At 41.0% G+C, this 71,852-nt stretch overlaps 4 protein-coding genes, 1 long non-coding RNA gene and 1 pseudogene across 11 annotated transcripts; 5 read left to right on the top strand and 1 right to left on the bottom strand.

The window, feature by feature from the left end:
- Positions 1-521: 521 nt before the first annotated feature.
- On the top strand, positions 522-2,736 carry LOC120427710 (uncharacterized). 3 transcript variants are annotated; one of them, XM_039592608.2, is made up of 2 exons: positions 522-653; positions 730-2,736. In XM_039592608.2, the coding sequence occupies exon 2, from the start codon at positions 765-767 to the stop codon at positions 1,815-1,817; it is 1,053 nt and encodes a 350-aa protein (XP_039448542.1). In that variant the 5' UTR covers positions 522-653; positions 730-764; the 3' UTR covers positions 1,818-2,736. The 3 variants fall into 3 exon arrangements, 1 of the variants encoding a protein (XP_039448542.1); XR_008212050.1 differs by having other exon boundaries at positions 537-2,030; positions 2,093-2,736; XR_008212049.1 differs by having other exon boundaries at positions 537-2,308; positions 2,374-2,736.
- A 12,114-nt stretch (positions 2,737-14,850) lies between these two features.
- On the top strand, positions 14,851-25,627 carry LOC128092865 (uncharacterized). 5 transcript variants are annotated; one of them, XR_008212057.1, is made up of 7 exons: positions 14,851-15,140; positions 15,244-15,408; positions 16,365-20,856; positions 21,253-21,441; positions 21,533-21,816; positions 21,917-22,137; positions 22,226-25,627. It is a non-coding gene; the product is annotated as an uncharacterized LOC128092865 (long non-coding RNA). The 5 variants fall into 5 exon arrangements; XR_008212056.1 differs by having other exon boundaries at positions 14,854-15,140; positions 16,365-20,442; positions 20,509-21,441; XR_008212055.1 differs by having other exon boundaries at positions 14,854-15,140; positions 16,365-20,442; positions 20,498-21,441.
- Positions 25,628-30,780: 5,153 nt separating this feature from the next.
- On the top strand, positions 30,781-46,427 carry LOC128092858 (uncharacterized). The gene has a single exon (XM_052707831.1). It carries the CDS (start codon positions 41,612-41,614, stop codon positions 42,911-42,913), a length of 1,302 nt encoding a protein of 433 aa, XP_052563791.1. The 5' UTR covers positions 30,781-41,611; the 3' UTR covers positions 42,914-46,427.
- Positions 46,428-50,240: 3,813 nt separating this feature from the next.
- On the top strand, positions 50,241-53,486 carry LOC128092859 (histone-lysine N-methyltransferase SETD1A-like). The gene has a single exon (XM_052707838.1). The coding sequence runs from the start codon at positions 50,638-50,640 to the stop codon at positions 51,685-51,687; it is 1,050 nt and encodes a 349-aa protein (XP_052563798.1). The 5' UTR covers positions 50,241-50,637; the 3' UTR covers positions 51,688-53,486.
- Positions 53,487-56,614: 3,128 nt separating this feature from the next.
- LOC120427711 (guanine nucleotide-binding protein subunit beta-like protein) lies at positions 56,615-58,046 on the top strand (annotated as a pseudogene).
- Positions 58,047-63,233: 5,187 nt separating this feature from the next.
- LOC120427707 (uncharacterized) lies at positions 63,234-70,264 on the bottom strand. The gene is made up of 7 exons (XM_052705979.1): positions 66,918-70,264; positions 66,508-66,729; positions 65,935-66,300; positions 65,636-65,857; positions 65,337-65,524; positions 64,783-64,948; positions 63,234-64,724 (listed from the first exon to the last, which is right to left on the bottom strand). Exons 1-7 carry the CDS (start codon positions 67,018-67,020, stop codon positions 64,288-64,290), a joined length of 1,704 nt encoding a protein of 567 aa, XP_052561939.1. The 5' UTR covers positions 67,021-70,264; the 3' UTR covers positions 63,234-64,287.
- Between the last annotated feature and the right edge of the window lie 1,588 nt (positions 70,265-71,852).

The following is a 71,852-nucleotide window of genomic DNA, read 5'->3' as shown; positions in this document are numbered from 1 at the left end:
TCTGTCCTTTTAGTTTCAATATTCTGCTTTTTGAGATTCGGCGGGAATTTTAAATATTATTATCTCCAATACAAAATTATTAAAACGTTTGTAATTATCAGTCGTATTCAAAAAGAAAAAATTCAATTCTTTGATTTTTTCATCAAAACATATTACAAACAAGCACCGCGCGAAGAAACGTCAAACGCAATCTTTCCGTTTCTGTTACTTTTCAGCTGCGTACCGCTTAAGAAAAATCTTTTCGTGACCCTTTCCTTGACCGTTTCTTGGGCGTTTTTTTTGTATGGAGTTTTGCGTTCCTTCCCATCTGCGTATCAGCCTTAACATACTGTACTTTGTGTAAGGTCCTCTGTTTGAGGAAACCATGCCATCTGTTACAGAGAAAAGTACGCTAGAAACATTACAGACTTTGAGCAACAGTATACAGCAGTTTACAGAATTTCGGTGTTTTTGACTGTCAATTCAACCTTAGCAGTTTACAACACACGTGTGCTTTATCGGTGCTTTAGGAGTAAATCAGACATAAATGTAATCTAATAAGAAGTTAAAATGGAAAACTACTGAGTCGCAAAACGGCCGGTTTCGTTTGACTTTGGCCAAATCACTGTGGGAGGAGAGCAGCCTTTTTTCTTCAATTGTTCATCAACTAACAAGTATGTTCAAATGATAGGAAAACTAAAAGAACAGAAAATATGAACACAGCTCTGCACCTTTCACCTTTCACTACAGACCTCGAATCTGATCATCCAGTGCATCTTGAAGCAATGGACATTATGCGGGAGTGTACTGCAAACTACCTGTTCCGGTACAGTTTTAAGTACGAGGAGTTCATCCTAGCCGAATCCGGGGGAATCGATCGACAACGGCCGTCAGAGGATCGGATCGTGGAAAAGATCCAACAACTCAAGGATGGAAGTAGAGGTGGTGGATGGGACGTTCTGGCAGTGTTGAGCGACATTCTAGGCATCAAGTTTATTATTGTCTCGAATCAACAAGAAGATATTCTCATCTACGAGAGCACTGCTGGTATCTCCACACAGGAAGTCTACCTCTACTTCAACGGCCCCGACTCCTACTACAGTATTGTTGGTGTTAGTGACTGGAACCGAGATACCGATCCGCGACGAAGCGATGCAACGACAACGAGGACAGCAGCTGAGAACAGCAACGAGTCACTCGGCCCGAAGGCGACGGCAAACCAGCTGCCGTATTGTTCAGCGGTTCCATTGACCATATCTGAAAACAGCGCTGCTGGCAGAGTGGACATTCCAAACACGGCCGATACCAACAAGTCAAGTCAAGGCTCTTTGGACAGGTTGGACGTGGGGAAGGAATTAAGCTGTAACGAAGTACACAACGACAAGGAGATCATCAATTCGGAAGCTTATTACCAAGTATTCACCAGCAATTATGATCACTTGAAAATACTGCGAATTCCTCCGGACGGCAATTGCCTTTTCGGTTCGATTGTCCATCAGTTGGAGAACTTGGACATCCGGAGTTCAGGACACAAAAAGTCCGTAGCAGATCTCAGTGTGTCAACTTCTTGGAGCAACACTGGACGCGGTACGAAAACTCGATTATTTCGGAAGCAGTTAATCGTCAGGAACAGTGGCCGGCGGACGAGTTTAAGGAGGCCTTCATCGAAAAGCAAATTGAAGCACTCCGGAAGGACCGCACTTGGGGAGGATCGGAAATTTTGGCTGCAGCCTCGGATATGCTCGAAAAAAGATCAAAGTCTTCACAAAACGTTTACCACCTATAACTTTCGGGGAGGTTGGGGGGTACCCCGGGCGCACCTTGAGAATCTTTTTTAATGGCACTAACCATTACGATAGCGTCGTATCTGCGTCGGTAGCGGAGGATTCCTCAAGACTCAGCAGCAAAGCCGGGGAGATGTCAGCGACCTGTAGGGACCGCAGGATGGAGGCTGTTACAGATGGCTTGAAGCAACAAAGGCCTGGTTCTCGGGACGCTGTCACAGGTAGGCCAAGTCCTATCGGCAGCACGACGGTGGTGGATTCAGCTAGGTAGCTCAATTTGTGCCCAGGACGCTGAAGATGAGTTCTAACCAAAGTTTGCTTTCTGTCAGACCCAGCATCAAAGGTGGTGAGGCATCTGCGACCTGTAGGGACCACGCGATGGAAGTTGTTACAGCAGTCTCGGAGCAACAACGGTCCGCTGAACTGTCGAAGGAGGGAGAAATTACAGGCTCTCTGATTAGAAGCGTTGAGGTGTCTGGTTCTCGAGAGGTTGTCACAGGTAGGCCGAGGTCTGCCGAGTGGTCGTCAGTGGTTGACCCATCAAGGTAGCTCATCATGGAATTCCTCGGACTTTGAAAATGGTTTCTAACAACTGTTTGCTTTCTGTCAGACGCATCATCAAAGGTGGTTAGGCGTCTGCGACCTGCAGGGATCGCGGGACGGGTGTTGTTACAGCCGGCTCGGATCAACAAAAGTACGCTGAGTGGTCAAAGAATGGAGTTATCACAGGTCCTCCGCTTAAGGCTGTGGAGGTCGTCGCAACAACATTTCCCCGAATGCCACATCTCCGAAAAGACACTTTCCCGAAATGTCATTTACCCGAAAATCATTTCCCCGAATGGCCACATCCCCGAATGGCGACATCCCCTAAAATCCATTTTCCCGAATGGCCACTTCCCCTAATTTTCCACATCCCCGAAAATCATTTTCCCGAATGACCATATCCCCGAACGGCCATTTCCCCGAACGCCACTTCCCCGAACCCGGTCAGGCGGGTATGCCCGTTGCCCATACCCGCCTGACCGGGTTCGGGGAAGTGGCGATCAATGAATCAATCATGTCCACAATTGAACGTTCAAAAAATTCCTAGATTTTTACCAGCGTTTTATTCCAGCTCCAGCAGTTTTGAATATGTATTAAGTCTGTGGAATTGGGTACTAAAGCCCTATGTAAATTTTTATGTACAACGGTAAAAAACACGATTAAAAACCATTTCTGATCACTTTTTTTCATTTTAATGCAAATTTTTTTTTTGACGAGACAACATTTTTTAGATGGATCAACTATGGTCCCCTTGGAACGAGCTGTCAAGTAGGAGCTTTTCTGTCAAGAAGGACCGCGAAGTTAATTTTTCAAAATTGATTTAAAAATCCATTTTAAACTCTTTGTGTTCGTACAAAGGGTTATTGTACTCAGAAAAATAAGCTTTATCGCTGTAAATAATAATATCAGCAATCTAAGCTTCATTTTAGGACCCAATTAAAGGATTCGAATTCAGGATTCTGAGATTTAGTTACTCCAACTGCCTTTCAAAAAGAACTGTCTCCGCCGAATCCAACAAAAACTCCGAATATGACAAATGATGTAGAGAAGGAGAACATCTTGAGCAGAGTACATATGGGAGCGTTCTTTTATTACGTAACGCAGTTAGGGGGGGGGGGAGAGGGGGTGTCAGTGTATGTTACGAAATGTTGTCCGCCTTGTGGGCAGATATTGGGATTAGTTCACCTCGACCGTCCTAGCGACTATCTTTTGTGATTCCCTGTTATACTCTTAAGGCTGCAATTTTGCTCGAATACAGTCGAATTACAGTCTTTTTTTCCAATGCACATATACACTGGTAGAGTGCGCCTGAACGCAGTGCGTTGAAGCGTGGTTGTGCGAAAGGAAGAATTCTCCTCTCGTGTTTTTTGAGTCCGAACACTCATCGTATCTGTTAGCGCATCTTCGGCAAGTTGACCAGTCAAGCATCTTCCGAGGTGCACACATCAGCCGAAGCTAAGTAGTAGTAGTTGACCTAGCGAAGGAGAAATGAGCAACTTTTGAAGAACTGTTATGGCTCGCAGGCTGTTGATGTCCAACTTCAAATGATGAGGACGGACGGGGACTGGAGCGGTCCCTGTTGGCTATTTTTAGATCTCTCCCTTTGTCATCAGTTTTGTCGGCTCTCTCGTATTGACCCGACTGTCATCAGTTGGCATTGGAGCTCTTCGCCGAGTAGTCCATTTTTGACTAACTCGAGGTTTCTCCAAAGCGCAGACAGCAGGGAAAGAAAAACCTGTACTGATTTTGCGGGATGACCAAAGCTCCAAAGCTGCCACCCGAGGATTGAACCTCTGACCTTCCGCTTGTTAGGCGGATCCCGTAACCACTCGATCACGGGAGGTTGGCCGAAATGTTACGAAAATAGGGGAGGGGGAGGGGGGGAGTGCTGAAAAATTCTGCTATGTAACGCAAAATTGTCATATAAGAATTCTTAAAAATGCAAAAAGACCTTGCATTACACGTTACAGGGGGAGGGGGGGGGGGTTAGGGGTGTCGCTCATCTGTTACGATTTGTTACGAAGGGGAGGGGGGGGGGTCAAAAATCCCAAATTTTGCGTTACGTAATAAAAGAACGCTCCCTTATTTCTAATGAACAAATCTAAATAGCTGCGTGCCGCTTAATTCATTTGCCTATTTTTCTCATTTCATCGCAGTCGAGCTAACTTGTCGTACGTCGATTTTGGGCCAAATTGAATTAAGAAAGCCATTTTGTGCAGCTCACAATGCCCAAAACTCGATTTCAATTCTGAGATATTCAATAAATACCGAAAATTTTTGTCTCGTGCTAACTCGACACACTCTGAAAATTGCTGTAAGTGAGACAACTGGCCAAAGAGATTTCAGATCAGAACGCGTTTGACACACGTACATGCCCGACTACCGTAAACGATTGTAATTATAACTCGGGACCTCAGCAACCAAATTCAAACAAATTTCAGGACAATGCACAGAATGGTCAACAAAATAAAACGTGATTGTTATTGTTTACATTGCGTGCTCTATTTTTCGTTTATTCAGGGTCAAACACAAACACGCATTTTTCTCGGAACGTCAAAAAGCGACAAACGACAAGATAGCACGACAGCGTCGGTTTGATACATTGATCATTTCGCTTTTTTTTTTGCATTTAGTTGAAAATCGAAATACAGTCCAGGAACTTGGTACTCGCGACACTTTTGGAGGATTTGTCGCACAGTGAAGATTTGGTCGGTTGTTGATCTCCCCATGACGAATCCGGCTTGATAACTTCCAACAAAACCTTCCGCTATTGGCGATAGGCGGCTGAAGAGGATCTGGGAGAACACTTTGTAGGCCGCGTTGAGGACTGTGATGGCACGGTAGTTCTCACAATCTAACTTGTCCCCCTTCTTGTAGATCGGGCATATTACTCCCACTTTCCACTCCTCCGGTAGCTGTTCTGACTCCCAGATCCTGACTATAAGCCGGTGCAAACAGGACGCCAGCTTCTCCGGGCCCATCTTGATGAGTTCAGCACCGATACCATCCTTACCCGCTGCTTTGTTGTTCTTCAGCTTCTTGATGGCATCCTTAACTTCCCTCATCGTGGGAACTGGCTCTTCTCTTTCTCCTGCTGTACCGATGAAGTCCTCTCTCCTGCCGCCTTGAGCCCCTGCCTCTGCTTCTGCGCCATTCAGGTGTTCATCGAAGTGCTGCTTCCACCTGTCGATCACCTCACGCTCGTTCGTCAAGATAGCTCCATTTTTATCCCGGCACATTTCGACTCGCGGCGTGAAGCCGTTGCGGGATCCGTTGAGCTTCTTGTAGAACTTGCGCGTTTCGTTCGAGCGATGCAGCTGCTCCATGTCCTCAAACTCCAACTCTTCCTGGTGGCGCACTTTTGCCCGGAAGAGCTGGTGCTGCTGCCTTCGCTTCTGTCCATACGCCTCTTCGTAATCACGGAGATTGTACTGCAGCATTGACCTCCGTGCTGCATTCTTCTCCTCCAAAATCGCTCGACACTCCTCGTCGAACCAATCGTTCCGTCGTCCTCGTTCCACAAATCCGATGGTGCTTTCTGCTGCGTTGGTGATGGCTGCCTTGACGCTCCTCCAGCAGTCCTCGAGGGGAGCTTCCAACAGCTCACCCTCCCCTGGCAACGCAGCCTCCAGCGAATGCGCGTACCGGGATGCGACTTCCGGTAACTTAAGCCGCTCCAGATCCAACCGCGGAGGGCGGCGGTACCGAACGCTTTTCGCCAGGGAAAGTCGTTGGCGCATTTTCACCATCACCAGATAGTGGTCCGAGTCGACGTTGGCGCCGCGATAGGTCCTGACGTCGATGATGTCGGAAAAGTGTCTACCGTCGATTACAACGTGGTCGATCTGTGATTCCGTTCCTTGCGGTGATCTCCAGGTGTACTTGTCTCGGAGGTTGTGCTGGAAGCAGGTGCTTCATACGGCCATGTTTTTGGAGGTGGCGAAGTCGATCAGTCGCAGGCCGTTTTCGTTCGTGCGTACGTGGGCGCTGAACTTTCCTATCACCGGTCTGAATTCCTCCTCCTGGCCAACCTGAGCGTTAAAATCTCCAATAACGATTTTGACGTCATGTTTTGGGCAGCTATTGTACGTCCAGTTCAGCTGCTCGTAGAATGCGTCCTTGTCGTCATCTTCGCTTCCTGAGTGCGGGCTGTGCACGTTTATGATGCTGATGTTGAAGAAATGGCCCTTAACCCTCAACACGCACATTAGGGTGGTCCAAATCCGGACTTTTTTGGGGCTACCCCCTGAAATCAAAGATTGACCCATCACTAGGCTAAATTCCAAATTTGAGCTCATTCTGACCACGGGAACCCCTCCCTCCAATCGTTTAAAGTTTGTATGGGAAAAATCGTCAAAATGTATGGAGAAAAGCAACTGTTTTACTTTTTTACCTGTGGAAGGCGCCATAATTATCCGATTCTTACCATTTCTCAAAAGTAGATCCTTCATTAAATTTAGAACAACTTTCCCGAAGACACCATATTTTTAGGATTTTTTCCCGCGAAGTTATTAGCGCCCAAAACTGACCCTTTTTGCGCGGCCAGCTGTAAGGGGCTATCTAACAACGATGTTTATTTCCAATTCGTACACGCACGTGCTCTCTCTCAGGTTCAAACTCTCTCACGAGCTTGCTCGCCTGCCTGCCTGCCTGTTTGTCTACAAGCGCGAGTTGTTTCTCTGCTTGGACTTTTGTCGTCGTCGTCGTTTTCGTTTGCCGTCCGCTGCGCTGTGTTCCTGCATGTTTATTAAAATTTTGAACTAAAATACCAGGTTTGTTTTGAGATATAAAATTTAATGTAATATGTGATCAACAATAGATATCATATTATAAGAGCGTGTGAGAGAGAATACAAATTTGATGAATTAGTTCATCCATGAATCGCATACTCAGAGGGCCTTTCTTCAGGCAATCGTTATTCGCTCGAAGTGATTTTTTTCAACCTTGGTTCTGATCCAAACCTAATTGCAAACGTTTTGGATTTTAATTTATCTGCTTTTGTTACAAGAAATACCATGCAGTTTTATTAGATAAAAAAATAAGGAATTTTCTTTAGATTTTTTAAAAACTGAATCCAAATGAGTACCTTAAAGGAAGGCCGCAACTGAGCAGTTCTCTACGGAATCGGTATTTTTTCTTTAATTTTAATTTTTGTATTTTTTAATCCGGCTGAAACTTTTTTGGTGCCTTCGGTATGCCCAAAAAAAGCCATTTTGCATCATTAGTTTGTCCATATAATTTTCCATACAAATTTGGCAGCTGTCCATACAAAAATGATATGTGAAAATTCAAAAACCTGTATCTTTTGAAGGAATTTTTTGATCGATTTGGTGTCTTCGGCAAAGTTGTAGGTATGGATATGGACTACACTGAAAAAAAATGATACACGGTAAAAAAAAATTTGGTGATTTTTAATTTAACTTTTTGTCACTAAAACTTGATTTGCAAAAAACACTATTTTTAATTTTTTTTATTTTTTGATATGTTTTAGAGGACATAAAATGCCAACTTTTCAGAAATTTCCAGAATGGGCAAAAAATCTTTGACCGAGTTATGATTTTTTGAATCAATACAGATTTTTTCAAAAAATCGAAATATTAGTCGCAAAAATTTTTCAACTTCATTTTTCGATGTAAAATCGAATTTGAGCATGAGCATGAGCATGAGCATGGTTGACTGCCAATGAGCTGCTACTCCGTTATTGACAGATCAGCTGAAGTTAAACAATGAATCAAAAATGATTAGTGGGAGCCAACCATCCGTTCACTGTTTAACCTCTGAAGATCCCTGCTTTATTAGTCAATACCGGCGCCCTCCCAAGAAGCCTGCAGTTCAACGAAAGGGAGGAATGTTAGTCCGATAGTTGAAGTTGCAGACTCATCAAGCACACAGTTTTTCGCTATATACTTGTTGATACCGCTTGAGACCGTTGAATCCACAGCATCTCCTTCAAGCATCACGTGATTAATATTTTTTTGGGTTAGTAGGATAAGGTATTGGCTTTTCGATGCCTCCCGAGCTACGATGCTATGGGGAGGACTTTCATAACAGACCCGTCGGCGAGCCTTCCGAGCAACGATGCTATGGGAAGGTCTTTCTGGTTAACACACAAAATCACTCACTCACAATTATTTCACTCCACTATTAATTATTCCAAAATGTCAGTGCGTCTTTCAATCATTATATAGAAATGGCCTTTTCACCATAAAAAATAAAACCTTAATCGAAAAAAAATTATACACAATTTACCCGACGCCGTGCCTTCCGATCAACGATGATATAGGAAGGGCTTTGAAAATCACAAAACAATTAATTAAGATCACAAAAAAACACCAATCACTCAACGAAAATTACGCTCAAGACACAAATAATTCCTAACTGAATGCTATTATTATTCGATTACCACAATCACTCACCCCAAACGAATAAAGACACAAAAGCACACAAAAAAAAATTAACCTGCATAATCACGACTTCGCGTCCCCACTTCCAGCGCACCAATGATGCTATTATTCGATTACCACAATCACTCACCCCAAACGAATAAAGACACAAAAGCACACCAAAAAAATTAACCTGCATAATAACGACTTCGCGTCCCCACTTCCAGCGCACCAATGATGCTATTATTCGATTACCACAATCACTCACCCCAAACGAATAAAGACACAAAAGCACACCAAAAAAATTAACCTGCATAATAACGACTTCGCGTCCCCACTTCCAGCGCACCAATGATGCTATTATTCGATTACCACAATCACTCACCCCAAACGAATAAAGACACAAAAGCACACCAAAAAAATTAACCTGCATAATCACGACTTCGCGTCCCCACTTCCAGCGCACCAATGATGCTATTATTCGATTACCACAATCACTCACCCCAAACGAATAAAGACACAAAAGCACACCAAAAAAATTAACCTGCATAATAACGACTTCGCGTCCCCACTTCCAGCGCACCAATGATGCTATTATTCGATTACCACAATCACTCACCCCAAACGAATAAAGACACAAAAGCACACCAAAAAAATTAACCTGCATAATAACGACTTCGCGTCCCCACTTCCAGCGCACCAATGATGCTATTATTCGATTACCACAATCACTCACCCCAAACGAATAAAGACACAAAAGCACACCAAAAAAATTAACCTGCATAATCACGACTTCGCGTCCCCACTTCCAGCGCACCAATGATGCTATTATTCGATTACCACAATCACTCACCCCAAACGAATAAAGACACAAAAGCACACCAAAAAAATTAACCTGCATAATAACGACTTCGCGTCCCCACTTCCAGCGCACCAATGATGCTATTATTCGATTACCACAATCACTCACCCCAAACGAATAAAGACACAAAAGCACACCAAAAAAAATTAACCTGCATAATAACGACTTCGCGTCCCCACTTCCAGCGCACCAATGATGCTATTATTCGATTACCACAATCACTCACCCCAAACGAATAAAGACACAAAAGCACACCAAAAAAAATTAACCTGCATAATCACGACTTCGCGTCCCCACTTCCAGCGCACCAATGATGCTATTATTCGATTACCACAATCACTCACCCCAAACGAATAAAGACACAAAAGCACACCAAAAAAATTAACCTGCATAATAACGACTTCGCGTCCCCACTTCCAGCGCACCAATGATGCTATTATTCGATTACCACAATCACTCACCCCAAACGAATAAAGACACAAAAGCACACCAAAAAAATTAACCTGCATAATAACGACTTCGCGTCCCCACTTCCAGCGCACCAATGATGCTATTATTCGATTACCACAATCACTCACCCCAAACGAATAAAGACACAAAAGCACACCAAAAAAATTAACCTGCATAATCACGACTTCGCGTCCCCACTTCCAGCGCACCAATGATGCTATTATTCGATTACCACAATCACTCACCCCAAACGAATAAAGACACAAAAGCACACCAAAAAAATTAACCTGCATAATAACGACTTCGCGTCCCCACTTCCAGCGCACCAATGATGCTATTATTCGATTACCACAATCACTCACCCCAAACGAATAAAGACACAAAAGCACACCAAAAAAATTAACCTGCATAATCACGACTTCGCGTCCCCACTTCCAGCGCACCAATGATGCTATTATTCGATTACCACAATCACTCACCCCAAACGAATAAAGACACAAAAGCACACCAAAAAAATTAACCTGCATAATAACGACTTCGCGTCCCCACTTCCAGCGCACCAATGATGCTATTATTCGATTACCACAATCACTCACCCCAAACGAATAAAGACACAAAAGCACACCAAAAAAATTAACCTGCATAATAACGACTTCGCGTCCCCACTTCCAGCGCACCAATGATGCTATTATTCGATTACCACAATCACTCACCCCAAACGAATAAAGACACAAAAGCACACCAAAAAAATTAACCTGCATAATCACGACTTCGCGTCCCCACTTCCAGCGCACCAATGATGCTATTATTCGATTACCACAATCACTCACCCCAAACGAATAAAGACACAAAAGCACACCAAAAAAATTAACCTGCATAATAACGACTTCGCGTCCCCACTTCCAGCGCACCAATGATGCTATTATTCGATTACCACAATCACTCACCCCAAACGAATAAAGACACAAAAGCACACCAAAAAAATTAACCTGCATAATAACGACTTCGCGTCCCCACTTCCAGCGCACCAATGATGCTATTATTCGATTACCACAATCACTCACCCCAAACGAATAAAGACACAAAAGCACACCAAAAAAATTAACCTGCATAATCACGACTTCGCGTCCCCACTTCCAGCGCACCAATGATGCTATTATTCGATTACCACAATCACTCACCCCAAACGAATAAAGACACAAAAGCACACCAAAAAAATTAACCTGCATAATAACGACTTCGCGTCCCCACTTCCAGCGCACCAATGATGCTATTATTCGATTACCACAATCACTCACCCCAAACGAATAAAGACACAAAAGCACACCAAAAAAATTAACCTGCATAATAACGACTTCGCGTCCCCACTTCCAGCGCACCAATGATGCTATTATTCGATTACCACAATCACTCACCCCAAACGAATATAGACACAAAAGCACACCAAAAAAAAATAACCTGCATAATCACGACTTCGCGTCCCCACTTCCAGCGCACCAATGATGCTATTATTCGATTACCACAATCACTCACCCCAAACGAATAAAGACACAAAAGCACACCAAAAAAATTAACCTGCATAATAACGACTTCGCGTCCCCACTTCCAGCGCACCAATGTTGCTATTATTCGATTACCACAATCACTCACCCCAAACGAATAAAGACACAAAAGCACACCAAAAAAAAAATAACCTGCATAATCACGACTTCGCGTCCCCACTTCCAGCGCACCAATGATGCTATTATTCGATTACCACAATCACTCACCCCAAACGAATAAAGACACAAAAGCACACCAAAAAAATTAACCTGCATAATAACGACTTCGCGTCCCCACTTCCAGCGCACCAATGATGCTATTATTCGATTACCACAATCACTCACCCCAAACGAATAAAGACACAAAAGCACACCAAAAAAAATTAACCTGCATAATCACGACTTCGCGTCCCCACTTCCAGCGCACCAATGATGCTATTATTCGATTACCACAATCACTCACCCCAAACGAATAAAGACACAAAAGCACACCAAAAAAAAAATAACCTGCATAATCACGACTTCGCGTCCCCACTTCCAGCGCACCAATGATGCTATTATTCGATTACCACAATCACTCACCCCAAACGAATAAAGACACAAAAGCACACCAAAAAAATTAACCTGCATAATAACGACTTCGCGTCCCCACTTCCAGCGCACCAATGATGCTATTATTCGATTACCACAATCACTCACCCCAAACGAATAAAGACACAAAAGCACACCAAAAAAATTAACCTGCATAATAACGACTTCGCGTCCCCACTTCCAGCGCACCAATGATGCTATTATTCGATTACCACAATCACTCACCCCAAACGAATAAAGACACAAAAGCACACCAAAAAAAAATTAACCTGCATAATCACGACTTCGCGTCCCCACTTCCAGCACACCAATCTTTTTCGATGTAAAATCGAATTTGCAATCAAAAAGTACTTTAGTGATTTTTTGATAAAGTGCACCGTTTTCAAGTTATAACCAATTTTAGGTAACTTTTTTGAGAATAGTCGCAGTTTTTCATTTTTTTAAATTAGTGCCCATGTATGCCCATCTTTGAAAAAAATATTTTTGAAAAGCTGAGAAAATTCTCTATATTTTGCTTTATTGAACTTTGTCGATACGACCCATAGTTGCTGAGATATTGCCATACAAAGGTTAAAAAACAGGAAAATTGATGTTTTCTAAGTGAGCAACTCTCTACGAAATCGGCCGATTTCGACCATTTTTATTTTTTGTATTTTTTGTAATATTGAATGTTTGGCCCGTTTGAAATGTTAGTCTTGATTTTAAAATTTTGAAAATATTTTTTTCGAAAAGATCGAAAAATTTCACGAATGTTTCATGTTTTAAAATTGTAAATCGGACCTATAGTTGCTGAGATATCGACATTAGAAAATGGTGGGTTATTTGGGTGAGACTTAGAAAACATCAATTTTCCTGTTTTTTAACCTTTGCATGGCAATATCTCAGCAACTATGGGTCGTATCGACAAAGTTCAATAAAGCAAAATATAGAGAATTTTCTCAGCTTTTCAAAAATATTTTTTTCAAAGATGGGCAAACATGGGCACTAATTTTAAAAAATGAAAAACTGCGACTATTTTCAAAAAAAGTTACCTAAAATTGGTTATAACTTGAAAATGGTGCACTTTATCAAAAATTCACTAAAGTACTTTTTGATTGCAAATTCGATTTTACATCGAAAAATGAAGTTGTAAAATTTTTGCGACCAATATTTCGATTTTTTGAAAAAATCTGTATTGATTCAAAAAATCATAACTCGGTCAAAGATTTTTTGCCCATTCTGGAAATTTCTGAAAAGTTGGCATTTTATGTCCTCTAAAACATATCAAAAAATAAAAAAAAAATAAAAATAGTGTTTTTTTGCAAATCAAGTTTTAGTGACAAAAAGTTAAATTAAAAATCACCAAATTTTTTTTTTACCGTGTATCATTTTTTTTCAGTGTAGTCCATATCCATACCTACAACTTTGCCGAAGACACCAAATCGATCAAAAAATTCCTTCAAAAGATACAGATTTTTGAATTTTCACATATCATTTTTGTATGGACAGCTGCCAAATTTGTATGGAAAATTATATGGACAAACTAATGATGCAAAATGGCTTTTTTGGGCATACCGAAGGCACCAAAAAAGTTTCAGCCGGATTAAAAAATACAGAAAAAATCGAATGACCGAAATCTCAGAGAATTGCTCAACTGCAAGATCTGTAGGTAGTTAACGATTGTGCAGAAAGAGATGTTTCCTGAATCGAAAAATTTACAGGTAAACTGACAAAAAATGGTAAACAGTTGCAATATTTGTTGCAGGTGGTCTAATACACAGAAATAAATTTCCAGGAAGAATAAAAAAATAATTTTAGAGAGTATGAATGAAAATTTGCAGCAATAATTGTAAAATTGCCTTGATTTGTTCTGATTTGTACTAAAGTATTTTTTTGTTAAAGCAAACTACTTAAACGAACAACATTTGTATTACCTGAAGATTTTTTTTTAAATAATTGAATCATTATCATGTGTCATTAGCATATACGAAAAACTGCGTGTAATGCTTGGAAAAACAAACAAACCCTGTTCTCATGACAATTGCTGTATTTTTTTAATTGAGCCTAAGCTGTCTTTTCTTTAAAGTTTTTTTTCAGCGCAGTTTTATTTACTTTTTTTTTTACATAATTTAAGAATGTATATGCCAAATATATCTCAAAACAATCCTGCTATTTAAGTTGAAAATTATAATAAACATGCCAGAAACGCAGCGCAGCATTTTGACATTTTGACAATTTGACAATTTGACAATTTGACAATTTGACAATTTGACAATTTGACAATTTGACAATTTGACAATTTGACAATTTGACAATTTGACAATTTGACAATTTGACAATTTGACAATCTGACAATTTGACAATTTGACAATTTGACAATTTGACAATTTGACAATTTGACAATTTGACAATTTGACAATTTGACAATTTGACAATTTGACAATTTGACAATTTGACAATTTGACAATTTGACAATTTGAAATTTCTAGAGTGTTTTATTTTTTGAAAATGTCCTATAAGCTGCTGTGTTTCATATTTTTATAGAACCTTTTAAAAAAAAATCTAGATTTTGATATTTTGAAAAGCAAAATTTTAAAATTTATCTATCTTTGATTTATAATTCTTGACTTTTTTTTGATAAGGTCCTATAAACAAATGTAAACATTGAGTGTATCCCGCTTACTCCGATGGACTTTGACATAAGGTGTGAAAGGGATACACTCAATGTTTACATTTGTTTATAGGACCTTATCAAAAAAAAGTCAAGAATTCAAAAATTGTAAATATACGTAGCTCAGGGGATGACCCATATCAAACCAAACAGAAATCGTGGTTTAGGTACTGCCCACTGCCAAAACTTCTCACACACACACTCATAGCGTCCGTCGCTCTCTCTGACGCCGTCAAATCAATCGTTTTGCCAGTTTTGCTTTTGCGTTTTTTTTTTGCGGTCTTGTGACGACATGGAGAAGTAAATTTTGAAGAAACCAATGTAAAACTCGGTTAAAGAATATGACTTGTCAAGCAGGTAAGCTAACGTTTTCGTTTTGAAGTCAAAGAATAGTCGAATTCTGACTTCTGAGTATCGAAAATGGAGTCAGGAAAATGATTGTGTTTTCTTGTTTTTGTAGCTTGCCGGCTCGGTTGCTGGCCCAGGAAACCTTTAGAATGCTGCTCGTGCACTGAAAGAAAGTCACATAGCAATATCACATGTTTCACACGTGAATCTGCCCCATACGACTTTACATGTGAATGTCATGTGCAAATCACTTCGAAAATATTCATCGCGGGAAACGGTAAAGTCAAATGCAAAACACGTTAACTTCACGTGATGACGCACATGAATTTGTGATGCTTTTCACATGAATGTTAAATGATTTTGTTGTGTCAATCAAATGGTTTTCTATTGGTATTCAGGTGGGTAAAACGGGTGGATTTTTTTCAATTTTAATTTATTAATTGCACAGTTTCCGTTATAAATATATCTTTATTTTTTTCCTAATATTTGCATTAAAAAATTAAAATAAAATCACTTTAAAGCATAAATATTTCTTCTCTAACACAAAACAGTCACAGAATAGGGACCAGATTCTGTGTCCGCGTTGAATCCACCATCAATCGGTCCATAGAGTTTAGGTGATGAAGCCGCTCAGCTGCACATAGGATTGAGGAGTTTTGCAAATCGTTGGCAACAAAACTCCGGATTTCGATCACAAAAACTGGCCGTAATCTATTTATCTGAAAAAATAACAGAAATATCTCACTGTATATGAAGCAATACTTTTCTCTTGATTTTACTTACCTAGAAATAACTCGCGTTAAGCCCTTTTTTATTTAAATAATACAATAATTCTCTAAATATTTACGCAAACCCGCATTTAAACAATTTTTAAACCCAAAGAGCAATTTTTGCTCCATCACCGTTCGCAGCCATCTTACTTATGAAGAAATATTCGCCAACCACATTCAAAAACCAAAACATTTCAATCTAACGTGTTTTCCACGTCAAAATCAAAGGAAATGTTGAATGGGGCAAATCTACGTGAAATTCATTTGAATCTAAAGTGAACATCATTGGAAAAAAGGATGAATGGTTTTTTGCTAACGATCAGCTGATTTCCAATGATTTTCACATCAAATTGGTATGGAAAATATGTGTGGGTCAAATGAAAAGCATGTAAATTTATCGTGTTGATTTTTTGGGACACTCACGTGAAATAACACTTGAGATTACTATGTTGGATTCTTTCAGTGTGGGGGAAAGTTGGAGTAAAGTCGAGAAACCATGACAATGTTCCAGCTCCCGGTCAAGAACGAATTGGTGGTGAGCAGAAGTTAGAACCGCGATAGCGTCGGTCGAAGATCTTTTCTGGGCAAGATCGGTGAAGTGCATCTTACGAGCAACGAGTGCAGCAGTGAAATTATGTGTGGAATTTGTTGTACAGTGATGTTTTGAGAGTTTGGAATAAAAAGTCGAAAACAAAAAACAACCGCTTTTTACTGCAAAAAAAAAACAAGAGTAACAAGAACTTTCTTGGTACACATACACACACGCAAAAACAATGCTCACCAATACTTACACAACAAACGACACCGGGTGAACACCAATACAAATAAAAAAAATGTTTCATTTTGTGTGTGTTTTCGGTTTCAAAAGCTCTCGGTTGCGTGAAGGTATTGAAACCGGATCCGACCCAGACTGCTTCAGTGAGTATGAAAGGCTTCAGTGCAATGTTGTAACAACTTATTGGGATGGTCTGAGTTATCCGAGAACTCTTTGGAGTTAAGACCGGCGAGTCTACCGCCGTAACAAGCAAGATGTCGGCGGTTTTTGACCACTGATCATACCCGCATGGCTCCAGTGAGTATGGTAGACTACTATGCTGATGTGTTGGAGTGTCCTGGGTTCTCCTAGGACTCCCTGGAGTTAAGATCTGTGGGTCTACTACCGTAACAAGCAAAATGTCGACCGGTTTTGACAACGGAACATACCCGCATAGCTTCAGTGAGTGTGGTAGACTACTTTGCTAATATGTTAGGATGTCCTGGATCATCCAAGGACTCCCGGAGTTATGATCTGTGGAGCTACAGCCGTAACAAGCAAGAGGTCGACGCTGCACTGTGTTAAGGCGCCCGTGGACCTGGCGGGTCTGGCGGAGTTGGAATCAGACTCGGCGAACGAAATGCAGAGGAAGCGAGCACGGTTGGAACGAGTGGCCGAGGATCGAAAGCTGCCGGAAACTGCTGGTCAATCGGATCGCTGAGGACCAGCTCGACCACGTGAAGGACGCACGGACGGCCAAGAAGACCTGGGACGCGCTGCGCGTCGGAATCGCTGGAAAGCTCTTCTTGAAGAAGCAGTTCCAGGAGTTACGGCTGGTGGAGGGCGGCGATGTTCCGGCTTTCCTGGTCCAGTTTGAGAAGCTGCTACGCGAGTTGAAGGCGGCAGGGGTCAAGCTGGAGAAGGAGATCGTTCGACGTTCGACGAACGTGCTACTGCGATGCCGTCCAAGAACGACGACTACGAGCTGTGGCACCACAGATTTGGCAACCTTGAGGAGGCGAACGTGAGAAACCTCTGGAGGGACGAGATGGTGGAGATCGCTCCCAAGATCGAGAACTGGGCAAAGCAACGCGCGTGCGGGGTGAGACTGGCAGCGAAGCAGACAAGAACCGCGTTTAGAAAGTCGGACGGAAAACGCGACTTGGTGTTTGACGGGCGCCGACAAGATCAACCGAAAACAGCGGGGGCACCTAACCGGCCTGTGGTGCCGATGATCCGAGACGAGAAACCTGCTGTGGTTGAACCGGTTGAGGAGCCTGTGGACAATGTGATGGGCTGCCTCATCAAGAAGGTGTCGCCTGAAATAATATTGGGTTCATAAAAAATGCCATGCCTTATTTGAAGCACAGCCTTCTTCCCGGATGTGGGTGCACCCAGCCGGGCGGCCTCTTCGCGCAACCATTTCAGCGATTTGTCCGCCAGCGTTTGGAAAACAGCACTCATGGTGAGCAACCCACACGAACGACGGAAATGAGGAAACTGTGAGAAAAAAAAACTTTGTGGTTTGGTTGAGCGTTTTAGCAGAATGCATTACTATGAATACAAAGAGACGAGTTGTTCCTTTTAATTCCGCTATATATTTTTAATATCTTGACAGATACGTATTTCGTCTACTACTTGCAGACTTCATCAGTGTTCTGTTCTCGACTTCATCGCTGGTGTATCCGTATTTGTAGTTACTGTAGGTACTACCTCCTTGTTCATCTTTGGTGCCTGTAGTATCAAAACTCTCGAATGCTATTCACTCCATCTGAAACAAGCCAAAGAATTCCCCATCGAATTCGAAGCTTTTTTGAAGAAGGTGAAAGTAGCCGAGAAATGCGAATCAGAAAGGAAACGCAAGATACTGGACAACAAATTCCGACATCCGATTCCGATTTCCCACATTGCCCCGGCAACGAAACCAGTAGTTAAACCCTTAGAAGAGTTCGTTGTTAATCGCTCTTCTGAAACTTTATCAGAAGAACAGTTAACTTTACTCAACAAAGGTCTTAAATACGCGGTATCATCAAAGCCAAACCTGGAAAACATTGTTATCGACATCGAAACTGTTATCAATGCTAACAGCATCGATAAAAACCAGACCAAACCTCCCCCGCTCCTTCCAGCACAAATCAACAGCGTCAGGATGACGGTATCCAAATTGATACGAGAAACTACAACAAAACACCAGGACAACGCCGAGGTACGAACAGTGAAGGAACTCAAGGAGAAACCAGTATACTACCTAAAAGCGGACAAGGGAAACCGGGTAGTAATCATGGACCGAGACGAATACGACAAGGAACTTCTTGAGAAACTCGGGAACAGGGAAAAATATTCACTAAAACGAGGATACACGTTAATTGATATAGCATAGCATAGCATAGCATAACGGGTCTGCACCACGCTGTAGGGGGTGCCACAATGGTCAATTCAATATTCTTAGACAATTTGATTGCTGCCCGGTACATCCAAAAATATCTAAGAACGTAAATTTCCACACTGTGCTCCAAGGCTACGCCCATACAGTCCCGTGGGGATTTGGGACGGGATGTTTTTGTTGTTCACTAGTGGCAAAAGTGCAGGGAACCCATGCAACTTTTAAAAGTGAACGGAATATTTTTGGGAGGTTTGGAATGGGGGTTAGGGGAATTTCATCGGGCCAATGAAAATTGTTGAATGCGTAATGTATTAAATGATTTGGAAGTTTGTACGTGTAAATGTGAGTCTTTAGTGTATTATATAATAGGCATGTAGTTTTGTAAAAATAATAAATGAAACAAATATAATACATATAATAAATATAATGAATAAAATCAAGATGATTCCAGGAAGCTGTAAAAAAATAGCAGTAATTTAAAATATAAATGCTCCAGATGGTTCCTATGCTGTCCTAGAAAGTTTCATTAATTTAAACAGTTTGATCATATATGATATGAGGATATGGTGTGTTACAGGAAAGGAAAAGGATAAGGAATAATATAAACATTTATATAAATCATATAGTGAGTTGATAAATTTACATGCAGACAGTAAAATTACCACAATCACTTACCCCATCAGCGACACAAAAGCACACAAAAAAAAAAATAACTTGAATAATCACGACTTCGCGTCCCCACTCCTAGCGCACCAATGATGCTATTATTTAATTACCACAATCACTCACCCCATACGAACAGCGACACAAAAGCACCCAAAAAAAAAAATAACTTGAATAATCACGACTTCGCGTCCCCACTTCCAGCGCACCAATGATGCTATTATTTAATTACCACAATCACTCATCCCATACGAACAGCAACACAAAAGCACACATAATAATTAACTTGAATAATCACGACTTCGCGTCCCCACTTCCAGCGCGGATACACGTTAATTGATATGGTCAAAAAAGTCGAGAACACCATCAAGGAATGTGCAAGCCTCTTGAAATCGGTTGGAAAAACTGCAAAATCGTTGAGAGTACACAGCAAAAAAAGTAGTAAAACGCCTGCATGTAAAAATGGGTTGTGTAGTTATTTTTGTGTGATATTACACAATTTAGTAGTACTCCGCTTCACAATTTTTTCTAACACCATTTACACCTAAAATGTGTAAAATTATACACATTTTTCGTTAATATTGCATTTGCGTGTTGTTTGCTATCCAGCTGTCAAAATATCCAAACTAAACTCAACTCGCGTGAATCAAAACAGTTCGGAAAATCAGCAAGAGTGAATATTTTGATTCGTTTGAGGATTAAAACCATCTTCAAGGCTGAAAATCATGAAAATATACAAAGGTAAGTGTTTACCTACTTCCGTTATAAAAGAATGACATAAAAACACTATTCCCAGGATTTTTTTAGGTTTGAAATTTCCCGGAAGCGACGGTCCAAAACCGATCCTACTGCAAGTGTCCGGCCAACCAGCTGGCGCCACAATTCACTGTTTAAGAAGCCGATTCGGTGTTGCGACCAGCAGCAGTTGCCACGATTGGCATCGTTTGCCACTGCACCAGGAACCCTCTGGACGATATCTGGTTCTCGAAAACTTCCGGAATCAACGCTGCCACTGAAGCTGCAAAACCATAGAAGCCGAAAATTGTCCCGAACGGGCTCGTGTCAAGGTAGACGGAGAATACGCAGCCAGTCAAGTTTCCGTCGCTGACCTCCGCCGGCTCCGGAGGTAACTCGAAGAGGGTGGCACTGGCGCTGGTGAGTGAAGTTGTAATTGCTTGTTCAATTTGAACACCGGCAGACAGGAGCAGGACAGCGTGTTTCCCCGTGTTTCCCACCGATACTTGCTCGTTCATGACTTCACCGTCAAAAATATCGCTGATTCGCGCCGGAATCTGTTCGAACAGTGTTTTGCTCTGGGCGCGATTCTTGAACCGAGCTGGCTGGATTTGCCCCCGCTGACGTTGCCATTGCGTGATGCTTCGAACGTTATGGTGCTCCCCTCTCGCCGGGTAGTGACGAAACCCCGAAAGGCCTGAATCCGCTTCAGAAATCGGTCAACGAGACATACATCTCTAACCCACACGAACGTCGTGCGAATGCTCTGCAATTCGTACAACTTTTTATACGAAGTCCCATTCTTCAACCCTTTAGGAGGAACCACACCCGGGTCGTTTGCGATCATCGTCATCTCGGCCACACATGGAAGGTTGGCCGCGAAAAGGATACGCACCTCGTCAACACCTGGGCCGTTCGCGATCATCCGCACATCGACCACAGAACAACCGATTCGGAAGGAATGTTGTCCACTCACTAGCCGTATAACACCAGTTCTGGCTTAAAGTTAGTCAATTTTTCAATTAAATTAATTTTTTCAACAACACGTTTGGTTTCGTACAAAATTATACATTTTTTTTTTATTTTCTCTTAACAGATCAGGTGCAATCTTCACGAATCAACGCCGGGCATTCGAGCTAGCTGCGGTAATCATGCCGAGATTCCTGGGGCGTGGAACAACGCGTGCCGATTCTGAACGAGAGGTGGCCATGAAGAGGAATCGCACCTTTTCCACACCCAAGCCGGTTACGGTCATCCACACCTCGGCCGCAGAACATCGATTCGACAGTGAAGTTGGCCTCGAAAAGGAAACGCATCGTTTCCACTCTCCGGCCGGTGAAGGTCATCCACACCTCGGCCGCAGACCAATTGATTCGAGGGGTAAGTTGACCTCGAGGAGGAAACGCACTTCGTAGTATCCGGACCGGTCACGATCATCCGCAGCTGGACATCTAAATATCCTTTTCATTTTCCTTTACAGATCTTGTGCGATCATCACGAGACAAAGCCGGGTGTTCGAACTTGCAACGGAGTTCAAATCTAAACATTCCATGGCCGCGGTAAAACCGATTCCGAAAGAATTTGGCCGCGAAGAGGAAACGCATCAAGTCCACACTCGGGCCGTTCTCATTCGCAGTTCGGCCACGGGAGGAAGGTTGGCCGTGAATAGGAACAGGAACAGAATAGCAGTTCTGCCTTCAAGTTAGTCACTTTTTCAATAAAAATCAACTTTTCCAACAACACTAACGGCATGTGCAATTTTAATTATTTTTTTATTTTTCTTCCACAGATCTGGGGCGAAGTTCCCGGATTAACGTCGTGTGTCCAAGTTGGCTGCGGTATTTAGGCCAGGAAACGATCGATCGATGGGAAGATTGGCCGCAAGGAGAAACCACACCCGGGTCGTTTGCGATCATGCGCATTTCGGCCACGGAAGAAATGTTGTTCGCGAAGAGGATGCCACCTCGTCCACACCCGGGCAGTTCGCGATCATCTCGTTCACACCCGAGCATCCACCGGATGCTGCTCGACGATTGTCTCGACGGCCTTATCGAAGAAATCTCGGAAATTTTCTGCGCAATAAACAAAAACTTGAGAAAAATCGTTCTGTTTACGTTTAAATTGACATTTCTAATTTGAAAGAACCAACTCGATATCTACCCCTGGGGTAAAAATGGGTTTTGTGTAAAATTACACGTTTTTAAGAGTACATTCATAGATGTAATTTTAAGTGATTTTTTTCACAAAGGTGATGTGCATGCTTTTGCATGCGATTTTACCATCGGTTTTTTTTGCTGTGCAGTGGGCCTAAGATGGCGGCCTTCGATATTATCTAGCCAAACTTTTGAAAATGGCGAATAGTTTAAATAAATAAAGTGTTTGCCTTGTTTCAGTTTAAAACGACAAAATATGCAGTCTAGAATCAATTTCTTAAAAAACTTGTTTAGAGATACGCCACGTTCAAATATTAGTCTAGAACAGTTGAAGGGAGCGTGCCGCGAAAGCCGTCACGAAAAAATAGTTTCCCATGCAAATTTTGAGTTGCATATTTATTGGGCGGACTCCGACGAGGCCCGCTTGCCATCTGTCGATGGATACGCGCAACTCACGAAAACTGTCATGTTAGGGGACGGCTGATTAAAGCACTACCTAAAGTGCATAAACCAGGCAACGAGATGCGAGAAATCATTTCAGCAGTGGATGCCCCAACCAGTCGGATCGCAAAGTGGCTTGTCGAGGAATTCAAGAGTATGCCGAAACCCTTCCCGAGCCGATCGATCATCAGTTCGCAGGTGTTCACAAAGGAGCTCTTAGAGTCGGGACCGATAGCTGATGATGAAATAATGGTTTCCTTCGACGTAAAAGCATTGTTTCCAAGCATACCAGTAAACAACGCAATAGGAACTCTATGGGATTGGCTGCAATCACAATACGAGGGAGAACCATGGAGACAAAAAACGATCCAGTATATAACATTCGTCAAATTATGCATGGAACAGAGCTACTTCCAGTTCAGGGATTGCATCTACCAACAGAGGATGGGAGCATCGATGGGTAACCCACTGTCACCGTTTCTGAGCGATGTTTATATGGCTGCTTTGGAACACGAACTACAGACCAAAAACCTACTACCAGAACGTTGGTGGAGATACGTGGATGACGTCTTCTGCATCATCAAAAGGGATTCACTAACAACGGTACTGGACACCATAAACAGTGCACGCAGAAGCATCAAGTTCACTTACGAAATGGAAGTCGAAGGAAAGTTACCTTTCTTAGACATCTTGATCCTAAGAGAACCAGGTTGCCCATCTTCGTTTTCTTTCGAGGCTTCCTGTAGAGGAAGCCAACAAACACCAGAAGAACAATCCCAGCCACGTCAAACCATCAATTCCAACATAAGATGGCAGCATACCATTATTTCATACATAGGATGACAACTTTACCCCTCAGCGAAGCAGGAAAACAAAAAGAATTGGAGTACATTTTTGAAACAGCGGAAATCAACGGTTACAGCAGAACAACTATCCAAGCAATCATCGATAAGAAGGAAAGAAAACTCCACAGAACGTCACTCACTACCCTTACACCACCAGTAGAGCCACTACGAAGAGCAGCAGTAGAATTCGACTACAGGATAACACGCCCATTACGACAAAAACTGGCTAAATTTGGCAGCGATTTAGTGTTCAGCAGTAGAAACAGCCAGTTGGAATCCATCTTAGGTTCAACGAAAGACCCCATACCGACTTTAGGCAAACCCGGCATTTACGAAGTATCCTGCGGCCACTGTGATATGAGCTACATTGGACAAACTAAGAGATTGCTGCAAACCAGGTTGAACGAACATATAGACACCGATGTCAGAATTGCTAAGGAGGAAATACGGAAAGGATTTGTCCCCCATTTCAAGTCAGCAGTAGCCGAACACATCATCAAGGAGAAACATAACATCACAACTAGCGACGCGGTCATCTTAAGACACATCACGAACCCATCGAAGCTTGCTGTCGCCGAAAGTTTGGAAATCTTCAAGGCAGGCAACAAACGTTTACTCAACAAGGATTCAGGTAACGGCTCAACGTGGCTGTTTAAGCTGTTACCTATACAGGCACCAAAGAAGAACAAGGAGGTAGTACACAGCAAAAAATCCGATGGTAAAATCGCATGCAAAAGTATGCACATCACCTTCGTCAAAATAAACACTTAATATTACACACTGCATGTACAATTTTTGCAACACACCAAAAAAATGTTTCAACCGACGGGATTCAACCCCAGCACCAACAGTAAGGACTGGCGCCTTAGCCCACTCGGCCATCAGACCGATGAAAAGCTGCATGGATAAACGCATATATGAGCTTGACATTTTGGGCAAGTAGGTTTCCCATACTGATGGGCTACATATTTCAAAGTGTAAAATCACATAAAATTGAATAAAATAATGCAATATTTATTTTACACCCAGGCCTTTTACACGCAGCTGGATTACTACTTTTTTAGCTGTGTACCTACAGTAACTACAAATACGGATACACCAGCGATGAACCTTCAGTCGAGAACAGAACACTGATGAAGTCTGCAAGTAGTAGACGAAAAAATATATAGCGGAATTAAAAGGAAAAACTCGTCTCTTTGTATTCATAAAAAAAAACTTGTTATCACGATTTCAAGGATCGAACATAGAAAAATACCTTGTGGTGTCACTTGAGAGATCCTGCTATCGGCGGGATTCCGCGATCCGATCGAGTTTCGATGCCGGAAGGTTTCCACGGTTTGGATGATCTGCACAGGCGTGATTTGAAATGCTTTTGAACAGCACTTAAAAAACAACAAACTCAAACGTCAACGTAAACAATCCCGTGACATAATCGGGACTTACTGTCATGTACCGATTCTCGGAAATGATATTAAAATGATTAAAATTTATTATTTTCATGTATTTGATTGTTAAGTAAAGGTTTATTGTTGTTATATTATAGTATTTATTATTAAACATAAAAAAAATAATATTTGTTCCTAACATAAAAAATTAACCATCTGGAATAAAATATACAAACTGCCAGTATTGACACACGGTACGGTTACCGTGTTCAGCACACTAGTGCCATCTATGATTTGAAATTTAGTTCCACAAAAATGCCACTAGAGGGAAATAACGAAAATCCCCTGTCCGTACCCCATTGTTGCTACCCAGTCAAATCAATCCGAATTCTGAAACGGAATCTAATTAGAATCGGATACAAATTCCGTTTCAAACGGAACAACCGGTTCCGTGTTCGAACCGGTTGTTGCGTTTGAAACGGAATTTGTGTACGATTCTAATTAGATTCCGTTTCAGAATTCGGATTGAATTAACTGGGTAGCAATGCAATTACCCAGTCACGACGTTCTCGCAGGATTCTTAGAGAATTCTAGCAGAGCGAAAATATTCTTACTAGAACGCTGCCATCATCCTGCTAGATTTTCTCAAGAATTCTTTGAGAATTCTAGCTCAAACGCAATAACCGGTTCTAGCAGGAGTCGGCGAAATTAACGGTTATGTGAGAATCCTGCTAGAATGCTGTGATAACTATTCTGACAGATCATTTTGTTAGAATCCTGTGAGAATTTTGCTAGAATTAACTGGCAAGCATTTCTGCTAGAATCCTGCCAGAATTTTGCTAGAATAGAATGGATTGAAATTTGTTAGGTGAAAATATTTGTTTACGATTTTTGGTCAAGAACATAAAACCAATTAAAAATGTCTTTATTAAAACTAATCACATCTTACAAAACGTCATGCACACACATTTTCATTTAAGCACTTTCAATTTCACGTGTTCTGGAGGGATGGGTGGGATTGAAACGAACGCTGTCAATTATAATTAAAGACAGTTTGGGTCTTTAAGCATTTTTATTTGAGCCGTGTTCGCTCCGCTTAAGAGGTAGTTACAGACTGGTGGCTTATTTCTAAAACTTATCCTAGCTAGCTAGTTGGAAGGATTTTAGGTAGACAAATCCTTCCTAGCCAGGTGAGCCTAAATCAACAAGCTTGGGCTTGTTGGGAAAGAGCAACAGAGAGTCCGATAATGATCATGTTATCGGGCTCGGTTTGTTGGTGAAAGGAAAACAGAGAGTCCGATAATGATCGTGTTATCGGACTTGCTTCGGAACATAATTCCTCCGGGGGGTGAAAAAGCATGTCCTCATGCGTTATAATATAAATGTGTTTCTGTTCTTTACGCCTAAATAATTAAGATGTGTTTTTGATTATAGTTTTGCTCAGTAACATAAGCGATCCTCATATATGTGGATTTGAATTATAATTCAAAATATTTTCATAATTTTAAAAATTATCTATTTAACTTTGTGTTCCTGGCTATCTATTTTTGTTTGAAGAGTTAATAGATTAAATGTAACATGAAATAACTGAGTAATTATACATTTTTTATTCATGGTTTGCTTCTTGATTTTTTTTTTTTTGAAAATGTAACACAAGTGGATGTGTTTTCATTATAATATTTCAAATATACGTTTTTTTTTGTAATTATTGTTTGTTTTTTCAACCAGTTAACACAATATTTGAGATACTTTTTTACAACAGTTGTATTGGTTTTAGAACTGAATTTATGCTAATTAGCCTTTTTGGCATCAAGGTTATTTTGTACTACATTTTTTTTTATGGCTTATAACTGTCCGATTTAATTTATGTAATTTTTATTATTATTATCCTTAACGTTATCGTTTGTTGAGAATTCATTTGACACAGTATCTGTAATAGTTCTTGAACTCATGTGTAGTCTTTACCGCTTGCAACGATTTTTATGCATAATTTTGTGTTTCAAATCTTCATCTATTTCTTTCTGTAAACTGATCCAATGTATTCCGATGTTTTAGTTATACATGGCAGTTTTTTGTTTTTTTTTTTACCTAAATTAAGTTCAGTTACTTGTTTTAAGACAACATAGTCATATTTTTTATAACGTTTTCTGATTTTGAAAGTTAGTATGATTAAATTCCTATTCTTTTATATTTTGTCAAAGGAAAAATATATTCCTAATGTTTTTGCTGTACTTAAGATTTCATTGAATTGAAAAATAAAACTATGTTTAATTAATTGTTTTAGTTAACTTTGGATCATATTGAATACTTTTAACCTTTTTATGATTATTTTTGTTCTGTTGCGAGAGTCATGAGTTATAATGTACAGTCAGAATGAAATTTAATTGAGTAATTTTTTTATTAGTTGACACACACTATTTGAATCATTTTATTTGCAATCTTATATTTTGTGATGTAAACAAAAGTTTTAAGGTGTATTCACCCTATATTTTAACGTATTACGATTATAAGTACATTTTGATTCATTGATTTTAGCTTTAGGTACTAATAGATTTTTAAATATATATTTATAACCATAGATTTTTTTGCATTTGGGAGAAGAAAAAAAAAACTTTTCAAAGTTCTTTTGCAGATTTTTCTATCTTGTCTATGATTATGTATATTGAATTTCTATCCACTCTCACAAAAAAAAAATACAAAATTTCTTTTAGGCATTTTGAAACCTTTTCTTCATTGTTAATGTTGTATTGTCCGAACACTGTTGTTTTCAGTATCGTTTAATTTTTCTTGATAAAATCCTAAAAAATATCTGGACTTGTCAGGATTGGTTTTTGAACACTGGTCTTTTTTTTTCTTTTTTTAAGAGATACAGTTTTTTTTATCAAATAAGCATACAAAACAAATACTTTTAATCACAGAAAAGCTGAGACTATTTTTTATCTGTATTTTGCTTTAAATTTTTAGTTTTTAAATATTCGAAAGTAGTAAGAAAGCACTTTTTTTCAATTTAAATCATAATTCGTTTTAAACTCAATGTTAATCGGTCAAAGTTTTTGAATTACAGTTTGTGTGTGCTTTTTTTTTTAATTGTAACATTCATTTTTCTGAATTGATACTGTGTTGTTTGGACACATATTATTATTCACAATATGATGACAAAATGTCAATATGTGGGTGGTTGTTTAATTTTTCTATCATCAAATTCTCAGAGTACCAAAAACTCTAAAATATTCGTGGTAGGTTTATTTTCCGTATTATATTAGTATGCCGTACAGTTGCTGTTGAATTTTTATATTTCGAAATTTAGGAGTCTATATAGAATTTTTTTATTGCTAGCTGCTTACATTTTTTTTATTCATCAAGATTTCTCTGAATGATATGAATCGTAGAGTAAAATTACTTCTGATAGTTTTCAGTTGTGGCAAAATGATTTTCTTTTTAAAATTTAAGCTTTTTATCAGCTTATTTAGAAGCCTTTGACTTAAAAAAAACATTGTTGAATGTTTTCTTCATTATTATTTTTATAGTATCTAATTTATTAATTAAATTTGTGTTTATTTTTTTCACATCTTGTAATAAATGTTAGGGACATTTATTTCTGAATTACTTCTGCAATTATCGTTATAATTTTAGTTTATTGAACACAATTCACAAATGGTCGTTGGTCTACACCAATCGATTGTTTGTTTTACACAGTAAACACTATTTTGTTATGTTTGCATTGAACTTCAGATAAAAAAATATTGATATTAAATTCAAAGCAACATTTGAAACAGATAAAAAAAATGTTTTAGTGTACATTATATCTGTTTGAGCTAATATATGCATTGTTCTTTTATATCTTTCTGTTGTGAATACTACAGCAATCTTGAAATGTCCTTGTACTTGGTTTTATACAACACATTTTTTTTGCTGGGCAAAATATTTTTGCAGCTTTTGATTGGATATTGTTTTATCAATTTGAATTTTAGTTATCAAGCAATTTAGATGCGATCAATAACTGTCTCTTCAGTTTTATTTTGTTTAATTGTCGTTATTTCATGAAAATCATTTTAAAAAACATGTGTCTTTGATATTCGATAACAGCTTCTTAAAAGCGTATTCCACGATGTCTAGATATGGAGTGAGCAGTTTTACTTCAAAAATTTTGCAAAATATTTTGTTAATATAGTTAACAGAAGTCTTGCCATTTTGATTTGAATCGGTCTGAATCACTGATCTGTCACCTACGATGTTTTTACTTGTTATATGAATGTTTTTTTTTTACCCCGATCGCAAAAGCGGTTTTGCAATTTATAATTTTGAAATTGGCCTACTATCTTACATGGTAAAACATATTTATGGGGTGTTGATTTGTATTTCCACTTTCTAGTTAAAAGATCAATTGACAACTTTTTACCCCTATCGTAAAGCTTTTGATTTGACAAAATTTTGGAATTTGTATCTACGAACTTATCTTTATATCTAGAGTTTTTTTTGATTAGGTCCTATCAACATATGAAAGACAATAGTTTATTGGTCCTTTTCAAAAAAAACTCTGGATATGTTAACACATAGGGGAGAGTGGGGAGACTTGATCCCCGGGGAGACTTGATCCCAAGCCCGTATCTCGTCAGCATGTGGGTAAAACAATTAGCTTTGTTCTAGAAAGTTGTGCGAAATTGACTAAAACTCATTGTAGAAAACAGAGAAAAAAATTAAAAAATGTTTAGATTGAGTTACACACATTTTTCTAAGAAGTGCTGCTAAAAACTTCCAAGAGATCTTTTTTCTTTGTTTTGATATGTATAGAAAACACTCAAAAATTATTCAAAAAAATATTTTTTATACATGAATTGTTTGATAAACTTATCAACTCCAAAACCCTTATGCATTTGATGTTAAATTTATCGTCATACTATTTTTACAATCAATTGTTTAAAAAAGTGCGTTTAGGGAGACTTGATCCCTGCATTTTTACAGTCACTGGAATCAGCCTCAAGATTAATTAATTGGGCTGGGTTTTCATACATAGTTTACTTTAGTATAGTTGTACACAACTTACTGCAGTTTGAACCATTTTTCAAAAGTTTTGTAAACAAAAATTATCAGCTTTTGTAAACATGCTCGATTTTGGTCTAAAAAAGAAAATTTTAAGTTTTTAAATATTTTACATGCAAAACTTGTTATATTTTGAACACAAACGTACAGGTTTAATGTGAAATTGCTGTATCTTATAGAAAATTAAAAGTTTGGATGAATAAGAAACATTTTGCTTAAGATTTCTTCAAAATGTTGCAAGGGGGATCAAATTACCCCCAACATTTTGAAAATGCCGGATTGAAATAATTTTTTAAAACGCTTGGCATTATTCGAAGAGTTTATCTGATGAAATACCTTTATCAGCCAAACATAGTTGAATATTTAAGCTTTCAATTCATGCAAAAAGATCATAGTTTTGTGAGAAATTGACAGAGTTATGTGCGATACAAAAAAAGGGGATCAAGTCTCCCCACTCTCCCCTACCTATTCGATGACATGCAATTCGTTGACTTGAAGTTCCGTTGATTTCTAGATAACTTGTTGTTCCTTTGGTTTTTGTTGGCTTCGCTGATTCTTGATCCATCCGTTGATTTTTTTGTTCCGATAGAACTTTTTGTTGACGTGTTTTTTGCTGGATTGTTGCTCCGTATCATGCGATGTTGACCTTGAAATATGTTTCTTGTCCTTTTTGTAAATTTGTTTTTCGAACTGGTGAACTTTCTACGTTCTGCAATTAAGATAACGTTGCTTGGCGATTTTTCTTGAAGATTGTTTATTTGTTTGTTGTCCGTTTGAGTTGATCTATTCTGACTTGTCATTTCAATCAAACACTTTGGACTGTTTTCAAACATCAATCCCGGTAGTTGGCTCCTTGCCTTCTGCTGATTCTTTATCCTTATATCCATCAATTCACTTGATGTTGATTCGTTGATTGTTTGATTAGTACATTTTCGTACTATGTTCAAATTATATTGAACGTTTTTGACATCTGACTCCCCAAGGAGGCCAATTTTTGCACTCCATTTTAACAGGGCACTCAGGTCTTTTATAAGAGAAGAGGATATATTTCCATCTTCTATAGAATAATTGAGTCTTGTTTTTAGATCAAGAAGTCTTTTTAATAAAATTTGTTGGAACTGTGGTTCCATATTTACGAACTGGTACATTTTTTCCAGTCGTTTTCCTTCACTTCACTTCTACTCTTCTCTTTTGATTCTCACTGAGTCATCCTCTTGATGCGACGTATGGCGGGATGGCTCTCAAATCAATTAAGTTGCTAGTCGTGGTGGTCCTCGTCGAGTACTGCTCCTCAGGTTCCTCTGTTGGCGGTGTCCTCAATTCCGATGTTCCGATGATGCTCGAATACTCCGGTGACGTTCGGGATTAATTCCGTATCTGTCCGGGAACACACTTCGCGAATGGTTATTAATCACACGCATGCACTATTTGATTCTGCTCTGAGGTTGATCGACGCCGACCGGCTGCGCCAATTATAATTAAAGACAGTTTGGGTCTTTAAGCATTTTTATTTGAGCCGTGTTCGCTCCGCTTAAGAGGTAGTTACAGACTGGTGGCTTATTTCTAAAACTTATCCTAGCTAGCTAGTTGGAAGGATTTTAGGTAGACAAATCCTTCCTAGCCAGGTGAGCCTAAATCAACAAGCTTGGGCTTGTTGGGAAAGAGCAACAGAGAGTCCGATAATGATCATGTTATCGGGCTCGGTTTGTTGGTGAAAGGAAAACAGAGAGTCCGATAATGATCGTGTTATCGGACTTGCTTCGGAACTGTAACTGTCGGGTTACCACCGGCTCACGAGCGCTACCGAGACTCCCTCATGTAGCCTCAGGGTCGGCATGCCTGCGGTCCTGAATCGCGGTAAGCTGGGAAATGCGTCGGAATCCAGTGAAAACTCCACAATCTTGGTTGAACTCTTTCTATTTTTCCTCCCACTTTCTTATGGCTATCTGACCTTCTTTTCCTTCCTTCTTCTCGGGGCCCCGTATTCCGACTCAGCTTCCGGTGACGCCGCTTCCTCTCCTTCTGTTGTGGTTGCTGCTACTCGCCGCAGCTCCGGCGCTCGCCGTCTCGTGGCGCAGCCTCCGGGGTTGGTGTACTGGATGGCGTACTCGACTGGCTGCGGTCGTTAACGGTTCCTCCTCGTTACTCACTGGTCGGCCTGCTCTCCGTCGTGGATGGTTGCGTCCTACGACCTTCGGAGCACCATCGAGGGTGTCCGGAATACCCGGATGAGGAGCAGGCTCGACACGGGTCCACGTCCGGTTGCGGACTGGGTTTTTGGCGTACGAAGTACGAGGGGTCCTGATGTCCTCCAGCTCCTTCCTGGTTCTAGCTGGGACACTTCTAACGGTACTGGTTACCGTGCACTCGTTCACTTTGAACTTTGCGTAGCAGCGGAGTTGTAGCGTTCCGACTGCTCGCTCTAACGTTGTCCGGGCAATAGGACGAATCTCGGGAAGTCCTGGACGGTTGTCGTTCTACGTCCTTCCCCTCCTCTTTCCGCGCCTTTTCCTTGACCTTCCAACCTACCGTCATGTCACCTCTCTACCGCCCACTGCCGACGAGGTCCTCTGGTGGTCGGTTTTGGAAGCTTCTGCTGGCTGCGTTCTTGGTGGACGTCACTTGCTGGGTCGTTTACCGGAGACAAAACACTTGACACGCGAACACTTCCCAACTTTTACATTAAACGGAAAACAAATCGCGTAAATCGCGGTAACCTTCACGAGTGAGGTTCCGAACGGTTACAGAACATAATTTGTCAGCATCTTGCTCGCGTTTTAATGTGCCAGTTCCACATGGACACATTCGTGAGTTCTATTTAAAGGAACTCCACGTGTTGGCGTCGATGAAATCGTAGTCAAAATCCGTTGCTATGCTCCCCGGCTTCGTTCCGGGAAAAATCCGAGCTCCCATCGGAAGAATTCGTCTCGATATGATTCCTGTGGATATGAAAGCAGAATGTTATTTATTTTGAATAGATAGAAACTACCCCAGTTCAATTTACTTACCTAGATTAGGCGGTGCAGGAAAATAATGCATCTCCATCAACGTCAGAAAAAGTAAACTTGTTTGAACAAGTTCAATGACAAAATGGTAATGGCGGCAACCACATTCGCCACAAAGCGATTTGGCGAAAATGACATCATTTTCGACAGATTTTGCTCTGTCAGAATATTCTCACAAAATTCTAACACAATTCTTACAGGTTTCGCTCTTTGAGAAATTCTTGCCAAATTCTAACTGAAATCTGGCAGGCCTGCTAGAATCATTCTAGCAGGATTCTAACAGAGCAACTTCTGCTAGAAATTTCCGTGACCGGGTAGCTGATTCTACTACCACATAACCGCCAAAATAACGTAAACGCCACGAGGCATAAGATTAAATGAAGTTTTTTTTTCAGAACCTTTGTTTTCTTATAATATTTGGAAAGTACAAAATAAGGCTTAGGGTTCGTTTTAAGGCTCATTTTATCAAAATGCAATTTTTCCTGGATCAGTAGTGTCCCTACCAATGATTTGCCCTATTATAAAGTATGTTTTATCATTTCGTTGTTTTTGTTGAAAGCTTTTAAAAAACCTTGTTTAACCTTCCTACGGTATTGGGGTCCTTTTCGGCCTTTTTGAAAATTAAATTTGCAATAACTTTTGCTATATACATGTTAGAGCCTTGAAATTTTCTGACATTAAATTTATAGTATAAAAACACATTTCACTAAACAAATAAACCTCGGACGACCCCTAGGGGAGCATCCATAACAAAAGTTACTTTAAAGGTATTGGGGTTCTTTTCGACCCCAAACTTTAAAAAATCGTCAAATATCCAGTTTTGACCGATTCCGGCAGGCCCGTAGCCAGGGGGAGGGGGGCTACCAGGCTGCAGCCCCCCCCCCCCCGAAATTTTTCACTTTTTTTAAAATTGTACTACCTTCAAAAATCTCAAATCAATGATTGTGTGTTCTCTTCCCAGAAATAATTTGTAAGATAGAGAATTAAGAATTGATTGATCAAACTAAGTAATTTGCCTGTCCATTGCCGGGCTCAATTTTTGTAGATTATGGATCCAATATTTAAAAATTGAGCTGCAGATTTGAACATTGTTCCATTCAGTAACATCTCATTTATCTTGTAGTTTTAACATTACATTTGTTAGGATAGTCCAAATCTGGGCTTACTTGGGGCTATCCCCTGAAATCAAAGATTTACGCATCACTAGCCTAAGTTCCAAAATTTGAGCTTTTTCTGACCACTGACCACCAAGTTTCAGCAAAATCGTCAAATTGTATGGAGAAAAGCAACTGTTTCAGTTTTTGACCAATGGAAGGCGCGAAAACTATCCAGTTCTTACCAATTTTCAGAACTAATATCTTCTTTAAATTTGGAAAAACTTTCCCGAAGACACCTTATTTTTTTGGGTTTTTTGCTAAAAAGTTATTAACTTTCGAAAATAGCAATTTCCGAGCGGACTTCTCTAAGGGGCTACATAGAAATAATTACCGTCATCTGGGGCGAATCGGGACTACAGTCTAAATAGGGACAGCAAAAATCCTTAGATCTTGTTGTCTTATTTTTGATTGTAGAGCTTAAGTATGACCCCTGAAGAACCATAAAATAATTTAGAATTTTTGGATTCAATGTGGCGGCCAAAATGGAGGTCAAGAAATATTTCTGGTGTTTTTTTTAAAGGTCCAATAAGGCCGATGCAAATATTTAAAAAAGTTTTTGTCCCTCGGCCCTGGCCGAGGTCAAGGTGGGGACAAAAAAATAAAAAAATATAAAAATTTAAATAACAAGCCATAGTCTTCACATTTAAATGAAAAAAGTGTTTTAAAATGCATTTTACACTAGTTCAGTTGTTTTGCAATCATTAGTTTTCAAAAAATCTAAGATCTGAGTGGCAGTGCGTGGCCGAATGGTTACGCTGTCCGCTTTGTAAGCGGATGATTCTGGGTTCGATTCCCATCTGCTCCAACCTTCCATCGGATGAGGAAGTAAAATGTCGGTCCCGGCCTTGGTTGTTAGGCCGTTAAGTCATTCCAGGTGTAGGAGTCGTCTCCATGCCATAAGTACAAACAACACACCAAACCAAGCCTACTCCGGTGGAATCGCTGGCGGCGGTTGGACTCGCAATCCGAAGGTCGTCAGTCCAAACACTGGGGTGGAAGGTTCCTTGGAGTATAAAGAGGTTTGGGTGCTCTCCTCATTCAAGCCTTCGGACTCCTAGGTTCGAGCAGAAACTTGCAATAGAGACCACAAAAGACCCGGGGGTCGTTAATGTGGATGGTTTGATTTTTGAAGATCTGACAAAAACAAAAATTGAGCATGAGCATGAGCATGAGAGATCACCCATGGTTGCCCCTCCGTTGCTGAACAGAACCGTAATATCCTTTCAGCACTACTGATTATAGGCTTCGACGATCTAGTGGCGCTGAAAAGATAAAACACCATGATTGCTAAAGCTAGATCAGTTGCGAATAGGTAACAGTCATTGGTCACCAACGGCGCCCGCCATGTCAGTTTGTAGACCTCGATTTTAAGGGACGGGAATGTTAGTTAGCGCAGGTTGCTACTAGGGCAGCTGATTTACTCTGTGCTTACACCCCACGAGCGCCAGGAACCTAAAAATTTGTTAGTAGGGAAGGGTATTTGGTCAGGATTCATCATAGAAGATGATGATGCGACCCAAAATCATAGTGTTTGTTGAAAGGTATTATATATTATTCTCAAGGCAAGCAATCGGATACTGCGGATGAGAAATTTCCCGTTTATCGGTTGTTAAATTTTTAATGAAATGGTTTAGTCTTAGACAGCCGGCTGTGGAAAGATAGAACCAAAATCATTTGTAACTGTAATGGATGTAACTTTTAACTTGAGATGATTTTACGAGTTTTAAATGATTGATGTTTAGTGAGGTACTGATTAACGGTGCGAACGATGAGATTCGATGTGTATCGAGCTGAAATTGTATGATAGGGTTTTGATAGGGTCAAATCGAACTGGCTAGCTGTCATCGGGACAGCCAAAGCCAGCCGCACCTTCACACACACACACACACACGCACGCGAAAAAAACGAAAAACACACCGACGGCGGACGCGAAAATTCATACGACCCTACGGAAAGGAATCGCAAATCTGATGGCTCAACTGTCATCGGGACAGCCAAAGCCAGCCGCACCTTCACACACACACACACGCACGCGAAAAAAACGAAAAACACACCGACGGCGGACGCGAAAATTCTTACGACCCTACGGAAAGGAATCGCAAATCTGACTCGATCTGACAAAAACAAAAATTGTATCGAAAAAAAGATTTTGCATCGAAAATTTTCAAAAAATCTTAAGATTTTTTAATAAACCCAAAAATGTTTTTAAACGCAGGAGAATGTATTTTAATTTGATTTCAGCTGGTTGCACTTGAATTTTCATTGAAATTTTGAAGTTTATTGTAAAAATATTTTTTTTGTCCCCTGATTTTTCGGGCCAATTTTGAAGGGGGGGGGGGGGGGTGGGGGGTGACAAAAACTTTTAAAAATATTTGTACCAGCCTAAACCAAATTTCCAATTTTTGCTTTTTGGGTGCTTTTGAAACCGTCCGGGGTATTAAAAAACACCCAAAAAGCAAAAACTGAAAATTTGGTGTATTGGACCTTTAAAAAAACACCAGATTTGTTCATATTTAACTAAAATGTGGTTGCAGATGCCGAATTTGATGTTAAAAACAAGCAAATAAAACATGCCGATTTCATTTGTTCCTGATTCGATTATCCGAAGTCTAGGGGGGTGCCACTTAGGTTCCGGCAGGTTTCTCGGGTTTGAAACCGCTTGATCGGCTCCAAACCCTCCAAACGCTCCGAAACTCGCTCCGAATCCAATCTGGAAGTCTGAACGTTTTGAGCTAAAAAATCGTGAAGTTCACTCTACCGTGTACAAGCTGTCAATCTTTGATTTGTAAAACAAAACAAACGTCGTGTTTTTGTTTTCATTGCAAAAAATCTCGAAATCGGATTATTTCTGCGCGTGTCCGCTGTGATAGGTTACCACCCCTGCACGGGTTTACCAACCCTGCATAGCTAATTAGTTGCAACCCATCATTTACTGCCTCACACTTCAATTTTAATTTATTGCCCTGCCTGGCTGAGTGAGCCACACACAGCCAGGCCCAGGACTCAAATTACATAACAATCGGTTCAATATGCGCTGGCATAACTGCTGTGCTTGCGCATGGGACTGTTTCGGGTTGTACAATTTTTCGGGTTTTACGGCAAAGTGGCCATGCGCTGGATAATGCTGATCCAGCGCAAAGGACACTTCGGGCCATAAACAAAGAGAGCCAACTCCAGATGTCTCCAATGAGTAAACTCTACAAATACGATGTAAGAAATGTAACCAAACTCATATAAAAGGGCCAGGAGCCACCAAATAAAGGAATTCTTTCTAGAACACAGACCAGAACTGTACAGTTTAGTGATCGCTCCCAAGCCAGGCTTGAGGACACCGATCTACTTCAGATGACAGCCTATGGTCCAAAATTCTAAAGACCCTTTAATAAATCAAGGCTACATGGCGACCGTGAGCAGCGGCTCGGACGCAACGCGCCGCGAACTTTAAAGCGAATCGAAATCACGAAAAAAAAATCTGTGGAAAAGTGAAAAGTGAAAATTTCGGTGCTAGTGAAAATGGGTTGGTTCAGCGCAGACGAAATCGTCGCAGTTGACAACAGTTCAACCCATGACGCGATCCAGTCGATTTCAATTGCACTGCTTGCATTAGCAGCGCTGGCGTATGGAATTTTAAAATTGTGCAACGCGCACCACCGCCACCAGTCCCAGCAAGTGGCTGAGCGAGCCATTCGGATGGCTAATGTGTGAAAAAACATCAAAAAGTGCTCAGAACTCCGGTGACCCCCAGTGAAAAGTGTTATAGAAAATGCGCGCAGAAAATGACGAAAAACAATCTAACAAACGATTTACGGAAAATTGATCAGTGAACTGACCCACATCGTGCGCGAGGCCGATCGTCCAGGATCAAAGACCAACAAGTACAGTAAATATGGAAACCATTAAAATCACAGTAAACGAAAACAATGACTGATAGTAGTTTCTATGCTGTTGACGTTATAATTAGCAATAACTCGAGGGTAAAGTTTTACAAACAGACCCAAGAACTAAATTTTGTCTAGGTTTTTTTTCGGTGAATTACCAGGATCTTGGACACTTCAAATAATGGGGGAATTTTCCAAAGCCATCGTGTTGACCTAATTTATCATCATAGCACAAGTGCAAAGTAGATAGTTTGAACAACGGTTTTAGAGAGGTACTGCTTATCACAAAAACAACCAAGTTTAAGGTGAAACGGGACTCTAGTTCTTAGACAACTTCTGTTCAACTTGAAACAATTGAGTAGTGCGGTGCCTGTGTGGACGCGCAGTCCTGTTTTTCGTGTTATTTTCCGTCTCTTTTGTGTCGCTGTTCGAGTGCATGGGGTGATTGGCTATTATAATTAAATAATGGCATCAGTAGTGTGGTGCTTTTCGGGACGCGCAGTTCTTTTTTTTACCTTCTTTTTTTTCATTGTTTTTTTTCCACTCACGTTCGTTGGCCGATGAGTTTTTTTGTGTTGTTCTCTATTTATAGCTTTCTATAAAAAAGTACCTATTTTTTTTGAGACTAGCAAGTCGTATTGCTGGATTAAGCCCTTTCTATATCATTTCAATAATCATTTCAATAAATGAAGCCCTTCTTACATCACCGTTGATCGGAAGGCACGCCGACGGAGAATTTCTGGAGAATCGCGGTCGAATTAATACTATATTTAAATCCCTAGATAGCTATCTTTCCGCAGCCGGCTGCCTAAGATTTTTAAAATTTCAACCGATAAACAAATTGCTTATGGTCGCATCACCTACCACAGTGAATCCTGACCTCATACCCATCTTACTAACCCCTCAAAACTCATGTGATACTTTGTCGGAGACGCAGTCGATTTGGCGGTCCCATCACTCAAGTATCGGACTAACATTCCCATCCACTTCCCCGTGTCTTACCTCTGGTCGTGGCCGGCGTCGGTATTGATCAGCATGATAGGGACCTTTGAAAATTGCGAAGAGGTGATGATTGGTTCCTACTTTTCATCTGTGGTCCACGGAGCAATGTTTGGGGGTCCTGGTCAATAACGGAGTAGCAGCTACGGGTAGACACCAATGCTATGCTATGCTATGCTAAACCATTAAAATCACAGTAAACAGATTGAACACTACATCAGTGCCAATCATCGTAAGAACGAATTTAAAATGTGTAAAAGGCCTGATTCAGTGCCTCGTAAAATGTGAACTTTTAACAATACTGAGAAACTATGAACAATCGGTGTTAGTGGAAAAAACAGGAAAATACAATAAAATAACTCTGGTGAAACCAAAAAATTCGAAAGTGAAAAATCTTTTGAATCCACAAAGAGTTATAAACCTTTTAACCACCAGTGACGGAATCCGCACACAGCAAGAATGTGCAAGATTAAAAATTGGAGGAAAAATATTCGCAGAACATCAGTAAGCAGTTAAAATGAAATTTAAAACTTACGTATCGCGAGTGAAACTCTGTGACTACGAAATCTTACATAAACTAGAAGAAAAGAGACGTAGAACGATTTTAAAATTACAATGTGCAACGAAGAGTGTTGGGAAGACGCAAACTGTCCACCATACATTCCCAATATTGAAAACAAAAAAATAATAAGACAAACGCCGCCGCGAATGACTAAGAGTCAAAAGAAGATCTTTTACGAAAAAGAACGCCAACGATGGAATCGGCTAAGGGCAGCCGACCAGCAGCAACAACAGCAGCAGCAGCATTAGCAGCAGCGAAACCAGGTGCAGCCGCGCCAGGAAATAAACAACCGTAAAGGGGAGCGCGTTATTGTTTAACGGATGCATATCCTTACGCGGTGTTCGGCCCAAGCCGAAGTTTTGACCCAGTTTCGTGCTAATTTGCCCAGTGTGCGCAACCCCACCCCTGCATGGTTGACAGCTAGGCGCTGCCAACCTGACAGAACAAAAAACAACGGCGCGACAACGAAAGTTCGCGCGAAAACGAAGACAGCGAAACGGCGCGCAAAGAACAGTCGAAAAGAGGATCGCGAAGAGAAAACATCGACTTCTTGTAAATAGCATCGGAAATAGAGAAAGTTTGTTGTTTTTTACGGAAGTGTCGCGTGTTTATTTGTGCCGGAAACGTAGTCCACAAAGGCTTGGGTTTTTACAGTCCGCTCAAGTCGAAGGAAGTCCACATCGCTCAGTTTACCGTTGCCATACGCCGCAACATTTGGTCCATTCTAACCGGACAGAAGACAGTGGCCTACGGATCGGCCAGTTCGTGTAGTGAGAGTGAAGAGTGGCGGCGGACCAGCCGGATGGTCGCCATCTTGAAAAAAAAATCCAAAGAAAAGTTCAGAGTCGTGACGGACTTGAACTTCCCGCGTTCCTCCAGAGCTTCCTCCATCCCGCGATCGTCTCGAGTGCTCCGCGTGAAAACGTGCCGTGTATCTGTGTCCTGCAGAACGACGGATCGGAAGACGCTGACGGAAGGTCAGCGGACCGCGTCGAGCGAAAAAAAGTGAAACGGAGGTGGCCCCCTGGCCACCGGAAGAAGAACTGAAGAGAGTGCGCTCGGCGAGAAAACGGCACGCGCCGCCATCTTGCCGTGGAAGAAGAGTGCTCTATCGGGATCCGGAAAAGTGACAGTTCTAGGGCTTTCCGGAAGGTGACTCCGTGGCCTAAGAACGGCGGAAAAAGTGGCGGCAAGAGCCCGCAAAAAGTGAAGATGTCTTCGTGAATCTGTGTCTGTGTGTAGTGCGCGAAGCGACGCCATTTTGTGTTCCCAAGAGTGGAAAATTCCAATTCGCAGTACCGCTGCGGATTTGGCGGTCGCTCCAGCTGCACACGACAGAAGAAGAAGTGGAACGTGGCCTGCTGCAAGCGTCAGCGGGGAAGGTTCCAGAATCCAGCTGCGTCGAGGTCACAGCACTGAAGGAAAGGGCCTGCTGCAAGCGCCAGTAGGAAGGTTCCGGAAGGTGTGGCTGCGACGAGGTAACCCGAGAAGAAGATTGTTGCCAAATTGTTGCGCTTAAGCAAGTGCGACACCCCGATCAGAAGTGTTTGATTGCAAGAGCAGAAGAACCTGACCAGTGATTCTCGCTGCACGAGCAGAAGAGACCCAGGAGAAACTTGTGCCAGGAAGCTGCAGCTGTCGTGTCGCCACGATCGCGACCACGGTGGAGCAACTTAATCCCGTGAGTACTAGAACCACCTAACCAAGAAGATGAACCCAACCGGACCGAGAACCACAAAGCGCTTGGCCAACAAGCGACGCCAGGTCAAGGGTAAGATCCTGCTACTTCAAAGCAGACTTACTGAACTGGAGGAAGATCACCAACTGCCATCCATGCCGGAGTTCCGGGTGTTCGCGAAGAACATCGAGCGATACTACGGTGAGTTGGATCAAGTGCTGCAAGATGTGAAGGAGAGTGACCTTTTCGCTGACGAACGAGACGCCCATGACTTGGAGTGCGCAGAAATTGAGGGGTTACTCCAAGGAGCTAACCAGCGGATCGTAGCCCTCAGTCGCGCACTGCTGTCCCAGCCAGTCCAAGCCAATGAACAGCAAGCTCAGCCATTAGCAGTCTCGCAGCAGGTTGCCATCCCAACTTCGCTTTTCACGAGCGAGGCTCGTGGTGAAGGCGAGTGTACCGGTGACGGCGATGTTCCGGAGAGAACCGACCCAGCTGCAGCTGATGCTAAGGTATGTGCCCCAATCCAACTCCTCTCGAGCCCATCCAACGCAACCACAGAGCGTGGCGACTCGTTGTGCACGCGGTGCAACGGTTTCCACTCGTGTACCGACTGCTTTGCACCCATCAAAGTACCGCTCGGACAGAGTCCCGAGACGAACTCCAACCTGAAAGCCAACCAAAGCATGCCAGAAAGATCCCTCCAACCAGAGAAACCTCCTGCAGAGCATCAAGAGATGAAACCACCCGCCGAACCTGAAGTGGTTCGACACGAAGCCTCGACAAGAGTTCGAGGTGACGTCGACATGTCCGGCGATTCGGGCGTAACTCCTACGCTGCGGTCAGAAGAGCGGATCCACGGTGACCTCGACGTTGGCTGGTGTCAGCCAGTGGAACTTGGTTCACTGCTACCAGCCGACGCAGAACGAGAAGACGCCGAGTCCGATGACCCGCAAGCTGTTCCAAGGCCGGAGACAGCTAGACTGTTCGACGAAGAACCCGATATCGCCACGAACCAGGCAGTGGAGGACGAGAAAGTTCGCTCATTGCAGCCTACCGACGCCGACGAAGTGAACGTCGAGGAACAACCGCTTCCAAGCAGTGAACAGCCAGTTTGCATTGTACTTGCCGTCCAAGAGGACAATGCCAAGAAGCCAAGCCACGAGAGTGAGACGTACAGCTGCCAGTTGATCAACGCCAACGTCGCACGATCAACCGATCGCAACCACAACAGTAACCGTCCAGCCAGAAAATTCGCAGAGAAGCTCCAGCAACCAGCAGTCCTCACCAAGAGCGAGAAGCAGTTACGCCTGGTTTGGGACCCGGGTGTTTAGCCGAGCTCTGCTCCAACAATCAACCGACCGAAGAATACCACCAGACCTAACGTAGCAGACGCATCCACGAACTTGAACCACAAACGAATTCTGGCGAGACGAGAGGTGAAAGGCCGATTCACTTCCGGTGCGTTTGACTTTAGAAGTCACGAGACTTCAACCCGGGGGGAGAATGTTCGGCCCAAGCCGAAGTTTTGACCCAGTTTCGTGCTAATTTGCCCAGTGTGCGCAACCCCACCCCTGCATGGTTGACAGCTAGGCGCTGCCAACCTGACAGAACAAAAAACAACGGCGCGACAACGAAAGTTCGCGCGAAAACGAAGACAGCGAAACGGCGCGCAAAGAACAGTCGAAAAGAGGATCGCGAAGAGAAAACATCGACTTCTTGTAAATAGCATCGGAAATAGAGAAAGTTTGTTGTTTTTTACGGAAGTGTCGCGTGTTTATTTGTGCCGGAAACGTAGTCCACAAAGGCTTGGGTTTTTACAGTCCGCTCAAGTCGAAGGAAGTCCACATCGCTCAGTTTACCGTTGCCATACGCCGCAACACGCGGTGTTTTCGGCAATCTTCAAGAAGGGGAGCGCACATAAGTGGCCGCATACCCGAATCATCAACCTTCAAGAAGGGGAGCACACAACAGAGATTGCATACCCGCTATAATCTTCATTTAAATGTATAAGATAAGTAATCTAGATGACAGAAAATTTATTAGAAAAAACATATGAAGGTCTGGGGGTTATTCTAAATTTTTTTTCAAAAAACCCGAATAGAAAATATAGGTCTAAGACCTTATTAACGAAATTAGATAAAGCGAAAAGCTTATATCGCATAGGACTTTCGGAAATTGAATATTTGCCGGAGCAAAAACAAGCTCCGTTAACAAAAACTTTACGATTTCTCCAAGGAGAAATCATAACATTAATAAATGAAAAGCTCGAAAAACACGTCGAACCACTTTCATTTAGGACACTAGTTAAAGCTATAATTACATTAAACAGATCATATGAAAAAGTTAAAATGGCAAGTGCTGCCGAAATCATTCAAATAGCTTCTACCCTCGTCCCTGAGTATGACGGGCAGGGAGATAAGCTAAAAAATGTGACAAGTGCACTAGCTGCATTGACACCACTCGTCACAGCAGCAACTGAACCAATCGCAGTTCAGGTTGTGCTGACAAAATTGACGAAAAAGACAACCCTGCTAACTTGGCTGAAATCGTGACAAAACTGGAAGCTAAATGCTCCAGTTCGGTTTCATCCGAAACAATAATAAATAAATTAAATAAAACCAAACAAAATGGTTCTTTGAAAAAATTTATCGCAGAGATAGAAGAACTAGCTGATCATTTGGAAGCAGCTCTTCTACTCGAAAATTACTCTGTTGACCACGCGGGGAACATAGCTCATAAAACGGCTATTAAAACTCTGCGTGAAGGTCTAAAAAATGAACGCACTCAGTTAATTTTAGAAGCTGGGACGTTCACGAGATTATCTGAAGCTACTGCCAAAGCAATGGAAGTAGACGATAAATCTCATAATTTAAACATATTTTTCCAGCAGAAAAATAATCGCGGAAGAAAATTTAATAATAGAGGAGGTCAACACCAACAGAATAAGTTTCAAAATGGAAATAATTTCAATGGTAATGGTAATGGTAATGGTAATGGTAATGGTAATGGTAATGGTAATGGTAATGGTAATGGTAATGGTAATGGTAATGGTAATGGTAATGGTAATGGTAATGGTAATGGTAATGGTAATGGTAATGGTAATGGTAATGGTAATGGCAATGGCAATGGTGACAGAGGACGTTCTTCTAGAGGAAGAGGTCGAGGTCAACATAACCAAGGCCATTACAACCAAAATCAAAACCAGGGGGCTGATCGTCAAGTTTTCGTCAACAGGACGGAAAACGGTCAGATCCCCCAACAGAACAACCAGGTTGGGGGACAAAGACAACAACCAAACCAACCAAACACAACAATTGCCCAGGCTCACAACCAGCAATAAAGCGGTTTTTTACAGCCAGCAATAATTTAAGTAATTTTATTAATGTAAAATTAGATATATCAGACGCCAAATGTACATTTTTAGTCGATACCGGCGCTGAAATATCCTTATTAAAAATTACGAAACTTTTTGGATCCACTCCAATGGACTCCGAAAATAAATGCACCATATCAGGTATCAACGATGAAGGTATTCATACGTTGGGAAGTACTTATGGTAACATAATTTTTGAAAACATAAAGGTATCTCAAGAATTCCAATTAATCAATGAGGAAGTAACAATCCCCACTGATGGAATTCTTGGAAGAGACTTTCTTACAAAGTACCATTGTAACATCGATTACGATACATGGTTACTTTCCGGAACTGTCAATTCGGAAAAATTTGAATTCGAAATAATTGACAACTTGGAAGGAAATACTTATATTCCTCCTCGTTGTGAAGTATTTCGAAAAGTAAATTTACCAGATACCAGGTCTGTGTATTTAATAAAATCACATCAGACTGACCGTGGAGTCTTCATCGCAAACTCCATTGTAGATAGTAGTTTTCCATATGTAAAAATTTTGAATACTACTAATAAAACAGTAAAGATCAATAAAAACTTTACTGAAAATATGACCAATGTCGACAGTTTTGACGCTTATAACTTTGGTCACGAAATCAAAAATAAACGTCATAAAAAATTACTGATGTCGCTAAAACTGGATAAAGTTCCCAAAAAAGCTAAAGACAAATTAATAGAATTATGTCGTGAATATAATGATATTTTCTCTTTAGAAAATGATCATCTCACCACGAATAATTTCTATAAACAAAAAATAAACTTGGAAGATAGTCGACCAGTTTATATTAAAAATTACCGAACTCCAGAAGCGCACATTCAGGAAACAAACAAACAAGTGCACAAAATGCTAAATGACGGGATTATAAGACACTCAACGTCTCATTATAATTCCCCGATAATGCTAGTGCCCAAAAAAACCGACAATGACGAGAAAAAATGGAGGTTGGTAGTGGATTTCCGACAATTAAATAAAAAGATTCTCGGTGACAAATTTCCTTTACCAAGAATTGATGAAATTTTAGATCATCTAGGTAGAGCAAAATTTTTCACAACTTTGGATTTAATGTCCGGATTTCACCAAATTGAACTTGAAGAGGAATCAAAAAAATTCACAGCCTTTTCTAGTTCTAATGGACACTACGAATTCAATAGACTCCCATTCGGATTAAACATTTCGCCCAACAGTTTTCAAAGAATGATGACGATTGCTTTGAGTGGATTGCCACCAGAATGTGCATTCCTTTATATTGACGACATTATCGTCGTCGGATGCTCAATCAATCATCACATCTCAAATTTAGAAAATGTTTTTTCCAAACTAAGACACTTCAATCTTAAACTAAATCCAGCAAAATGTAACTTTTTCGGAACTGACGTGACTTATTTAGGTCATCATGTCTCAGATAAAGGCATTCAACCGGACAAATCAAAATATGAAGTGATCCAAAAATATCCAAAACCAGAAAATGCAGATGATGTTCGAAGATTTGTAGCATTTGCAAATTATTATCGACGCTTCTTGCCAGATTTCGCTAAAACAGCTCACCCATTAAATCGACTATTACGCAAAAATCAACCTTTCATCTGGTCTGATATATGCGAGAACGCTTTTCAAGAAATTAAGAATAAACTGTTATCACCAGAAATTCTTCAATTTCCTGACTTCGAAAAGCAGTTCATTTTAACAACGGATGCTTCAAAAATAGCATGTGGAGCAATATTATCCCAAAATCATGGAGATATTGACTTACCAGTATGCTACGCAAGCAGAACATTCACTAAAGGTGAATCAAATAAATCCACTATAGAACAGGAACTCGTTGCCATACATTGGGCAATTGACCATTTTAAGCCATATTTATATGGTAGGAAATTCGTCGTTAAAACAGATCATAGACCACTAGTCTATCTGTTCTCAATGAAAGAGCCATCATCGAAACTTACTAGAATGCGCTTAGATCTCGAAGAATTCGATTTCACAGTAACTGGAAAATCAAACGTCGGAGCTGACGCACTTTCAAGAGTAGTTATCGACATTGATGAGCTGAAACAGATGTATGTGCATCTCGTACAAACACGAGCGCGAACAAAACTGCATCAACAAAATCAAACAAAGCCAAGCTCAGTAGTAGAGCCTGATCAACTCAAAATCTACGAATCTTGCAATATAAATGACGTCTATAATCTACCAAAACTTGAAATAGTTGGTATTGATACAAATGCGCAAACCGGTATAAAAATTTCCATTAGAGACAAGCGATCCAGAAAGGAATTAACTCCAGCGTTAATTATCCCTATGCCTCTGTCTAATACTAATGATAATCTCATGGAGATTATTCAGAACATTGACTCACAGGCCAATAAACTAGGAATAGACAAGTTAGCTCTAGCGCTAACCGCTGAATTCTCAAGTTTATGTGATATTCAAAAGTTTATACACGCGTACAAAGTGCTAGCCACACCCAAACCAAATCCTATTACTAACCAAAACTCAAAACAAATAAACCTTACGTTAATCTTTTATAAAAAACGTAGAATTATAAATGATCCACTTGAAGCACTAAAGATTATAGAATATTATCATGACTCGCCGATAGGAGGTCATGTTGGTTCTTACCGCCTTTGGAAAAAATTGAAAGCATACTTTAAATTTAAAAACATGCAAAAACTAATCAAAACTTTTGTAGAAAAATGTGTTCAGTGTAAAATGAACAAACATTCTGCAAAAACAAACGAAATTTATACAAAAACTTCAACTCCTCATTCAGTTTTCGAAACAATTTCCATAGACACAATTGGACCTATGACAAAAACGCAAAATGGTAATCGATACGCATTAACTATGCAATGCGATCTATCCAAATATGTTATTGTTGTTCCAATCCAAGACAAACAAGCTCAAACTCTTGCAAAAGCGTTTGTAGAAAACCTCATTTTAGTTTTTGGATGTCCCAAAAATATTAAATCAGATTTAGGAACAGAATACAAAAATGAAGTATTCGGTAAAATTTCTCAGTTCTTACAGTTGAATCAGAAATTTTCAACAGCTTACCACCCACAAACAATTGGTAATTTGGAACGTAATCATCGTTGCCTCAACGAATACCTCAGGTCATTCACAAATGAGTTGCATGATGATTGGGATTCATGGCTTCCTTACTATTGTTTTTGTTACAATACTACACCAAACACTGATACGCAGTATACACCTTTCGAAATAGTCTTTGGAAAACAAGCAAATTTTCCCACATACACACTAAACAACATAGAACCTATGTACAATCACGAGGAATACTATACACAATTAAAATTCAAATTACAAACAATAGCTCAAAGAGTACGTGATATCATAATCAAAACAAAGCTGAAAAGAATACAAAACCAAAAATCATCAAACCCAATCAATCTTAAAGTAGGAGACAAAATTTTAATTAATTCAGAAACCAATAGAAAATTAGACAACATTTATGAAGGCCCATATACTATAGTTAGTCTAAATCATCCAAATATAACAATTTTTCATACACCCTCGAATAAAAATAAAGAAATCCATAAAAATAGGGTAATCAAATACGCAATCTAAAAATAAAAAAAAAAAACTCATCCGAGCCTAACTTCAACCGAAGTAGGTGAAAGTTTCCCGGCAATAGGCCGTGGAAGTGAATAATTCGGAAATAACAAAAAACAGGAAGATTTTGATTATATACACAAGATTGTAAAAGGCAACTGGAGAATGGTAAAGAATAATTTTTACTTCATAAAAATCATTCTTCTTTTAGGGGGAAGGTGTGATAGGTTACCACCCCTGCACGGGTTTACCAACCCTGCATAGCTAATTAGTTGCAACCCATCATTTACTGCCTCACACTTCAATTTTAATTTATTGCCCTGCCTGGCTGAGTGAGCCACACACAGCCAGGCCCAGGACTCAAATTACATAACAATCGGTTCAATATGCGCTGGCATAACTGCTGTGCTTGCGCATGGGACTGTTTCGGGTTGTACAATTTTTCGGGTTTTACGGCAAAGTGGCCATGCGCTGGATAATGCTGATCCAGCGCAAAGGACACTTCGGGCCATAAACAAAGAGAGCCAACTCCAGATGTCTCCAATGAGTAAACTCTACAAATACGATGTAAGAAATGTAACCAAACTCATATAAAAGGGCCAGGAGCCACCAAATAAAGGAATTCTTTCTAGAACACAGACCAGAACTGTACAGTTTAGTGATCGCTCCCAAGCCAGGCTTGAGGACACCGATCTACTTCAGATGACAGCCTATGGTCCAAAATTCTAAAGACCCTTGAAGTAATCAAGGCTACACCGCGAATGGCCCTTGCAATTGGTGTTGGAGTCGATTCCGGCGGATTGTGAGAAGGTTTGCTGAATAAGTTGGGATCAAATTTAGCAAGTGCAAAATCGATGGGAAAAGGGCGCGCTGAGAAAATGACGAGGAAAGTGCTGGAAGTCTGGACGGATTTGGCAGCGATCTTGTTTATGCACAGAAAAAAATATGTAAATTTACACAGCACGTAATTACTGTTTCTTATGTAAACTCACTCAATGTAATGTTGAAATATAACGTAAAGAGTAAAAAGTCATGGAAATTACTCCAATGTAAATCTAAATCTAATGTAAATCATGAATCTAATGGAAACGCTGAGCATGGAAACTCAAATCTGATGGATTTCTACCCGTGTTCGTCTTCCTGTAAATTCCTATTCAATGTAAATCATATATCCGATGTATTTCTGCCAAACGTTGACTTCAAAACTACCCGAACTAAAAATAGTTATATTTGGTTCTCTTTCTATCGCTCTCATACTTCGCTGGCCCACTGCCTGAGCCTCGACCTGAACAAGTTGATGCTTTTGCCGCTCGTTTATAAAATGCGAAGATGGCTCAGTCGGCAGCGGGTAGCAGCAGTAACACCGAACATCCTACCCGTCGTCCGTTCGATTCCAGTCCAGCGTTATTCCACTTGGCCGTCGACGAGAAAGCGTCCCCTACCTGTGAAACAACTTTTTAAAATCGGAATTTCCTTTTGCTGCCCGCTTCAATAATTTTAAAACAGAACATAGGCCACACCCTTTTCCTACTGCAATCCAAGTCGAGCTTCTCATTCCCATTGGCTAATTAGATTTAGTTGATTTGAACTAATGTAAATTCCAAAAGTAATGTAAATTCCAAAACTAATGTAAATTTTCAAAACTAATGTAAATTTCCAATGAATCTAATGTAAATTTCCGATGAACCTAATGTAAATTTTTTTTTTTTTTTTATCATGATACTTTTTGGTACATGATAAATAATGTAAATTCACAGGAATATTTTTTTCTGTGTGGTTTACTACCATTTGAGATTGTTTGGACACGAAAATCGTCAAGTGCATCGATTACAAGCACTTGGGGATCGAGCTGGAGGAGAATCCGGCCAAAGTGAAGTCGATCAACAGTTTAGGCAGGCGTTGGGGATCACACTGCAGACGCACCGGATGGACGTAGTGGAGTCTTCGCTTGTGAAGGAGTACGTAATTACCGGGATGTTGGCGTATGTTTTCCAGTTGAAGTTAGGTTTAGAAAATATAATTATATTCCTTCCCGCAGGTCACCTTGAGCCTCATCCAGAACCGCTTCATCCACAACACGATGCTGTGCTGCCTGGTTTGCCTGTACACCCGCTGGCCGTCGCCAAACTGCTCGACAGCCAAGGGTGGTGTGTACCAGATCGCGTTCGATCTGTCCGAAACACAGTTCAGCAGCAGACGACTCGTCAATCGTCCCCGCCCAGCGATCTACAGGTCGACCAAAGAAAGACCCGAACGCCCCCAAGGCCAAGTACAAGAAAGACAAAGCAGCTGTGGCGGCAGCAGCTACGCTACAAACCTTTGCCGCCGCGGCAGCCACTTTTTTCAGCAGCAGGCCCTGCTTCCGTTTGCCGCAGGTCAGCAGCGGTTCACGTTCATGCCCGTGCCCAAGTACCACGAGCGGGATATCCGGACACAGATGTCCATGCTGTACAATTTCCTAACGCGCGGGTTCGACACCGAGGACGTTCAGTACATCCGCCAAAGCTACGAACTGATGCTCGGTAATGACACCGACATCAAGCAGCACTCGACGGGGTCGGTGCGAACGCAAAGCTTCTGCAAGATAGACCCGCGGGAAAAGGCCAAATACAAGTACCTCCATCTGTGCGGTACGGCAGCCGGAAACCACCTGAAGAACAATGAAACGGCCAAGGCCGTCACCAAGATGCAGGGTTTCCGCGAGATGCCCAATCGAACCAGCGCCAGCACCGAGCTGCTCAAGTTCCGCAAAAACCAGCTCAAGTTTGCCAAATCGACAATCCACGACGATGGAATCGATCGCTGCCGACGAGATGCTCATCGAGTAGGTGGGCCAGGTGGTCCGTCCGTCGGTGACGGATCTGCGCGAGACCAAATACGAAGCGATAGGCATCAGCAGCACGTACCTGTTCCTGATCGACATGGATACCATCATCGACGCGACCAAGTGCGACAACCTGGCCCGGTTCCTCAACCACAGTTGCAATTTCAACTGCTACACCAAGGTCATCACGATCGAGTCGGAGAAGAAGATTGTGATCTACTCGTAGCAGCCGATCGGCGTCAACGAGGAGATCACGTACGATTACAAGGTCCCGCTCGAGGACGAGAAAATATTTCATTTTATTGAGTGTGCAATTCTTGTTAAATACAGTTATTTTTTTGTAAGATGACAAATATAAAGTGTTAATATTTTAAAGGCTATACAAAAAAACCTTTCCAAACCCAGCATTACAAATTTTTCACCAAAATTGTACACACTTTTATAATTGGCCTAATCGATTTGCTCTCAATCAGCCAGAATCTTCTCAATAATCAAGATTTTCTAAGACAGGGAATAATACCTGCCTCTAACCACTCACTTTAAAATTAAAATCACCGTTACCCGCCTCCCCCATGTCACGAGTCACGACATCTACGCCCATGCCGCCACCACCACCAGTGGACTCCCTCGTTGGAGGAGGTGGTTGCTCACTGCTGGGTTCTGTTCTACAGCTGTGATCGTTGTCGTCGTCAAGGTCATGCTGTCACCACCGCCCTTACCGCCCTTACGCGTCTTGTGCATTCCGAAAGCCCAGGCCGAGATTCTGGTTCAGCATCATGTACCGTTGGTGCAGTGGATCGAGCTGGTTCATAACTACCCGCCGGACTGTTAGTTGCTAGAAGAACTTGGCGGTTAGCTTGACTACATGCCCGAGTACAACTGGAATCCTTGATGGGCCGGTTTAGGTTGTTGTTGCTAGAGTTTATGAGCATGCTGAAGTGCAGTTTGCTGTTGCAGCAGTCCTTGCGGATTTTGTGACCTCTTTTTGGCTTGTCCACGGAAGGCACTGGAGGTTGACCCAAAGGTACGTTCATTGGAGATTTTACTGGGGTTGATGGTGTTAATTTCCGCCATACGCCGCCGCTCCTTCAGGTCTTCGGTAGCGGCCGCCGCGAAGAGGTAGAATGCTATGTGATTAACACAAACTCTTGCTGAAGTTCGCGCCTGGCTTCGCTCGCTGGTGAATAAACGACGGATTGTTCCGGAGTTGAATCATTACGTCGGAACAGAAAGCGTTGCGTTTGGATGACAGCTCTGGAAAGGGAAAGAATTCATCATGAAAGGTAAGGTTTAATTATTTGTTGATCGCTATCGAGAGGAAAAACTTTCAACCGGATACAACCAAAGTATTCCTCGGCCCGTGGCAAAAGGTCCATCAGCTCCTTTTCAATAGCCAACATTTTATATGAATCATTCATTGATTCATGTGATTGCTTCAACGGCGCCAACAGTTTTGGTTCATTCCTAGCATAGGGAAACGGGATGGATCCTTTGCGGACATTCCTTCCTAAAGGATGCGATCCGCTTTTTGCTCTACCAGACTCGCTTTTGATTCGCCGAGACCTGACTCTCTTTCAAACATTCCACTCGCTCTCGCTTCCTTCGGTACTTGCTCACGGTAGATTCCGGAAATGCCCTGGAGGGACACCGCTACCAAGATCGAACCAAAGTGGAAATCATTCCCCGAAGCAACTGCCATAGAAATTCCTCCTCGGGAACCATGACAATAAACACTGGCTTATCCGCGATTATCGCAAGCAACTCTTCGTAGACCGGGCCGTGCTAGTTCCTTCCGCGAACCTAATAACGTTCGGAATCGGCCACAAAAAAAACCATTCTTTTCTCCGCGACCACGTTTGATAAATAGAATCAAAGCATAAACAAACAGCTTGAAGTTTCAAAACGTCAAAATCTGCACTCTCAAAAAAGTTACCAATATCTTGTTTAAAAGTTGGATCGGGTCTGAAAGATCTGGAGCCGATCCAAATCCGCTCCGAAAACCTTAAGTGGCACCCCCCTAGTCCGAAGTCCTTCGAACTTCGGATAATCGAAACTTTGGATAATCGAGGCTTCGGCTAGTCGAATTTGGACTGTAAAATTAATAGCCCTCCTTTTTTTTTTTTTTTTTTCATAACTTATTTTTATTAGGTCCTTTTAGGTGCTACGACCAGGTTAGGACCGAGGGTCAATGGTACAAAATTAATAAAAGAAAAAAAAAAGTAGCTGAAGTAGATGATCATTTTCCCGCGCCATGTGTCAACAAGTGTGCGATCACATCAATCTGTTCCTCGGGTGTCTTGCACTGCCTCAAGCGTACTCTGTATTCTCGGTAAATGGCCCACAGCTCCGACTCGCTGTACAGCTTCCGTTCGCCTTGTTGCTCCTTCGGGGTTGCACCGGCGCCGGCGCCAGTATCTTCTCGACTTCTTCCTGCGGGACGAGGATGTTTATTTCCCGGTTCAACGGACGGCACCGCTCCAGGTAGCGGAGGAAAATCCGCCGCGGTGAACGTGGCTCCTGCCGGAGTCTGATTGTCCTTCTTCCATGCTGGCGGCTTCGGCGTGGACGCCTGCTGCCTCGACTGGATGAACTGCGCACGTTTGGGACAGCTGCGATCCAGACCCTCGTGAGATCCAGAGCAGTTGGCACACTTCTTGGCTTCCGCTTCTTCTGCTTTGCACTTTTCCGTGCTGTGGGCACCCCCACAGCTGCTGCACCTGGGCTTGAGATGGCAGTTACTGGTTCCGTGACCGAACTGCAAGCAGTTCTTGCACTGGGTCACGTGCGGTTCTTTGCTCCGGTAGGCCACCCACCGGACGACGACTGGTCCCACTTTCTTTACCTTGCTACTCAACTCCTTCAGACTGGTGTGTCCCTTGGGGAAGAGCACGATGAAAGGCGTCTCATCGATGGCGGGAAGCTGCTGCTTCTGCCTGATGGCGTGTACCGTTAAAACGTCCAGCTGATGTTCCGTCTTGAGCAGCTCCTTGACGTAATCCGGTTCCGCGTTCGGGAGACCTCGCAACACTACCCGGTGCGGTCTCGCACTGCGCTTTCCGTGCGTGTAGAACTGCACCTTGTTCTTCATCAGGTGGGCTTGCACCGTGTCAAAGTCGTCGCTCGAGAAGCACGTAATTTTGGTGCCGTACCGCGTCAGTTTGTGTTCCGGCTGGACATCACATGACGACATCACCTTCGCAAGGCTGGCGAAGCTCGTGTCTTTCACCACCAGCGGCGGCTGCTTCTTCTCCCCGGCCGACTTGCCGGGTGCTGGTACCACGGGGGTGGTTTTTTCTGCTGCTGGGTTCGCATTGTTGTTGTTGTTGTTGTTGCTCTTCTCCGCTAGCGGGCTGAACTTGTTGTTGCTGAGCAGCTTCTCCACTTCCTGGCCATTGCCGTCGTTGATCTCCTCCTTAGCCTTCCTGCGCCGAACCTTGATCACGGGACGAAATTCGCCCCCGTCCTCTCCTCCTCCTTCGGAGTCTTCCACCTCCATGCCCGACGCCGCCTGCGTTTTGGGTTGGAACCCGTCCGGTTTCTCCCACACACTTTTCTTCATGGCCGCGTTCCAGTAGAACGGCCTTCTATCCTCAGTCCTGTGCTCCGTCCACTCACTCTCCGCCGTCGCGGCCGCCGCCATGGCCGTCGGCGAAAGTTAGAAAAAACACCGTCAAAAACGCGCTAAGCTCCAATCAAAGGACACACGTCTGCTCTGGGCGAGCTGTCAAACTGATCTGGAATAGCCCTCCTTTATTTACATTAAAACCTTTACACTGTTAACAAATGTTTTTTTCTACATTTTTCAAAATTTATCATAATTTCTCAAAAATATTTGGATTTTGTTTTCAAAAACGAAAGCATTTAATATGAAAAACATTTGAGTGAATTTTAACTATTATCAGAAATACAATTCTAATTTTATCGTTTTGGTTTTAAGAATATGGTTAGTTACATATCTGAGACCTTAGAGAAAAATGCTTGAGAAATATCTGTGTGTATTTTTTAATTACTTTTTCGTAAACCTTTTTTCCGAACCCAACACACAAAAAAAATACTGTGGGATTAAAAATTTCGTTGGTTGGATTAAAAGTTCGCGTTGGTGAATATTCGTAGAAAGTTCCAACTTTTTAATTTAAAAGTTAAAAACATTTTGATACTACAATGCTTATTTCGTGGAAAACATTGTAGTGATAAAAGTTTTTTGCTTTTAGTATAAAAATAAACTTTTTGTGGAAAAAATATTTCTTTTTGACACAACAATCATTTAAAAATAAATAAATCGGGTTTTTATTGAAATGTGATGAGGTGGATAGGTAAATAATAATCAAATGTTTTTAATAGTTCAGTTGTTTTTATTGTTTTACGTTGTTTAAAATGATTGATGCTATTCTAATTGAAATATTTCTTCAGCCTGACTAAATTACTTCCATTACTTGCTACAATTAACATTCCAACGCCCAAGGCTCCAAAAAAGTTGGAACGGTAACTTCAACTCAACGGATCTCGGGCATAACTCAACCAATCAAGATGATTCTTCTTTCCAGTGATTTGTTAGGATGTCTGGATGATTCTAGATTTTTGCAGAACTTAATTTGATCAAATCTGTAATTTTTGCGACTAAAAACATCGTTCCAACTTTTTTTTTCGCGTACAAAAAAAAATTCGCCAAAAATTCCGCGGAGGCAGTCGTTTTGAAAAAAGGTGGAACGATGTTTTCGGTCGCAGAAATTACAGATTTGATCAAATTAAGTTCTGCAAAGTTCTAGGATCATCTAGACATTCTTACAAATTACTGGAAACAAGAATCGTCCCGATTGGTTGAGTTATGCCCGAGAACCAGCGAGTTGAAGTTACCGTTCCAACTTTTTTGGGAGGCTTGGGCGTCCGTGTAAGTTGGACATGCGTTGGGCGTTCCAGTGTTAATTCAATCGGCGGACCATCGAACAAATTTTGCCTTTGCATCGTAAGTACAGGAATTTTTGGACCTACTTGGTATGAAACAAAGTGATCAACATAACCTAAAGTTATGTATTGATATACAACAAAATAAGGTATGTTTGAAATAATTAAAATATCTTTAATTTCATAAAGTTGAACATGTTTCCTATCAGAGATCGTGAGAAAATCATTTTCTTTTTATGATGTTCCTTTAAAGTTGATTTTTTTGGTTAATTTTATGGAAATGTTTCCATCATACGGGCAATTCCAAGGGGTTGGGCACATGCTTCATCCGTATGGCATTTGGAGCGACTCCAGTAAATAATGGTAAATATCGTAAATACGGATGAACGAGGAGCAACGTGAGAATATAAAAATAAATTTTGATCAGTGTAGCCTGTGACGTTTCTAAACGTCATTGGCAACTGTCACTTCTCCCTTTTTTCTCCGCGAACAGGCACGTGTCCTGCTGCTAAGTTAACCTTTAAATTTGAAAAAATCAACAATGACCGAGATGCTGCAGCTCTGCGGCCAGCTGGTTGGCCACTCCGGCTGGATCACTTAGATCGCGACCAACCCCAACTACACGGACATGGTCCTGTCCTCGTCGCGCGAAATTCCCAGATCTCGTGGAAGCTGAACCAGGACGACGCAAGTTACAGCTTTCCGCAGAAGTGCCTGTACGGCCACCCGCAAATTAACAGCGACGCTGTACTCGGACGGCAACTACGCCCTGTCCGGCAAGACAAGATCTGAAGGACTTGGCCACCGTCACTTGCCGCTTCGAAAAACATACCAAGGACGTCTTGTCCTTTCCATTCTCCGTGGACAACGTCAGATTCAGTCCGGAGCACGCGATAAGAACATCAAGATGTCGGCCAAGTGCTAGTTACCATCCAGGAGGAAGGTCACTCTGTCTGGGTGTCGAGTGTGCGCTACTCGCCGAACCACTGCCACCTTAACCACTCGATCATCGTGTCCCCCGGTCGGATCGCACCGTCAGATCTGAAACTTGAACTACAGAAAGCTGAAGAACGACCCTGGTTCGGTATCCGTTTCGACCGATGGTTCCCTGGGTACGTCTGGCGGAAAGGACTCAATGCGTTCCTGTGATATCTGATATATGGCAGGCATCTGCAAACGCCCTCTGCTTCTCGACGAACCGCGCTTTGCGTCGCCTACGGTCCGTCGATCAAGAACTGGAATCTGACCTGTACTCCGGCTACTATGACAACATCATCCGAGTCGGATCGCTGAAAAGTATTTCTGTTTCCTCAAAACAAGCTATAACATACTTACAAACGCTCGGAAATAGATTCGTTCTTTACTGAAGTTAAAAAAAAGTTAATCAATCAATAATTTTTATTTGTTTTACTTTTTTTAATGTATTATTCGGGTAGATACATAATTTGTATGGTTATAGCTGTATGGTAAAATTTTATAACTATTTATCATGTACTTCTAACAGTTTGCAGGGAACGTTTCCGGTAGCGGCAATCTACAAAATCACCAGCAGAAGTGAATGACGTTCTTCAGGAGTTAGGCCCTAGGTTAGGCCAAAGTCTTAGAATCTATAAGCTAACAATAAGCGCGCATTGACAGCGTCCAGCTGGACGCGGAAACGCTTCCCGCACGAACGCGCACGCTTTTGCTTATTTTGTTCACAGTCTATGGAGATCCCATGCTAGCCTGAAAATTTGTTTCCAGTTTGAAGATCAGCCTGGTTGTAAGCCTAAAACAAAGCAAAAATCCGCTAAAAAATAAAATTAACTAAACGCAACATTTGAATACCCTTTTGAACTTGATCTTTCAAGTGCTGGTGATGTCCGAGTTTCTCTCCTGATGGAGCTGGTCGATACGCATCGTTTAGTCAGGGCCGGTAGATGTTGCAGGACAACGCAAAAAATGTACACCGCTTCCGGCCGGTGACGCGAAACTGTCACGGGCACCATGCACGTTGCTGGGCTGTCAGAATACAACTCGTCGCTTTTTGCTGCCTTCCTTGTCGTTTAGGCGAAATGTACCTTGGTTGCTCTCTTCCCGTTAAACTTGCTAAAGCTGCGGCGACTGGATCTTGTTTCTGGTCGTCACATCCCAACGATTATGTCTGCTAGTCAGCCGCTTTGACTCCGGATTCGTCCGCAGCCGCGGTGGCCGACGTCGAAGATTCTCCTCCAGAACCAGTATCGGGACGGCCAAAACAAAACGTAACAGGTTCCCCCAAAACTCTCGACATGACTTTTCAGATTGCTTGTTTACATTTTGCAGCGTGAACTTAAATGAAATGTCATTGACAGACACACTGAAACAAATGAACATTCGAAAATTGATAACATCGTTTATATCTCGTAAATATGGATGCACATACGGATGAACTGTAGAAAATATATGAATAATATGCCATTTATTTGAAGTGACCACCCCGTGGGCAATTCAAATCCCCAAAATAATCCAGCTTATTTAGTTTTGTTTCCATAAATGTTGTACATTCTATGTTTTTTTTTGAAAAAAATATTAAATTTTAAATTGTATGTGAATCTTAAACCGGTTTTCACTGCCATCGTGAGTAAAATATTTTTTCTAGTTCGAACACTTCTAGCAACTGCTTTATGTTGTTGATGCTCTTCTTCAAATATAAAGCATTTCATATAACGAGAAGGTCCTACTTTCTTAATAGCTTCGCAGTAATGTAATAAAAAGTGAAATTTAGGCTTCAAATGTTCATCTGGGAATAAATTTAGATATTGTGAATGATGAAATTTAATTTCATCGTCTAGTTCTTGAAGTATTTCATTGGTGAATTTTGGCAACAAAACAATGTCTACAATTCTGACCAAAGTACAAAAAAATTGCCAGACTGGGTCTTTTTTTGGCACTAAATCTCCTATAATAACTGGGAAAAAATGTACAAATGTAACCATTTGCCTAGCCGACATTTTAAAATTTCCATCCTTAATAACTTGCGGAGTAAATGGTTTAGAAATATACTTAGTTTCTGCGGAACCATATTTGAACATTTGCTTTCTGTAGTTAATATTTTTCAGTGAAATTTTCAAATCAGAGATTAGATAACTCAAAACTAACATCAAATCGTATTTGCATACACCAGATGAGAAAAAGTCGTGCATTATGTCAATTCCAAAGTTTTTTGTAACATGAAAATTGGTTAGTTCATTAAATGGAGATTTCCCTCTAATACCAGTTTTTGACAATTCGTTTAGCTCTACATCTTTATCATAATTTAGTATATTTCTTAGTTTACTATTATCAATATCGATTTCGTATTTCATGGTATCACGGTGTTGTTTGCAGAAGCGACAGTAAAAAAAAGAATTAAATGATGCTGTGAAGTCAAGCAGTGTATTCACACCCAAATTATCTCCGAGAATAGCGCCAAGAACAAAATAAACTCTGTATTCTTTATCACCGACGGTAATATTTAACCCGTTTTTTTCAAGTGAAATCAAAATGTCAATTAATGGTTTGTGTTTTTTTCACGCCATATTCTGCGAAATCGTGAGAATTAACAAATGCTGCTACGAAAACATTGTTTAATGAGGATAAATAGTGAGTTGGGATCACAGGAAACTGGTAGTAAAAACCACAAAATTTGTAAGTGCCTGCATTTGCTCCTAAAGCATCAGAGATCTCCGCATCATCCGAATAGAGATAATATGGGAGGACGATTTCGTCAACATAATTTTCTTTTATGCTTTGCCAAAGTTCTGCGTTAATAATATTTGAAATTTCATTTGAATTCTGCAATTCATTCATAAATTGTAATGTTTCGATGAGAACATTTTCGGTTTCGAAATATTGTTTGATTTGAAACTCTATAGGCATTAAACAACCTCTTACGTTTTCGACCTGAATTTGAGGCTCATTATTTAAAACTATTTCAGTTAACTCATTGTTTATATTGTACATTTTCGGTTCCTTGTAAAGCGAATTATCTTTAAGTAGTTTGAACAACTTATGCTCTGACGAAATCAAATCAAACGGATGTCGCAAACGCTTCAAAAAAATTTCAAATTCGCATCGTTTTTCTTGAGCAATAGCAGGCAACATTACTTGTTGAACTAAATTTAATAGAGGATCAATAATTTTGTCTTCGATTTCACCTTGTGTTCGTATAACATGTGCTCTCGTTAAATTACTAAAGCTATGTAAACTTAATTTCAATTCAATTCAATTTTTATTTCACCAGTTAGCAATGTACAATGAGTTCAATTTGTTGACAAAATAGAGCTTTGGATTTCCTTACAACTATGAATTAGTGCTTAGATAATTAAATATGCGATTTTATAAGGAGAAAAGAATAAACAAAAGCAGGAAAACCAAGCAAAAAACCTACTACACTTGCTAAAGATGGGGGATAGGAGAAGGAAGCTTAAATTTTAAATCACAGTTATAAAACTCAGGCTGAGTATACGTATTTCGTCATAAGTTCCCCTAAGGCTAAAAACTGCTGCTCCTTATTTCGGCAACCACGAAGGCGAGTAAACATTTCTCTCGCGAGGGCGAGAAATTCCGTGATCGTGAAGAGATCACCATCAGCTACCCCGTCCTGTGCTGTGTTTCCAGATGCAGTGACGTTAGCGTACGTCCGAAACCCGGGTGGATTTGGTTTTCCAGCAGATCCCTGGTTGACTTGAGCTGCAGCCGATGAACTGGCAGATTTTTGCGTTGAGTTGGCTGGTTTCTTTTTTTTGTTGTTCTCCAACTTCTCGAGGTATTCCTTCCTGGCGGTGCATCCACGGTAATTTGCTGTGTGATTACCTTTACAGTTCACACATTTCACAAGCAGTTTGTGAACCTCCGCATTGTTCCCAACTCCGAGGTTCGCTCTCTGCGGCAACGAGCACTTCTCGGTAAAATGGGACTCCCCACATTTTACGCATTTTGGCGGAAGATTACAGTTCCGAGAACCATGCCCGAATCGCTGGCACCGATGACATTGAGCCGCGTCCGTAGGCCGCCTAGTGAAATATCTCCACGAGACAACAACATGGAAGATGGATTTCACCTTGCGCAGATCTTGCAGTTTCACCGTTCCCTTGGTAAAGTAGAGAAGGTAGAGTGCGTAATCATTTTCGTTGGATTTGTGAAGTAGCTTGATGTCCCGGGGGGTAATATTAATTAGCTCCAGTTCCTCCTTCAGATCTGGGATGCTGATTTCTGGCAGTCCTTGTAAGACGATCTTGGTGGGATTGTCTTCAGCCACGTTGTAGGTGAAGAAATTAATGTTGTTTTTCTTTAGCGCTGATAGCACCGCAGAAAAAACATCTTTAGTTTTTGCCATCAGCTGAACAGAGGTTTTTGTCAGCTTGAGCAGATACTGGACAGTGTCGCTCAGTTGGACACCGGCTTTATTGAGCACTGTTATTGTTGATGGTATATCCATACCAACAATGTGTATTGGCGGCAGACGGCTAGCCTTTTGTTTGGCTGGCGTGGAATTTTCGGGTGGCTGGACTTCAAGGTCGTTGTCGTCGTTTTCGTCATCCGAACCAATTGAGAGTGCGTCGAACGTGTTGCTGGTTGGGACCGTTGCTGAAGCGCTGCTGCTGGAGGCTGTGGCTGGATTACCTGGAACCGGCGCGGGATGCAAGCGGGATGTCCAGATTTATTCTTAGATCTGGTTTGCACTGGACTTCTGGGCTGGTACAGAGGATGAAGTTTGGTGGAGTCTAATCCATCAAGTGCAGACAAGATGGCAGATTGGCTTGTTTGGTTGTTCGATGTGGAACATTTTGTCACTCGTCCGGGAGACGAGTTCCGCGACTGGCCCGCGTTTAAAAACGGGTTGCGGTGGGTTGAAGTGCCTTTCCGCATCGCGGACACACTAACTCGCGACTTGGCGGTACGATCGCAACGTGAAAACGGGGTTTTTTCGCGGAGCACAAAGAACTGTGATGTAACTGGCTCTGAAGTTGCCAGAGAAGTCCCTATGTAAACTTAAGGTAAAGTTCAATGCAAAGTTCTTTAATTCATTGATTCTATCATCTATGTAATCTGTAGGTATTTTTTTTTTTTTGAAATTAAATATGTCTTTATTGAACTTTCTTATAATAATTACATTTCATTTACATGCTAAGTGGTATGGCTTAATGCTCTTCATCTTTGTTGTATTTTTCGTTTTATTATTAACTGTTCACATTTATTTTATTTACTTCAAATTGTTTTACATTATTGCATTGAATCGAATACATTTGGGTAAAAAAGAAAAAATCACTTTAACATCTAATCCTAACTTAAAACTAAAAAACTAAATTCATTGAAAAATTCAAAATTATTAGAACGAGTTAACTACGAACTGTATTTTAAGATGAATGCTCCAAGCGTTCTTACTTGTTCCTGGCGAGTTTTGCAACCACGCAGTGTTGTTGTCATCTCGATGAAAATGTTCAGAAGTTCTTGTGGTGAAAACAGGTCACTACTGCCTTCACCCGTTGATGCTGGTTGGTTTTCCCTCGGTTGCTGACTGAAGCCTGGAGGTGTTGTATTCTCTGCAACTTTTTGCCGCTGATTCAACGGCAATGGCTGCAGATTTGGAACCACTCGAACAGATCCTGCTACTGGCGACGCCAAAGCAGGAAAATCCACGTCCGTGTATGCTGGTGGTGTTTTGCGACGATTTGGTTGGTGCCTCGTCGTCGCTTGCTGCCGAATTTTTACAAACTCAGCTCGTTTTGGGCAGCTTCGATTCTTGGTCGAATGGTCGCCGCCGCAATTGAAGCATTTAGCTTCGATGTTCTCGTTTATTGTTTCGCAAACTTGAGTTTTGTGCTCACCTCCGCAGGTTGCACAACGACTCTTGATGAAACAGTTCCTTCCACCATGTCCAAACTGCAAGCAGTTCGAACACTGTGTCACGTCACGATGCACTGGACGATAACGTTCCCAAGTCACGATGATGTTGAAAATTGCCCGAACTGCTTTCAGCTCAGACGGCGTTGTCGATCCTTTCTCGAGATGAACCAGGTACAGTTGATCACGATACTTGATGTCCTTGTTGTGTCTCGTCATCTTGAAGACTTCGATCACGTTCAACTTTAGAGTTTTGAGCTCTTCTTTCAGCACACTCACATCCATGTCGTACAGGCCACGGAGGACCTGTTTCATGGGGCGTTTACCTGGATCGTCATGGCTGTAGTATTCAATCTTGGTGTTGTTCAGGAAATCCCGAACGTAGTTGTAATCCTTTCTGGTAGGTAGCAGAATTTTGAGTCCATCAGCACACAAGCGAATGGAAGCTCGTAAAGCACCAGATTTGATAAACCCGGTCAGCCACTTTCGCACCGAATCCGATGACGATGTTTTCACAAAAATGGGTGGCAACTTTTCCCGTCGTTCAAATTCTTCCTTCTCGCTCACGTCCACAGGCAGGGTAGCGAACTGGTTTCCAGACGAATTTTGAGCGTCCTTGCTCAAACTGCCTGGCTTTGCAGGTAGCGCTTCGGCATTCTTTAGCTTCTTCAAATCTGCCGATCCTGCTGGTGAGGACCGCCTCTTTTTCTTGCCGTGAGGCATTTTTGCACTTTTTAGCACTTTTTTGGTGTGTGAGGGACGCACGTCTGACTCGTTGCTCTGCTGGTCGCAGACATAATCTGTAGGTATTGTTTTGTTTACATTGATGTCTTCATCAACTAACATACGGTTACTACTACTAGCAAATTGGTCTAATTCTAGGTCTTCAATTATGTTTTCTTGTTGTGTTTCTTCTGTGTCGCTAGTATCATTTGATTGATGACCTGCATCTGTTACTAACTGTTGATTAGCTCTATCTTTTTTCTCGTGGTTTTCCATATGACGCCGAAAAGTATAAATAGATGAAAATGTTGTGGCACACTCAATACATTCATATGAAAAAAATGATGGCGTTCCATGTCTGAGTCGCAAATGTTCGATCAAATCATCAGCACGTAAAAAAATATCTGAGCAAAGAGAGCACTTCATTTTCACGATTTACTGGAGTGCCTTTGTGAGGCTGAACACGCTGCTCGATTTCGAGTTTTCTACGCCTTCTTCCTGGTAGAAAAAAGTCCTCAAAAAGGCCCACACCAACTCGTTGACCGGAGAAAACTTCAACCCCAGAACCGTTGTAGACTTAACTACAAGATCAATGCACCTTATGAAGCTGCAGGATTTCCAGAATACGTTGTCCTTGAAAACGTAGAACTGTGCCAACTCCGTATCGTTAGCGCCAACGACGATTATTGTCGGTTGGAGCAAGTCGCGCTTCTTCTTGCTGAGTTCGATGATAGGTCCGATGTCGTTCGCCGTGTAACAATGAACTAGATGGTCTTTCTGCGCATCCAGAATTGTTGGAAGCTTTCGCTTTCCAATCCTTTTCGGCTTCAAAACGGTTGGGAACAGCTTGAAGATGTGGTAATCACGTGAACCTAGAAATTATAAATCGTAATTATTATTGAGTATTTTTACAAATACTAATGTTCTCACATTTGTTCATTGAGAACTGGATGATTTTCTCAAGCAGCTTAATCCCAGATCGATCTGCAATGTTGCAATGTTTGGCGTGCTGAATGAATTTCGGAACGAAACTCTCCCATCGCGATAGCAGCTGGTTGGCCGCCTGCGGGTTCCGATACTCGTAGTCCCAGTCGATCTGAGAATGGAATAGTCCAGCATTAGAATAGAATCTTAGATAAATGTCACCTATGGGAGCGTTCTTTTATTACCTAGTTAGAGGGGGGGAGGGGTGTCGGCGTCTGTTACGAAATGTTACGAAAGTTGGGGGAGGGGATGGGGGGGGGTCTTGATGAAAAATTATGTTACGTAACGCAAAATTTTCAAATAAGCACTCATAAAAATTTGCAAAATGACGTTATGCGTAACGTAATAAAGGAACGCTCCCTATGCTGATGATAGCTTTTTTCAGAAGAACTTCCTAATCACCCCCCGCCCCCTTACCTTCCCATGTGTGCTGCTCATTTGGCGTAGTATTTTTAAATTTTCTCTATGAAATTCAATTGATTCGTTACTACATAGCTTACCAGCGTAGGTCCTACTGCGTCTTTGAACCGGGGCCAGTTATCCAGAATCTTTTCGAGTTTGGAAGGAGGTTCCACTTCGTCGATCGTCTGTTTGCGGTAAGCAGCTGTAGCTTTCCACTTAACTTGCAGCACATCAAACGGGGCGTCGTTGTGCTTCAGCCAAGCTTGGTCGTCGTGTTGCTGTTGAGCTGAAAAATTAAACATTTGTTGTAATTTGATTCCGAATAGGGTGGCTTATTTCTTTCATGAAGAGGGGGCTGGGAGGGGATTGAGTCAAGTTTAAGGTTAAAAATACTAACAAGGTTCGACGGGCGGTGCTCGGTTTTCAGAGATCTTTGGCTTTTTCTTCGATGGCGATCGAAACTTCCCGCGAATCGGCGAGTTGAAATACTTGTGGTAGATCAGTCCGGATGGGTTGCTCTTCTTGATGGTTTTGTCACGAGGGGTGTAGTACGTTTCCTGTGTAAACAAAGAAAGAAACAAAAAGAAAATAATTGTTTTAGTTAGATCAACTAAGGAGAGGAAATCATTATGTTAGTGCGTGCGTGTAAGATTGTGTTGAACATTAATGGTGTTCAGTGAGTTTAACTTGAATTGCTTATTCCCATGTCAGGCATGGGAAACTTTCGTCCAGCTGCGATATACGAATCAACAATGACACCGGCCAGGTCCGTCCTTAGAGATTTGGTGAGAGTTTTGTACTGTTCGTAGTATCTGACTACTATTTTCCCTTTCTCGTTAGTCTGGAGGAGCGCGTTCAAGTCAGTAGCTCGCACGGAAGAACTGTTCAGCTGGATTTTCCTCGGTTTTGAGCTGCCTTCTTGTGGAGGAACGAACATAACAGATGCTGGCCAAGTTTGTAATTTTTGACGAAGGCGCACTTTTTCGTCCATGAGCTCCTTCCCAAACAATTCTTGCAGATCTGACTCTCTCAACAGCTTAAGCGTATCAACCTTCACTTTTCCTAGAATACAAAAATGATTCAGAATAAGAAAAAGAGTGATAGATTATATTTCAAGCAAAACATTGTACTAGGGCCGAAGCCGAAGTGTAAACAAAGAGTTTATCCTGCTTGTTCCTAAAGTAAACATCAACTGACGTGAGCAGTATACTCTTTGTTTACACTTCGGCTTCGGCTCTATTACAATGTTTTGCTTAATTTATTGAATACCTTCTAACACATTGAAGACTTCAGCTCCAAGGTTCCAGCGCGTGACAATGAGATTTTGAAGATCAGATGAGGTTATGTTTCGCGGGGGGTGGTTCTCTTTGCTTCCATCTATGGATGTAATCGATGATTGAGACGATACACGCTCGGATTCTTCATCCTCACTGTCGGAATCTTTGGCAGTGTCCTCGTTGCTGGACGTCCCATCAGAGCTTGCATCAGCATCTATTATATACAAAAAAAAAAAAAATGCAGTAAATTATCAAACTTTGTTTGGAATAAATAATTTCGGTATTAACGCATCGGTCCCGATGTCAATCCCGGAAAATGTTCCGGTAGACGGAATTTCAGATATTGTAATAGATTAACAAAGGACATAACCTTATTTCCTCCATGCTGTAAAAAACACTCACCAGAATTAGAGTCTCCGGCACTCTGACCGGTTTCACTGTCCGAATCGTCGCTGCCGGACTTTGCCGGATTGCCAACGTCCACAAAGCGAATTCCTTTTTCCATTTCCGGACCAGCTTCGTTAAATTTACCTCACTTAGAATCCGACTAATCCGCTAATCAACACTCCGGAAACACAAGCCAAGATTTTTGACACATGAGCCTACGAACGAGTCTGGGACAGTTCACAGATAACCAAACGCTAGAAATTTGTACAGAACTTTCTAGGCGCCCAAAGAAAAAATCTGCAAACTTATCGCTCACTTTGATAATTTTTAATTATTTAATAACTAGAAAACATAGCAAAAACGAATATATATTTTAAAACATAATTTACTTTCAAAATAAAAATATATACTTTTAATTCAACCAACACATTATTTTTCATAGTTTGTAACAGCAAAAGCAAAAGTTTTCAAAGTAAAAAAAAATACTCTTATCCTAACGATTTAAAGCCACTTTTTGTCGTAAGAGTTGAATACTGTCATCATGACCATATTTTTTCTTTGGAGCAATTCCAGCTCAAATCAAGAATTTTTCTGGTACTTATGTACCCGACCCTCTCCGATTTCAATGAAACTTTTTAGACATGTTATCCTAGGCCTATATAAACCATTTTTGTGTATATGGAGCCAATAGTACTCGAAAATAACATTTGAGAAGGGCGTAAGGTATTTAAATATTGTTGTATTTTGCAATTTAAAAATTACTGTATCTCGAAGCCGTTGCGTCGTATCAAAAAGTGGTCAAAGACAAACTTGTAGGAAATTGGACGGGCTTTCTGAAAAAAATACACTGAAACAAAAATACACGCCACTTCTATGAGATTTTTCGATTTTTATGTCTAAAACTTAAATTTAAAGGTGTTGTCACGATTTTTTTTCGTTCAAAATTTTTGAGTAAATCGCCTAAGATGTTACCAAAAGACTGACGAAAAATGCAGGATGGTATGTCCCTCCTAAAAAAACACAAAAATCATTTACTAAAACTGTTTTTTTGAAAAGTGGTCTAATCGTCAAAATTTTCAAAAACCCATAGTGAGAATCGATTCCCCAGACAATTTCACATAAAAGTCTCCATATTGACCATTGTCCTATGTCCAATCCTTGGGAAGATACAGCGGTTTTAAAAATAAAAATGATGAAAAATTGGGTTTTTTGATGGTTTTTGGCAATTTCTATATGACATACTTGGTTATTCAGTCTCGTAAATATTTTTACCGGAAAGCTCGTCAAATTTCCCATAAGTTTGCCTGAGACAGCTTTTTGATTTGACTCGTTTTGATATTTACGTACGCTAATTTACTATCCAGGTTTCTACCACACTGGAAAAAATATTCCCTTTTCAGTTATTAACAATGTAATTTAGCTTATATCTGTAAGCCCTTATATCCAATTGAAATGCTGTCAAAGGCAAACTTATGGGAAATTGGGCGAGCTTTCCGGTAAAAATATTTACGAGACTGAAAAACCAAGTCTGTCATATAGAAATTGCCAAAAACCATATAAAAACCCATTTTTTCATCATTTTTATTTCTAAAACCGCTGTATCTTCCCAAGGATTGGACATAGGACAATGGTCAATATGGAGACTTTTATGTGAAATTGTCTGGGGAATCGATTCTCACTATGGGTTTTTGAAAATTTTGACGATTAGACCACTTTTCAAAAAAACAGTTTTAGTAAATGATTTTTGTGTTTTTTTAGGAGGGACATACCATCCTGCATTTTTCGTCAGTCTTTTGGTAACATCTTAGGCAATTTACTCAAAAATTTTGAACGAAAAAAAATCGTGACAACACCTTTAAATTTAAGTTTTAGACATAAAAATCGAAAAATCACATAGAAGTGGCGTGTATTTTTGTTTCAGTGTATTTTTTTCAGAAAGCCCGTCCAATTTCCTACAAGTTTGTCTTTGACCACTTTTTGATACGACGCAACGGCTTCGAGATACAGTAATTTTTAAATTGCAAAATACACTAATATTTTAATACCTTACGCCCTTCTCAAATGTTATTTTCGAGTACTATTGGCTCCATATACACAAAAATGGCTTATATAGGCCTAGGATAACATGTCTAAAAAGTTTCATTGAAATCGGAGAGGGTCGGGTACATAAGTTCCAGAAAAATTCCCGATTTGAGCTGGAATTGCTCTTTGTGTGAAGTAGCACTCATAACTTGTCGTCTGTTGAATAACAGTTAGACAGCTGTTTTTGATCAACATACGAGAAAAAATTTCAACGTTAGTTAAATAACAGTTTATTTCACTACTTGTATACCTGACTTATGTAACTCTTGAGATTTGTGCCACACAAGTGTTACAACAGAGTCAACCAACATGCAACTTCACTCTTTTACAACTTTTACACACAACATAGGGAATATGCACTCGCTCCTAACCCCATGCAATTTGCTTTTTTTCACTATTAAAACAATTTATTTTGGAACACTTTTGATAGAAATTTGCTTGCTCACTTCCTTTTGAGCTGTTTATCACTTTATTTCACTCGAAAACACTTTTTATGAGCTGTAATTGAACGTCAAAGTGCTGATATGCCAAGATGCTGTTCCCTCATCTGCAATGTTTTGCTCGAAAACAGTTTGTTGAATAAAAACAATATTGCACTGTTTGTTTCACTGCTTATCTAACATTGTCATGCGACGACACCTTCAGAAAAATGGGCGTGACCAACCATTCTATAAATAACCATAGGTTTTCTCGCTTTGTTACACAAATGTTATTGGGGAATAGATAATACACGCAGAAAAATCAAGCCTATTTGAATCAAAAAAATATTTTGTTGTTTCAATTTGACGATTTTTTGTTAAAGTAACCCTGAAAACCAATTGAAACAACTCAAAACTTTGAGTTGAATTAACTTACTGTATTTTGTCGAACTCTTTGAAAAATAACAACAAAATTGTCGCTTTGATTCTACCTAAAACAGCGTTGATTCAACTTAACTTAATTTTTTGGTTTAAATAAAAACTATTGTTGTTTACACGTGCCCGCTATCTGTCAAAATGTTAAGTTTTTTCTCGGCAAGCGGATGATCCATCTTCGAAGTTCGTTTTTTTTTTCGTTCCGTGCGGCCAGGTCATACGTGTGATTATATCCGTGGTCTGTTCTTTTGCGCGGCAATGAGCGTGAGCAATGATTTGTGAAATTCGGGACGGAAGTGCTCGAGATTCGAGGTGATTTTAAAGCCACCAAGAACCAGGACTCAACAGGTTGCAAGGCGGAGAACCAACCCAGCTCAGCAGATCGAATGGAAATCCCAAAAAAATAGCCTTCGACGAAACCAGCTTCGTAAGCATCTTATCATTTTACCTCAAAAGTCCCTTTTTAACGCTTTTTCCACACTTGCAGAAGTCTGTGGAAAACCACGATCTACCTGGAAGCCAGTACTGGCGTGATAACATGGCCGCCCAACTTAGCAAACTTGGCGGTTCAACGAGCAACACCTCTGAGCAACACCAGGTGCAGTGCAAGGACAGCGTTCAAGATTGTTCAAGAGTCGATTGGAATTATTTGAGATTTTCAATAAAATTTGAAAAATGAATTGCTGATATTATTTATTGATTCAATAGAAATAATCACCAGAAAATTACAAAAATATACTCAGTTGTTTCAACAAAAAATCCAGATTTAATTCAACAAAAAACCGACGTAGTTTCAACAAAATTCTGATTTGAACGCACTATCTGTCAAATCTCGATCAACAAAAGTTAGGGTAGATTCAACAAAAAAACTGCTTTGAAATAAAAAAAATGTCCCGATTTGAAACAACAAAATTCGAGGGTTGATTCAATGCATTTTTTTTTGTTGATTATATTCAACAAAATATTTTGTTGAATCAAACCTCGTACAGGCTGATTCTACAAAATATTTTTCTGCGTGTATAACTGATGCTCAACATACATATTCAACTTGACATTGCGTGTTGTTAGGTGGTGTGAATTTGTACATGAGGAATTTAGAGTTTCAATAATGTTTATTTATTGAAGATTGCTATAGTTTTGATTGTTGACCGATTCATTTGAGAACATATCGCTGGTAAAAGCTATAAAAATTAACAGCTTATAGAGTTTATGATAGAGAAAACAACAAATCAAAATCATACCGATTTTCAATATTACTCCGTGGTACGGTAATCGAAATGACAGTTGAAACGGTTTGTTATAACAAAGTTGTATAGTGGAGTTATAAAAACTGACTTGAAACAAACTTATATAACTTCAATTCCAATGACAGCCTTCGTTGGAGTTAAGTTCTTTAGCTATCAAAACAGACAGCAGCCTTCTTATTGACGCTTGGGCCAGCTTGTTTACTATGAAGCCCCGTGGAGAGATGTGGAAGCGCGCCTGGACCTGCCGTGGAGATAACAACAAATCGTCGAAGTCATCGGATCGAATCTTGGGAAAGAGGAAGTTCACCAAAAAAGGAAAATCTAAAAGTTCGCCATGCAGGGAATTTCTCACTAATCACATGCGCGCCATGATTGCTTCTCTTTTTTTTAATTTAAATTTCAAATTATTTTAAATAAATCTTGCAGAAACAAGCGTACTTTTTTATTAGCTTCATCGTTGATTGAAATTCTAATAAGAAACGTAAGTTAGTCGACGGTTAGACAGCTGTTTTCAATCTAACTTTCCTTTCCAGTGTGCGCTTAGATTTTACAGCACAGCCGTAAACCACGCCCCCTTTTTTCGATGAATCTCTTGTTAGACAGTGTTGTCAAATACATTTGTACAACTTACTCTGATAACTTGCATCTTTTTCCGGCATGTTATACAATATAAAAAAGTGCGCTTTTTCCAGTTCACAGGAGTTGTAGAACAAGTTGTGGTAACGAGGATTGGTTATACAACCTGTTAGGAAATACGTTTATCTGAC

The sequence above is a fragment of the Culex pipiens genome, chromosome 1, assembly GCF_016801865.2.
Source record: "Culex pipiens pallens isolate TS chromosome 1, TS_CPP_V2, whole genome shotgun sequence".
In the NCBI taxonomy this organism is placed as follows: Eukaryota; Metazoa; Arthropoda; class Insecta; order Diptera; family Culicidae; genus Culex; species Culex pipiens.
Note: the sequence above shows the minus strand (reverse complement) of the source record. Positions and strands in the feature narration are given on the sequence as shown.

What these genes read in the sequence shown, in the direction of transcription:
- LOC120427710 (XM_039592608.2), top strand. Translation starts at nt 765, where the DNA reads ATGGACATTATGCGGGAGTGTACTGCAAACTACCTGTTCCGGTACAGT.
- LOC128092858 (XM_052707831.1), top strand. Translation starts at nt 41,612, where the DNA reads ATGAACCCAACCGGACCGAGAACCACAAAGCGCTTGGCCAACAAGCGA.
- LOC128092859 (XM_052707838.1), top strand. Translation starts at nt 50,638, where the DNA reads ATGCTGTGCTGCCTGGTTTGCCTGTACACCCGCTGGCCGTCGCCAAAC.
- LOC120427707 (XM_052705979.1), bottom strand. Translation starts at nt 67,020, where the DNA reads ATGGAAAAAGGAATTCGCTTTGTGGACGTTGGCAATCCGGCAAAGTCC. An exon ending in AGCACCGCCCGTCGAACCTT is followed by an intron (nt 65,525 to 65,635) that starts GTTAGTATTTTT and finishes TTAATTTTTCAG; the next exon opens with CTCAACAGCAACACGACGAC. An exon ending in ACGCAGTAGGACCTACGCTG is followed by an intron (nt 64,949 to 65,336) that starts GTAAGCTATGTA and finishes TTCCATTCTCAG; the next exon opens with ATCGACTGGGACTACGAGTA.